Raw genomic sequence first — 72,089 nt, 5'->3', positions numbered from 1 at the left:
AGGGGCCCCCTCCCACCAAACTGCAAACCTGCAGAGAATAGAAAGCTTTTTCTCTCCGTGCCCAAACTCCTCAAGCATCACTACAGGACACAGCACTTGAGGAGGGGTAAAAAGACTGGGGGTAGAAAAGAGCTTTACACAAGACCCTGCTGAACACTGAATAGGGATTGTCTACAAATCTTTGTCTGTTTGTATGTGTCCTTATCAGTGGCTGAGCAGATGCAGTCATTAGAACAAATGTGCAGAGAGCTGAAAGCGTTTTCCTTACCCTTAGTTGTTAGTCTCTTAGGATGGGGCCCCTGTGGCTTCTGGGCCCCCCTGCAACTGCATCCCTTGCAGGGCCTATTGTTACGCTCCCGGGTCCAGGGCTTTAAGAAAGTTGTCAGCCTTTGTATTGCTCTCACTTCAGGTTCCCTTGAAGGTCTCACGATTTACATACTAGGAAAATAGTATCTTGATGACTATTGATATTGTTTATGCACCTTAGAAGACCCTGGGAACTCTTCTTCAGAGAATCACCAGTGAGACTAAAAAAGCACCTGCGGGTGTATTAGTGACAGCAGGTGACTTTCATACAATAATTGATTAATCAGTGGATACCGCCAACCCTAACTGAAAAGATTGCCTGTTGACATAACAAATTTTGTGCGCAGAGGGAGACTTTGATCCCTGGCATTGTCAGCATGTCTCAGAATTGGATTTTTCATTCTATTCATCTATGAATAACACATATTTCTGGATTGATTTGTTTTTCCTTTCAGAAAACAATACTGCATAAAAACTGAATCTTGGGAAATATGGGTACAATAATGTGGTCAGATCTTGCTTCAGTTTCTAATACTACTAATGTCAAGATTTTTATATAAGGGCCTTCCTTCCAGCACCTCAGAGGTTTCATTATAGAAAACCCAAATTACTTTCAACAAATTACAAAAGCATTTGAGAATATCTTTATGATAAATTGGAGATCCATAGAGCACCCTGTTATTCTATGCAATACGTGCAGAGCATATATGAGAGGAGTCTTTATTATGATAGAAAACAACTTGTGGGTACACTCTTACAAAGGTTTGGGGGTATGGGACAAAATATTAAAAAGCCACACAGATAATGTTAAAGGAAAACTGAAAAAAAAAACCAAAACAAGAATAAAATAACAATTACTGCCCAATCTTCTCTCTCAACCACTCTGTTTTTGCATTCTCTAATTCGTCAGGTCTTCCTCAACATCATCAAGCCAGCTTAGCCTTGGTCTTCTTCTCGAATGATAACCTCCTGGTTTTCCTTCAAAAACTTTCTTCTGTTTTCTCACAGATAATTTAATAATTGTTGGTGGCTTAAAAGGAATTTTACTGATAAAGTATAAAAATATGTCTAAGCTAACTCTATGCCCCTTATTCAATGTACTTTTTCTCCTAGGTGATATGTTCACAACTTGTCAATAAAATGCTCTTTAAACCACCGGCAAGCAAGAAAATACACAAAATAAATTGATAGGTTTTTTTAACCTACTTTTTGACACTTTTTCAGTTGCAGAGTGCTGAAAAGTTGAAAGACCGTGAAAACTTATCTCTCTGGAGAAAACTCAGGAGAAAAGGTTAATTGTACATGGGTCATTGTCTGGCTTTAGACACAAATCCCCAAGGTTCTCTTTAGTCTTATTTGTCCTGCATCCATTATCTAATACTGGTCCATAAATCTTTTGTAGTAACTTTCTCTCCCATCTTTTTGGAGCTCATCATCGCCATCTGTTAATGTCCATGCTTCAGCATTATAAGTCACTACTGGTCTCACCAATGTATGATATACATGATGGAGCAGATTGTTCTGTACACGCAGATAGGCAGGCACCCAGTATAACAAGTTAGAACTCTTTACTGAAGAAAGATATATCATACACCACCATCAGCAAATGCAGCTTACTTAGAACAGAGAGACAAATACAGGACAACACAACACCATAGAGATTATTGCAGCACTTTACATCTTTACTATACTGCAGTTTAAGTAATTATATTGATACTGCCAACAATACTGTTAGTTTCTGATTTCAAATGAGTAAATAAAATAAAAAATAAGAAGCAACAACAAGAATTCCCATTATACTGTTTAAAGGATACCTTAGCGCAAAATTAAATTAAAAACGGGCGTAGCAGGCAGGGCCGGCCTTAGGTTTCACAGCGCCCTGAGCAGAACCAGATTTTGGTGCCCCCCCCCCCCCAAAATTCATCCTCTTCGCGTGTGAGCGCACCACACACATACACTAATGGGGGGGGGGGATCTGCTGCCTAAATACACTAAAAGGGGATCTGCGACTGTAAGACTAGTAGCCTAAGCCTATATACACTAAAGGGGGGATCTGCCTACAGTAAAGGTTAGATAGGTAGCTGCCCCCAGTATAGATTAGATAGGTAGCTGCTGCCCCCAGTATAGATTAGATAGGTAGCTGCTGCCCCCAGTATAGATTAGATAGGTAGCTGCTGCCCCCAGTATAGATTAGATAGGTAGCTGCTGCCCCAGTATAGATTAGATAGGTAGCTGCCCCCCCCCCCCAGTATAGATTAGATAGGTAGCTGCCCCCCCCCAGTATAGGTTAGATAGGTAGCTGCCCCCCCAGTATAGGTTAGATAGGTAGGTTCCCTCAGTATAGTATAGATAGGTAGCTGCCCCCAGTATAGGTTAGATAGGTAGCTGCCCCCAGTATAAGTTAGATAGGTAGCTGCCCCTCCAGTATAGGTTAGATAGGTAGGTGCCCCCAGTATAGGTTAGATAGGTAGGTGCCCCCAGTATAGATTAGATAGGTAGCTGCCCCCCCCCCCCAGTATAGGTTAGATAGGTAGGTGCCCCCAGTATAGATTGGATAGGTAGCTGCCCCCCCCCCCCGTATAGGTTAGATAGGTAGGTGCCCCCAGTATAGATTAGATAGGTAGCTGCCCCCCCCAGTATAGGTTAGATAGGTAGGTGCCCCCAGTATAGATTAGATAGGTAGCTGCCTGCCCCCCAGTATAGATTAGATAGGTAGCTGCCCCCCCAGTACAGGCTAGATAGGTAGGTGCCCCCAGTATAGATTAGGTAGGTAGGTAGGTGCTCCCCTCCCCTCATACTGGAGGGGGAGCCGCGGGGAGGGCAGCCCAACCTCTCCCTCCCTTCCTCTCCGGGCCACCCTCCGTGCTCCCCCCTCCGATGCTGCTGCAGACTGCAGAGAGAGCAACTCACCTCCCTGGTTCCGATCGCCGGCGCCTCTCACGGTGTATCACTTGCCGCTGGTCTCCTCTTGTACATTGACACTGATACACAGTAAACTTCCTGTTAAGCAGGAAGTTTATTGTGCATCAGTGACAATGTACAAGAGGAGACCAGCGGCAAGTGAGAGGCGCCGGCGATCGGAACCAGGGAGGTGAGTTGTTCTCACTGCTGGCTGCAGTCTGCACTCTGCAGGGGGGAGCACGGAGAGCGCCCGGAGAGGAGGGAGGGAGAGGACGGGCTGCTCTCCCCGCGGCTCCCCCCTCCATCACGGTGGCCGCACGGGGGGGGGGGGCGGAGCGAGACGGACACAGCCAGCTACATGCGGCCAGGCGGCAGGAGCGCCCCCTGGAAGCCGGCGCCCTGAGCGATCGCACAGGTCGCTCAGGTCAAAGGCCGGCCCTGGTAGCAGGCATGTTAAGTGGGCTCTCATCATGCCTCCTTTGTCCCCCTCCGGTACGCCCTACCGGCGCCTCAAACGTACTTCCTGGTCAGGGGGTTCACAGCTGACTGCGCAGGTGCTGCCCAGTGGCAGCCATTCTTGATTGCTTTCCGCAAACGCACTACGTAGTTGTGATGTCAGAGCAAACAATGACGCATGCCTCCGGGCAGTGCCTGCACAGTAAGCGGTGACCACCCTGACTAGGAAGTAAGTTCGGGGGGGGGGGGGTCAGTAGGCAGTACCGGAGGAGGAGAGAAGAGAACGGGGAGTGGTGGGCATGAGCAGAGCCCACTAAACTTGCCAGCTCCCCTCATTTTTAATTTAATTTTGTGCAAAGGTATCCTTTAAAGAGGGTAAAAAGGGCAACAAACTCATCTCAAATCTTAATTCATGCTGGAATTATTATGAATTCCAATAAAATGTAAGTAATGACTTTAACATACACCAACCAGGTAGAAGTCACATTGAGTTGCATCTTAGCAATATATTTCTTCCCTTTTTACCTAAGACTAAAAGAGATGAAATTGTGCTCCCAACCATTCTCAAGGAAGGAAATTAGCATAGCCATTCAATCTTTAAAGCAAGGTAAACCCCCCTGGCCAGGCAGTTTCATAAATAAACACTATAAAAAATGGAAATCTATTTTTAGCCAGCCTATGGCTGATTTATATGACAAGGTCTCAGAAAAAGGTCATCTCCCAGAAGAAATGCTATAGGAGCTTACGGTAACGTTACTTAAATGTAGATGGGAACCCAGCATCCTAGCACATTTTAAGTCTGCTTTCAATTTTAAATACAGATACTAAAATTCATGCTACTGTTAGCTCAAAGGTTGGATAATATTCTGCCAGAGTTAATTAAAGAAAATCAAGAAGGCTTTGTAAAGGGGAGAAAAGCCACAGGAGGCACTAAAAGATTTATTGTATAACTCTTTCACAGAGTGCAGCAAAAACTAGAATGCCTTTTCCTGCTGCTAACTTTGTATGCAGAGAAGACATTGAGGATACTGTGACTTCCTTTAGTATAGTAGTAGGATGGATGAAGAGCATTATCCTAGTGCTTTACTCCACATTCCGACAAAAGTGTATCCCCAGGGCTCCTGTCTGATATATTTTACGTCATTAACTGTACAAGACAGGTGCCCATCGTTATCCTTATCTCTGCTCTTGTAATGAAGAAATGAGCAGAATACATAACTGTGAACCATAAGATCCAAAGCGGGTGAGTCATAAACTTTTCAAAATTCATCTCTTCTTTTCTAACTTAAAGTGTACCTGAAGGGAAAAAAAGTGCCCCTAGGGGACACTTACCTTGGGAGGGGAAAGCCTCTGGGTCCTAAAGAGGCTTCCCCCGTCCTGATCAGAGGGGATCCAGCAATGGGACCCCCAAAGATTTGGTTGTTGCCACTTGTTGGTGGTAAGCACATGTGCAATAGCAGCTTTCCCTCAGGCTGCTGCGGTAGTAGCAAAGCCGGATGGGGTCTGCTTTACTGTGTAGGTGCAAGCTGTCTGTGCCTGCACAGTAGAGCGGACCTGGTCGGGCTTGGCTAGCCTCCGGAGCCTGAGTGGAGAGCCCCTACTGCACATTTGTGCTGCAACAAATTGCAAATATTACTGTGAGAGACTGTTCAGGAGAGCCAGCCCTTTGTGAGGAGGATGGGGGAAACCTCATTAGGCTCTAGAGGCTTTCCACTCCAGAAATAAGTACCCCCCCCGGCATATTTTTCCCTACAGGTTTACTTTAACTCATGATTTATTGCACTTTAGGGAATATTCACTGTGCATTATACAATAGCCTAGGTAATGCATACCGTATTTTCCATCATATAAGACGCTCTGGAATATAAGACACACCCAGGTTTAGAGGGCAAAAACCCAGGGGAAAAAATATACTAAACGTGGTGCGTCCATGTTCCAACAACAACAAATAACATTTGTAGAGCGCTTTTCTCCCATAGGACTCAAAGCGCATAAGCATGGCTCAGACCATTGTGGTACAGAGGAAGAATTTTATAAGTCCGGAAATGCCAGGCTAAACAGGTGGCTTTTCTGGATTTGAATAGCTCCAGGGATGGTGCTGTCTTTACTGGGTGTGGCAGGGAGTTCCAAAGAGTAGGGGCAGCATGACAGAAGGCTCTATCTCCAGATTTTTTTAGGTGCACTCTGGGAGTGACCAAGTTTATAGAACTTGCTGATCTGAGGTTGTGGGAGGTGTGGTGCAGCTTCAGCAAGTCCTTAATGTCTCCAGGGCCTAGATTGTGCAGGGATTTGAATGTCAACAGTAGAGATGAGCGTAATGACGTAATTACGATTTCGCGAAATTTCGCGTAATTAGTGTAATTACGATTATGGCCGTAAGTACATAATCGTAATGAAGAAGGATTTCGTGAAATTTCGCGTAAGCGTAATTTTCGCGTAATTTTCGCATTACAGTAGGTATTACGAAATTAATGCGTATGGCCATGCTCCCAAGCGGAAAAGTTGACGCATGGATCGATGTTAGGTAGCCGCCGATTTTAAGGGTTAATAGCAAATTCCCCTTAAATGCTAAGAGCCTCAAATTTGGAGAATATATTAAGGAGATCAGGAGGAATAAGAGGAAAAATTTTTTTGCAAAAAGACCTTATAGTTTTTGAGAAAATCGATGTTAAAGTTTCAAAGTAAAAATGTCTACATTTAAAAACCCGCCGACTTTAATGGTTAATAGCAAAGCCTGCTTAAAGTTTAGGAACACCAAGTTCCTAGGGTATATTGAGGGGATCAGTGGGAATAAGAGGAAAAAATTTTTTTTCAAAAAGACCTTATAGTTTTTGAGAAAATCGATTTTTAAGTTTTAAGGGCAAAAATGTCTTTTAAATGCGGAAAATGTCAGTTTTTTTTGCACAGGTAACAATAGTGTATTATTTTCATAGATTCCCCCAAGTGGGAAGAGTTTTACTTACTTCGTTCTGAGTGTGGGAAATATAAAAAAAAAACGACATGGGGTCCCCCCTCCCAGACCTCTCTAACCCCTTGTCCCCCATGCAGGCTGGGATAGCCAGAATGTGGAGCACCGGCCACGTGGGGCTCCGCACCCTGACTATACCAGCCCGCATGGTCCATGGATTGGGGGGTCTCGGAAGGGGAGGGGCAGCCAAGCTTTCCCCTCCCCCTCAGAGCCCTTGTCCAATCCAAGGACAAGGGGCTCTTCTCCACCTCCGATGGGCGGTAGAGGTGGAGGCCGCGATTTCCTGGGGGGGGGGGGGGTTCATGGTGGAATCTGGGAGTCCCCTTTAAAAAGGGGTCCCCCAGATGCCCACCCCCCCTCCCAGGAGAAATGAGTATAGAGGTACTTGTACCCCTTACCCATTTCCTTTAAGAGTTAAACGTAAATAAACACACAAACACTTAGAAAAAGTATTTTAATTGAACAAAAAACATAACCACGAAAAAAGTCCTTTAATATTCTTAATTAACCATTAATACTTACCTGTCCCTTTAAATGAATGATCCCACGCAATATCCTCGGAAATGTTCTATCAGTTACAATGTAACAAAGTTATTACAATGTAACAACTTTGTTACATTGTAACTACGCCGCACCCGACGCCACTCGCGCTCAGCCGCCGCATACGCGTCTGCGCTGCACAGACCCGACAGAGCTCTGAGCTATAGCTCAGAGCTCTCTAAGCATCTTTGTGTTTGGGCTCCAAGGAGCCCCATTGGTCCTTAGCAGACCAATGGGGTTCCTTCTGATTTGAAGGAACCCCATTGGTCTGCTAAGGACCAATGGGGCTCCTTGGAGCCCAAATACAAAGATGCTTAGAGAGCTCTGAGCTATATAGCTCAGAGCTTTGTCGGGTCCGGACTCTGTGCAGGATGCTAAGTCCCCGCCGGCTCCGTTGCCCTCCCCGCCTCTCCCACATGTCACCCACATGTCACCCACATGTGGGTGACATGTGGGTGACAGATGTGGGCCGGGTGGACAGCGGGGGCCAGCGGGGACTTAGCGTCCTGCACGGACGCGTATGCGGTGGCTGAGCGCGAGTGGCGTCGGGTGCGGCGTAGTTACAATGTAACAAAGTTGTTACATTGTAATAACTTTGTTACATTGTAACTGATAGAACATTTCCGAGGATATTGCGTGGGATCATTTATTTAAAGGGACAGGTAAGTATTAATGGTTAATTAAGAATATTAAAGGACTTTTTTCGTGGTTATGTTTTTTGTTCAATTAAAGTACTTTTTCTAAGTGTTTGTGTGTTTATTTACTTTTAACTCTTAAAGGAAATGGGTAAGGGGTACAAGTACCTCTATACTCATTTCTCCTGGGAGGGGGGGTGGGCATCTGGGGGACCCCTTTTTAAAGGGGACTCCCAGATTCCACCATGAACCCCCCCCCCCAGGAAATCGCGGCCTCCACCTCCACCGCCCATCGGAGGTGGAGAAGAGCCCCTTGTCCTTGGATTGGACAAGGGCTCGGAGGGGGAGGGGAAAGCTTGGCTGCCCCTCCCCTTCCGAGACCCCCCAATCCATGGACCATGCGGGCTGGTATAGTCAGGGTGCGGAGCCCCACGCGGCCGGTGCTCCACATTCTGGCTATCCCAGCCTGCATGGGGGACAAGGGGTTAGAGAGGTCTGGGAGGGGGGACCCCACGTCGTTTTTTTTTTATATTTCCCACACTCAGAACGAAGTAAGTAAAACTCTTCCCACTTGAGGGAATCTATGAAAATAATACACTATTGTTACCTGTGAAAAAAAAACTGACATTTTCCGCATTTAAAAGACATTTTTGCCCTTGAAACTTAAAAATCGATTTTCTCAAAAACTATAAGGTCTTTTTGAAAAAAAATTTTTTCCTCTTATTCCCACTGATCCCCTTAATATACCCTAGGAATTTGGTGTTCCTAAACTTTAAGCAGGCTTTGCTATTAACCGTTAAAGTCGGCGGGTTTTAAATGTATACATTTTTACTTTGAAACTTTAACATCGATTTTCTCAAAAACTATAAGGTCTTTTTGCAAAAAAATTTTTCCTCTTATTCCTCCTGATCTCCTTAATATATTATCCAAATTTGAGGCTCTTAGCATTTAAGGGGGCTTTGCTATTAACCCTTAAAGTCGGCGGGTTTTTTATATTATACGGAGCGTTACGGTTTAACACGAAACTACGGTAGCGTTTAATGCGAAATTACGGCATGAACGAAATGCGAAATTACGCGTTGAAAATTACGCTTACGGTATTTTCAATTACGATTTTAATGGCAATTACGCTACCGTAATTTCGCATCGTAATCGCAAATTTCGCATGCGTAATTATAGTAATGCGAAATTACGAAAATTTCGGCTCAACTCTAGTCAACAGTCCAATCTTGAAGAGTATTCTCCATTCTACTGGAAGCCAGTGCAGTGAGCGAAGGATCGGTGTAATGTGACAGTGGCGAGGCTGGTTTGTTAGCAATCTGGCAGCAGCATTCAGGTAAGTATTAATGGTTAATTAAGAATATTAAAGGACTTTTTTCGTGGTTATGTTTTTTGTTCAATTAAAATACTTTTCTAAGTGTTTGTGTGTTTATTTACTTTTAACTCTTAAAGGAAATGGGTAAGGGGTACAAGTACCTCTATACTCATTTCTCCTGGGAGGGGGGGTGGGCATCTGGGGGACCCCTTTTTAAAGGGGACTCCCAGATTCCACCATGAACCCCCCCCCCCCAGGAAATCGCGGCCTCCACCTCCACCGCCCATCGGAGGTGGAGAAGAGCCCCTTGTCCTTGGATTGGACAAGGGCTCGGAGGGGGAGGGGAAAGCTTGGCTGCCCCTCCCCTTCCGAGACCCCCCAATCCATGGACCATGCGGGCTGGTATAGTCAGGGTGCGGAGCCCCACGCGGCCGGTGCTCCACATTCTGGCTATCCCAGCCTGCATGGGGGACAAGGGGTTAGAGAGGTCTGGGAGGGGGGACCCCACGTCGTTTTTTTTTTATATTTCCCACACTCAGAACGAAGTAAGTAAAACTCTTCCCACTTGGGGGAATCTATGAAAATAATACACTATTGTTACCTGTGCAAAAAAAACTGACATTTTCCGCATTTAAAAGACATTTTTGCCCTTGAAACTTAAAAATCGATTTTCTCAAAAACTATAAGGTCTTTTTGAAAAAAAAAAATTTCCTCTTATTCCCACTGATCCCCTTAATATACCCTAGGAATTTGGTGTTCCTAAACTTTAAGCAGGCTTTGCTATTAACCGTTAAAGTCGGCGGGTTTTTAAATGTATACATTTTTACTTTGAAACTTTAACATCGATTTTCTCAAAAACTATAAGGTCTTTTTGCAAAAAAAATTTTCCTCTTATTCCTCCTGATCTCCTTAATATATTATCCAAATTTGAGGCTCTTAGCATTTAAGGGGGCTTTGCTATTAACCCTTAAAGTCGGCGGGTTTTTTATATTATACGGAGCGTTACGGTTTAACGCGAAACTACGGTAGCGTTTAATGCGAAATTACGGCATGAACGAAATGCGAAATTACGCGTTGAAAATTACGCTTATGGCATTTTCAATTACGATTTTAATGGCAATTACGCTACCGTAATTTCGCATCGTAATCGCAAATTTCGCATGCGTAATTATAGTAATGCGAAATTACGAAAATTTCGGCTCAACTCTAGTCAACAGTCCAATCTTGAAGAGTATTCTCCATTCTACTGGAAGCCAGTGCAGTGAGCGAAGGATCGGTGTAATGTGACAGTGGCGAGGCTGGTTTGTTAGCAATCTGGCAGCAGCATTCTGCACTAATTGCAGGCGACGCAGGTCCTTTTTGGGGAGGCCAGCATAAAGGGCATTGCAGTAATCCAGCCGTGATGTGATGAAGGCGTGAGCTAGGGTTGGAAGATCCTCTGGGGTAATCAGATGTTTATTCTTTGCAATGTTCTTCAGATGAAAGTAGGAAGATTTAACTACAGATGAAATTTGCTTTCTGAAACTCAAATCCCCATCGATTAGTACGCCAAGGCTGTGCACAAGGTTGGAGCTGTTTATGTCTGAATTCCCAATCCTGATTGGTGTTGCTTTAGGATAGAGCTGTTTTGATGGCGAGCACTGGCTTTGGATAAAGAGGACCTCAGTTTTGTCAGCATTCAGTTTCAACCAGTTATCATTCATCCATGCCTGTAGCTCAGCTAAGCAAGAGTTTATTTTTGGATTAGAGTCTGTTCCACCAGGTTTGAAGGACAGGTATAGCTGTGTGTCATCGGCGTAGCAGTGGTACGTCAGGCCATGTCGTTGGATAAGTGTACCGAGTGGCAACATGTAGATTGCAAACAGCAGAGGGGATAGGATTGATCCTTGTGGCACTCCGTTTTGTAGAGGTGCAGGTTTGAACATTATAGGTCCTAGGGATACTCTCTGTGTTCTGTCAGTCAGGAATGATCTGAACCACTGGAGGACTGATCCACTGATGCCACAGTACTCCTGTTAAGCAGGATTTCATAATCAACTGTATCAAAAGCCGCTGAGAGATCCAACAGGATTAGGATGGAACATTCCCCTCTGTCCCTTGCCATGAGCAGATCGTTGCAGACTTGCATGAGGGCCGTTTCACAGCTGTGGTGTTTCTTAAAGCCAGATTGTAGAGGATCCAGGATGTTGTTTACTGACAGCCTGGTTTCAAGTAGCAGATAGACAGCCTTTTCAATAACTTTACCTAAGAAGGGGAGGTTGGAGACAGGTCTGTAGCTGCTCATTGCATCTGGATCCATGGAAGGTTTTTTAAGAAGGGGTTTGATGATTCCTTCTTTTAACCACCCTGGCGTTCTGATTAAATCGCCAGGGTGGCTGCGGGAGGGTTTTTTTTAGATAAAAAAAAAACTATTTCATGCAGCCAACTGAAAGTTGGCTGCATGAAAGCCCACTAGAGGGCGCTCCGGAGGCGATCTTCCGATCGCCTCCGGCGGCAAGAGATAACACGGAAGGCCGCAATGAGCGGCCCTCCGTGTTTCGCTTCCCTCGTCGCCATGGCGACGAGCGGAGTGACGTCATTGACGTCAGCCGACGTCTTGACGTCAGCCGCCTCCGATCCAGCCCTTAGCGCTGGCCGGAACTGTTTGTTCCGGCTACGCTGGGCTCGGGCGGCTGGGGGGACCCTCTTTCGCCGCTGCACGCGGCGGATCGCCGCGCTGCAGCGGCGATCAGGCAGCACACGCGGCTGGCAAAGTGCCGGCTGCGTGTGCTGCTTTTTATTTGGTGCAAATCGGCCCAGCAGGGCCTGAGCTGCAGCCTCTGGCGGTGTTGGACGAGCTGAGCTCGTCCAGACCGCTCAGCTGGTTAAAGAGGTAGGAAACCTCCCTGCTTGCAGAGAGCAATTTACTATTTTGTGAAATGCTGGACCAAGCAGGTCAGGGCATTTCAGCATATGTTTAGTTGGTCCAGGTCGCAGGTTGTCTGGCGGAGGTGGCGGAGAATGTCTGAGATCTCTTCCTCACTAATACTTTTGAAGTCAGTCCAGGGTGTTAGGTTGTTTTTGCAGCTATTTCCAGGAGTTGCATGAGTCTTGGGTGCCTAACCTAACCCGCCGCCTAACCCTAACACCCCCCAGTTTTCATCCACCGCCATAGGCCCCAAAGAAATATTGGCATTGAGACGTAATTTGGGTGCCCGATAAATGGCGGGTGCTGTGGCCGCCTATGGTGGCACCTAAAATTCTGGTGCTAGCAGGCACCCAAATTGCCTGGTTTGCAAATAAGGTGTTTGAGACTCCTAATTTGCATACTTGTTCCAGATGAATGACTGTCGTATAGTCAGAAGAGTCAGAAGATCTATGTTGCGGCCAGGCAAGTAGCATTTTATACAGCCTTTCAGCCGTGGAAACCTCCTTATCCCTTTCATTTTGGATTTCATTTATCTGATGACAAACAGAAGACGTCAGCGAATCTCTTTCAAAGGAGTGAATTTGTTAGTGAACACGCCTCATCAATCAGCCAAGCGATTCACTGGCAAGTGTTTTGGGGAACCATGAGTGAGTTTGACGTTTGAGTGATGGTTTAACATTTGTAAATAATATAAGAGGTGCTATTTGCAGTGCAATGTGAATAATTATAAACATTTTGCTGGGGTTTATTTTTTTGTCAAACATGTTGTGAACAGAGCCCGGCCTTGAAATCACCTTGCCGGATGAATCCTGCCAAGCTGCGCGCTCCTGCATTGTCTTGCTCTGCTCAGCAGTTACCTGCTCCCTCTAAACATATGCAGAGGGGTTTCATAACCGAGGCAGGAAGGATGGATCTGGCTGCAGCTAGCGACCCTACACAGCACAAGTCAATGCACACAGCAGGCTCTACATTAGCTGATGCCAAATGGCTGGCAGCAGCCAAATGTCGTTGTTATTTGAGCAGTTTGGCAGCCACGCCAAGCTTTTAAGAGGATGTACATGTGGTAGGAGGAGGGACGGGATAGAATGGAACTCTTTTGCTGATCGGGGAAATAAGAACATTCTTTTTTAAGATATACCTTGGAGCTGTCCCATATTTGTGTAAACCTGCCCGTCATTTATACGCTTGTTACTCCTCTTCTATCTTGTTCTGCTAATATCGTGCTCAATCTGTGAGGTAACAAGGCCTCCTCCCTGTTGTCAGCCGGATGCACAGCAGTGCCAGGATGATGGGTTTCTGATCTTTACCTCATTTACTTAATGATAAGACAAAAAAATGCCCATGGGCACATTTTCCATCTTATTCTGCATTCTCTTTTATGTCTGTGATGTTTACATTTAATTAATTTTGAAAGGAAAGTGGAGCTGCCAATGGAAGTTATACACCAAAAAAATATATGAGGTAGTTGAAGTTGAGAGAAGGCAGAGATATTTGCAATGCATTCTGGGTAGTAGTGACCGTAAATGTAATGGCATTGGAAGCAATGCATTAAGCTAATCTGCCAAGCAAAATTCTCAGGCCAAGAGTGGCTGACTATTAGTTAGCCGAAGACCTGCTTAAAAAAGAATTTGGAGTTTTGGTTTAGTGGGCTACTTCAACACACAGACTTTAACATAAACCTGGGTAAGAATGTAAAAGAAATATGCCTACCTAAGTCATAGGCTTCCTCAAACCTCCTCGTTCCCCGCGCTGCTGCCTAGGATCCTCTTCCTCCTTATGGTCATGCTCCCATCTAAATTTTAAAGCGGGATTGTCAGCCACAAAATCAAATTCCATTTTACCCACTGTTCTGTGTTTATTATGCAGTCTACTTGCAGTCTGCATTGCAAGCATTCCAATAAAATCATAAATATTTCTGCTGTAACAAATTTTATCTCAGTCAGCCAGGCTCTAATATGTTAAATTGCCGAGTAGAGATAAGCTTGTTATCCTCCCTCCCACATTCCTGCTCCTCACTGATTGGTTGATGGAAATTCAGAGTGACAGGCTGAGGCTCATAAGTGAAAAAACACCTCACCTCTCTGCAGAAGCGTTGTGCTCACATGTGTTTACAAAGCAAGCTAGATATGACAGTGCAGTTTCTAGGAGAAAAAAAAAGAGTAAGCGAGGAAATGACATCAGGATTGGTTTCAGTCAGAGGCAGTATAGAAGCAAAATGCCTGGAACTCTCCCTTTATTTACTATATAAAATTCACTGTACACGACAATACATGGCAGCACGGTGGCGTAGTGGTTAGCTCTCTTGCCTTGCAGCGCTGGGTCCCTGGTTCGAATCCCAGCCATGGCACTATCTGCAAAGAGTTTGTATGTTCTCTCCGTGTCTGCATGGGTTTCCTCCTGGCACTCCGGTTTCCTCCCACATCCCAAAAACATACAGATAAGTTAATTGGCTCCCCCTAAAAATTGGCCCTAGACTACAGAACTTACACTACATAATAGACATATGGCAATGGTAGGGATTAGATTGTGAGCTCCTTTGAAGGACAGTTAGTGACAAGATATATATATATATACATTGTACAGCGCTGCGTAATATGTTGGTGCTATATAAATACTAAATAATAATATATAAGTAGCTAAATACTTTTTTTTACTTATATAACATGAGGTTTAGTATGTCTGTCCCTGCTTTTTTAACAAATATGTTTAGAGGGACCCAGTGCTGGAAAGGAGGGCTGTAATAAGGGAGAACAATGGTGTTGGGCAGCGTTTGGCTGAGATGATCTTGCAGTCCCATCTCATGCACTGGAAAGGGTTGGTGGCTACTTGGCAGAAGCAGTGTAGTATGTGTATGACAACAGGCATCTGGTAAGGTTCCAAAAAAACTTCCAGAGGTAAAAACACAAAGAGAACACAGAAGCAAAGTATGTGAATAATACTGAAGTAATATTACCCACAAAGGTGGGTTGTGAAACCAGTAACCACGGTATCAAGCAGGTTAGGAAATCCCATCCTCACTCGGGTCTCAATAAATCTTCCGTCAGCAGTTGGGTGGCTCTCTTGAAGAATGTATGGTTAGGAGGTACAAAGGACTCTAACTTGACTATCCTACCACTCCCTCACGTACGCTTGGCGAGTGGGGGTCTGGGGGGGTGGGTGGGTTCATGGTGGCATCTGGGAGTCCCCTTTAAGAAGGGGACCACAGACGCCCACCCCCCTCCCAGGAGAAATGAGTATAGGGGTACAAAGTACCCCTACCCATTTCCATAAAGGGTTAAATGAAATAAAAACGCAACAACGAGAAAAGTCCTTTAATGTTCTAAATTAACCAGAAATACTTACCTGTACCTTTTTGGGGGTCAAAAATTTGGCTTGCTTGCGAGTAAATACGGTAGATACTTTTTTTTCCTTTGAACTTTTAAAATCGATTTTCTCAAAAAGTATAAGGTCTTTTTGAACTTTTTTTTCTTCTTGTTCCCACTGTTCTTCCTAACATTCCCTACACGTTTGGTGTTTCTGGCATTTAAAGGGGCTTTGCTATTAACCGCTAAAATCGGTGGGCGTCTAATTTTCCCACGGTCAGAAGGAGAATATTCAAAATCAATTTTCTGAAAAACTATAAGGTCTTTTTGAAAAAAAATGTTTTCTTCTTCTTCTTCACAATTTTCTTCTTAACATTCCCTGCAAATTTGGTGTTTTTAGCTTTTAAGGGGCTGTGCTATTAAACGTTAAAGTCGGTGGGCAGACATTTTCCAAACGGCAGCAAAGCAGGGCTTAAAACGATAAACATCGTTCAGGCAGGACAAAAAAAAAGTTTTAAAATGAAAAATTTCATTCAAAAGGTCTGCACTTTTTTAACCTTTAAAACGATAAATATCGTTTTAAACAAATATCGGGCAGAAGGGGGCGCCATTATTTAACCGGTGCCATTTTTCACTGGACCCCCCCAACACTGCTACTGCCTACTGAGTGCACCCTAATGGCTGCAACTCTGGTGCTTTGATTCCGAAAGGAGAAAAGCACGATCTAAATGTTCTGTGTCTTGTCTTGTCTTCCCCTGACTGGTTTTCTAAATGTATCTGGAATTACTACCATGTAAATAGTTACGTGACACCTTATGTAAATAGCAATTGGAGTCTTACAACTGAGATGTGGCTAATTGCACTGCATCTTATACGCTTCTGCTACATGGTGTGCACAGGCTATCCCCAAGCTAAGTACATACAATTTTTAAACATTTTGTTGACCCAAATTAATCTTTTTTTTTGTCAGTGAATTTCCTCCAGCGAACACAGACACAGTTCTTGGGCTCCCTGCAGAGCACCAGTGGGGAGGATTAGCAGGAGTTGTCCCACTGACAATGTCTGTGACAAAACAGTGCAGCAACCAGCGGAGTGATTCCTAACTTACAGGATGGCTGACGAGGAAGCTGCCGATGTGACAGGATGGATGTACATGCGGCAGCACGTCACCTGACCTGATTATTTCTGGTGACAAACGTCTCCTCTGACTACATAGCTTAAAGGTGACACCAGGCATGTTAACAGCTGTGTGCCTTTACGGTGCAAGGAAAGAACATTTAGCATAGCTGACAGTGATACTAATCAAAATTGTCACACTACTAAATAAGGGAAAAAAAAGATTGGAAAATGTACAAAACCTAGTAACACCTAACACTTATAAGATGCAATTACTGAATTCTGACTGTAGAAAATCCACCCCACTTAAAGTTTATCGAAGATCATGACATACAAAGAATTGATACTTACCCATGGCTTCCTTCAGCCCCATAAACACGTATGAGTCCCTCGCCGTCCTCTCGCGGTCTGCCATTCAGCGGCAAGTAGCCTTGGTAACTGGCTCAGTCGGGTCCAGTCTGGATCTTCTGCCAGACCGACCTAGACTGACGCAACAGAATCAATCACTGAGGCTGATCACGGCTGAACGGCAGACCGCGGGAGGACGGCGAGGGACTTGCACGTGTTTATGGCGCTGAAGGAAGCCCTGGGTAAGTATTAATTCTTTGTATGTCATAATCTCTGGTTTACGGTAAGCCTGGTATACACATCCAATTTTGGTTGGCCAATGACTGGCCAATTTTGCCACCTCCACTTAGTATTAGTGTCATCAGATTTGAAATACTAGATATACTACAGATTGTGTAGGGTAAGCTCTCATACTGCATGGAAGTGGTAAATATGGCCAGTCATTGGACAATCACAATTGAATGTGTGTACCAGGCTAAAATGATACCAGATGTAAAAAAAAACTAGTATCCAGTGGGTAGGAGAGTAAGAGCAAATACTTACCGCTCCTTTCGTTCCTCACTGCTTTCCTGTAATGCTTCCTGGTCTTCTTCACAAGTCACCGCAAGTCAGACGACTCTTCTGACTTGTATTACGGACATACTGCGCCACGCATGCACAGTATGTCCTTTCTGCTTTCCCGTGGCCGCGCATGGTGTCTAATAGCTGCCCCTCCCTTCCCTATACCAGTCCCCTGGTGTCTAGAGACTTCCCTCCCCTATACAGTTCCTTGATGACTTGTGGCCCTCCTCCCTCCTCTATGCAGTTCCTTGGTGTCGAATGCCTCCTCTCTCCCCTATACAGGTCCCTGGTGTGTAGTAGGGATGGCCGAAGATGTTCGTTGGTAAACGGTTCCTGGAGAACAAGGGCTACGCACATGCTCGTGAGTAGCTCAAATGATACAGGTCATACTCACCCGCCCTATACTTTCCCATAGTGCCATTTTCTTGACCCTTCACCCTGAAGTCAGGTGGGACAGGATAGCCAATCAGACATGATCACCACCCGGGCCAAACCCCCCACCTATAAAAGGCATGATCCCCCTCAGCCATTTTCATTTTGCATTAGTCAATGTAGGTAGAGGAGCTGCTGCTGCAGATAGTGGGACATCAATCGAACCAGCGTTGCTGCACCAATGGACTTGATGTGCAGAGACCACCCCTGGAGTCACAGGGAAATTTCAGCAGTCATCAAAGGTCCGCACCATCCAATGTTCAAGTTTCTTTATTTATAGCTCTTATTAAAATGACACGAGTAAAAACAGGTCTGCACAATGATCATTATGCAGACCTGTTTTTACTCATTTTGTTTTAATAAGAGCTATAAATAAACAAACTTGAACATTGGATGGTGCGGACCTTTGATGACTGCAGATAGTGGGACAGTGAGAGATAGGCTTTATTGGGATATCATGCTGTATAGCTGCTTCCTAGGTGCTCTGCTACTTGCAATTCACCAGCTAGAGAACCCCCAATAGTCCTTTTGAGGACTCTTCCTGACAACAAAAGTCCAGTGACATTGACCCTGCTGCACTTATTATTTTGTGTTGCTTTATTTGTGGTGTGTTATGTGTGTTGTAATGCAACACCCCATATACAGTGTAGTGTGTGGCTGCATCAACATTATAGCCCACCATCACTGCTCAATAGAGATTTAGTGTCTGACATTTGTGGCACAACAAGTGCTGTGTTACCCCCACACAGCGTCAAAGTAATTCCTCTGTGACCAACCGTACTGTATTATCGGTGATATCAATGTGCCAAAAACAAACCCCACTGTCACACACATTTGTATCAATACCTTTTGCCTGGTCACTGCCTGCTGTGTGATCAACATGTACTGTTACCATTAGTGTTAGGCGAACACCTGGATGTTCGGGTTAGGGCCGAACAGGCCGAACATGGGCCAGATGTTCGGCATGTTGGGCCCGAACCCCGAACTCAATGGAAGTCAATGGGGACCCGAACATGCCGCAATACGGCCCCCCTATGGGGTCGCAGGCATAAGGGGGGAGCATGCCCCGATCGCGGGGGGGTGGTCGGAAATTCCCCCCACCCCCTCCGCTAGCGCTCCCCCCTCTGCCCGCTTCCCCATAACAAAAGTTTGTTGAAAGTTAATACTAGTACCGGTGGCTGGCTGCTGGCAGTGGAGTGAGTGAGGAGGAGGAGTCCGCCTAGGAGAGTGACGCGTTGAGGCCGGGCAGCGGGCGGTTCAGCGGTAGTACCCTTGTGGTACTTCCGCCCTTTCTCTGACCTCACGTCCTCTACGTGATGACGCATACGAGGGTCAGCCACCGGTACTAGTATTAACTTTCAACAAACTTTTGTTATGGGGAAGCGGGCAGAGGGGGGAGCGCTAGCGGAGGGGGTGGGGGGAATTTCCGACCCCCCCCGCGATCGGGGCATGCTCCCCCCTTATGCCTGCGACCCCATAGGGGGGCCGTATTGCGGCATGTTCGGGCGAACAGGGCCCTGTTCGGCCCTGTTCGGCGGGCATTGAATAGTTCGGGCGAACCCGAACTAAAAAGGCGAACACCATCAGGTGTGCGGCCGAACTCGAACATCACCCGAACAGGGTGATGTTCTGCAGAACCCGAACAGTGGCGAACACTGTTCGCCCTACACTAGTTACCATGTCACATCAACATCTAAGTGACCATATTGTGGGTGACTACATCACTGTTATAGCCAACCTTTACTGCTCAAAAGTGATTTAGTGTTTGACATTTGTGGCATGCTACGTGCTACATCACAGCAACACCCCATTGACCGACCGTACTGTGTTATCAGTGATATCAACAACAACAACAACAACAAATAACATTTGTAAAGCGCTTTTCTCCCGTGGGACTCAAAGCGCATAAGCATGGCTCCGACCATCGTGGTACAGAGGAAGAATTTTATAAGTCTGGAAATGCCAGGCTAAACAGGTAGCTTTTCAGTCTGGATTTGAATAGCTCCAGGGATGGTGCTGTCTTTACTGGGTGTGGCAGGGAGTTCCAAAGAGTAGGGGCAGCATGACAGAAGGCTCTGTCTCCAGATTTTTTGAGGTGCACTCTGGGAGTGACCAAGTTTATAGAACTTGCTGATCTGAGGTTGTGAGAGGTGTGGTGCAGCTTCAGCAAGTCCTTCATGTATCCAGGGCCCAGATTGTGCAGGGATTTGAATGTCAGCAGTCCAATCTTGAAGAGTATTCTCCATTTTACTGGTAACCAGTGCAGTGAGCGAAGGATCGGTGTAATGTGACAGCGGCGAGACAATTCTGCACTAATTGCAGACGACGCAGGTCCTTTTTGGGGAGGCCAGCATAAAGGGCAATGCAGTAGTCCAGCCATGATGTGATGAAGGCATGGGCTAGGGTTGGAAGATCCTCTGGGGGAATCAGCTGTTTAATCTTTGCAATGTTCTTCAGATGAAAGTAGGAAGATTTAACTACAGATGAAATTTGGTTTCTGAAACTCAATTCCCCATCGATTAGTACGCCAAGGCTGCGCACAAGGTTGGAGCTGTTTATGTCTGAATTCCCAATCCTGATTGGTGTTGCTTTAGGTCAGTGTGCCAAAAACCAAAACAGCTTCACAGATATTTGTGACATTACCCCTCAGCTGGTCACTGCATGCTGTGTGATTAACGTGTACTGTTACTATGTCACTTCAACATCTGTGTGACCATACTGTGTGTTTGAGGTGATCTCCATGTGCCCCCCCCCCCCCCCTTAAAAAAATGATTTGTGACAGTACCCCTCAGCTGGTCACTGCATGCTGTGTGATAAACGTATACAGTTACTGTGTCACTTCAACGGTGTGACTCTTCTGTATGTTCATGGTGATCTCCATATGCCCCCCAAAAAATTAGATTTGTGACAATACCCCTTGGCTGGTCACTGACTGCTGTGAGATCAACTTGTACTGTTATCATATCACTTCAACATTTGACTGACCATACTGTGTTTTCTAGGTGATCTTTGTGTGCCCCACAAAAAAATTACATTTGTGACAATACCCCATGGCTGGTCACTCACTATAAAAACATGACAAGTAGAGGCAGGCCAAAGCATAGAGGTACTAGGGGTTGTGATGGTGCATCATCCTGTGGCCGTGGTATATGTGATCTTTTGCAGAAGAAGAAAACTATTAATTCCCAAATGCAGTACCCAAGATTCCAGGACGTCCTGAAGTAGGACAGGAAAGTGGCTGCCTATTTACGATTGCCTATTTCCTATGATCCTACATGGCCTTGTGACATTACTTGTACTTGCTGAGATTCAGCGACAATACAAAATGCCATTGAGATGCCTCATTTGTGACAGCCCCATCAGATGGAATTCCATCCTGCTTATGTTGAATTGGCTGTACCATCAGCAACGTGCAGTGATTGAGTACCCCTGTGCACTTGCTAGTAGGGAAGTCCCTTATGTGATGGGGTATTTCTACCCGAGGCAATGGGTGCTCAATGCTCATAAGCAATGCCTGCAGACTGATGCATCCTTTCAAGGAGACCACTAATCTGGTCAGTCACATTGAAGGCAGCATCAGGGACATTATGCCGTATATATTTTTTTTAGACTGTGCCATGTGATGTCTCTTTGACCAGGCCATGAATGAGCAGGGGCATGAAGAGGAGGAAGAGTTTACACTGTGGTAAATTGGTGAGGGGGCAAAGTCAGCTGCACTTGTGCAGAGGGAGGAGTCTGAAGAGGAGTCAGAGGAGGAGAATGGTGGCTGTGGTGGTAAGGAAGAGCAAAAGGAGCAGGTTTCCCTGGGGGCTTCTCACCTTTTGGGATACCCTGGTCTTGTCCGTGGCTGAGGGGAACAAGCCATGGTGGGGAATGTTGCCCTGGATGAGGAAGGGGAGCTGGAGTCCTCTGCCTCAAACCTCATTAGAATGGGGCAGTTCATGCTGATATGTCTGAGGTATGACCCCTGCATCAAAACAATGAAGGACACGGACCTGTACTGGGTGACAACCTTATTAGACCCTCAGTACAAACAAAAATTGGCTGAGATGCTAATTACAGAGGGTGGCCAAAATACAGAACTTCCATACCAAGCTGAGACAAATGCTGTACGATGAGACAACTATTACAGGTTTATATAAAATTCAGACCAACACAAAGTTCAAAGGGGCCCAATGCCCAGTCTGTTTGCAGTTCTCCTTTGTTTATGCGCTCTATTTGGGTTCAGCAAATCCCCATTAGCATAGTCTGTTGTATGTAAATAGATAGCGCTCCACTTCACCTCAGGTGCATCAAGAAGCAGTAGTAAGAAGAAAAAACCCCCCTTGGGGCCGCACTCACCCGACCTGTGTGACCACTGTGAGACTGGTCAATGTGCGCTCTGTAGTCCTTCTATGGCCGACTGCCCGACCTGACTCAGATGACTCCTCTTTCAGGTGTATGCTTTCCTTGCAGTCCTTCCCTCTGTTGATTCCTTATTGTGTGCTCACAAACATGTGCATGTATCAGCGCATAGAGTGTTAAAACGGGCTCTCCCCCGTGCCTCTCCGGATAGGCTCGTCGGGCGCTCCGTTTTTCTCCGCTGTATGATTCCCAGACCATCCTGTCGGCTGCTAGCTCCTCCCTACGCGTTTCGTCACGTACGCGTGACTCATCAGGGGCGTCAAGGAATCAACAGAGGGAAGGACTGCAAGGAAAGCATACACCTGAAAGAGGAGTCATCTGAGTCAGGTCGGGCAGTCGGCCATAGAAGGACTACAGAGCGCACATTGACCAGTCTCACAGTGGTCACACAGGTCGGGTGAGTGCGGCCCCAAGGGTAGGGGGGGGTTTCTTCTTACTACTGCTTCTTGATGCACCTGAAATGCTGTATCCTGCTTTTCAGAGTGGTGATACAGGAAGAGCCACAAGAACAGCTTTCCTGCACCACATGGCACCCGCTATCTCATTTGGTCCTACTTTGATTGACGGTTATTTCTGGCCTCATGTCTGCCCTGGTCACAAACACAGCTATCCTGCACCACCACCAGCACGGCACATAGCATGTGATTTGGTCCTATTACGATTGGCTGTACCCCCCCCCCCAAAAAAAATGACCTCATGTCCGCCCTAGCCACAGGCGCATTAACCCTGCTCCACCACCACCAGTATGGTACACTGTATGTCATTTGGTCCTACTTTGGGCACCACCAGCAGGGCACACTGTAAGTCATTTGGTTCTACTTTGGTTGGCTGTACCCCAGAAAATAAATATTATTACCCTTGCGTATGCCAGTTACTTCTGGCCTCATGTCTGTCCTGCCACAGGCACAGCTACCCTGCACCACCACCAGCATGGCACACAGTATGTCATTTGGTCCTACTTTGGTTGGCTGTGCCCCAAAAATGTATTAATATTATTAGTTTCCCTGATGCATGCTGCAGGCCTCTGTCTCATCCAGAGGCTAAATTTCAGATATTTATTTGGCAGGTAATTGTTTAATTTTTCAACCCTCTGTGTCATGCAGAGGCTGGAATTCAAATATTTATTTGGCAGTTAATCGACCAATTTTTCAGGCCTCCATTGTGGCTGCAAGAACAATGCTTTAGGCATGTAATAGCCCAATTTTTCAGGCCTTACATACTGTGCCTGCAATTTAAAATGTTTAGGCAGATAAATGCTATGTTTTCAGACTTCACCATGCCACTGTCCAGGTTTTTGTACAATTTGTACACTTTTTAAAAAGAAATTCTGGCTGCAGAGATCCCCTGAACGTTTTTGATGTTCATCTGCCATTAAAGTCAATCTGGCTTGCCGTGATTTTCCAGTTCAAAATCGAGGTGTTTGGCCATCCTTAGTGTGTAGTGCCTTCCTCCCTCCCATACACAGTTCTCTGGTGTCTCGTGGTCTTTCCTCCCCTATACAGTTAGCGTACATATCATCAAGATAAAGTATGATTGATTTTGTAACATTTTTTGCCCTCAGATCACTGTAATCTAATTGTTGCCCCTCCTTTGCCCCAGCATACTTGAGTGATTCTCTTTCTATGGATTCTAAGCAATTTATTGACCAAAAGTCTGAATGGACATGTTGTGAGGGGGGCAAGGCAGGAGAGGTGGCAGATTGATGGCCTAAAGGTACTGCAATGAGCAGTCCAATGCTTGCAGTTTGATCAATGCTTAAAGTGAACCTACAGACTAAAAATCGACTCAGCAGCACTGAAAAGGCCTGGTGTTTCTTTAACAGTTTCACAGCATCAGAACTTTGTTTCTCTTATCCAAGCCTCATTTTTAACTGCACAGAAGAAAACTGCCAGGGCATTTTTCCCCTGATGCTGTGCAAAGCATGATGGGATTTCTGATGTTGTTGTTCTCGTTCTGCTGTTTTGGGGCAATTTTTTTTTTTTACATTTTGAATTCGACATTTGAAGCCTAGCGTGTGCAGCTGGGAGGGGTGATCAGGACACAGGACAGTTGGAACTGTGTCTCCTGCTCCTTGTCTCCTCCTTTCAACCAAAAAGATGGCTGCACCCATGACAAAGATGGCAGCCCCCATGAATCACAAACATTTGCCTCTTCTTTTAAAACAGGGTGGGTAAGAGATTATATTATTACCTATCTATTCTAATTAACATAACTAATGTAACTTAATGACAGTATGTTTGTTTAGGCTGAAGTTCCCCTTTAAAAGATTTTTTCCATACTCTATTCCATATTCCATACTCTAGGGACGGGACTAATCATTGATTAATTGGATTCTAATTGGATAGGGATTGATGGATTTGGCATATTGGGTCATAATCGATCTGTGTTTGGCCAATTTAACAAAATTCTTCTTACTAATAGTAGACAATTTAGTATAACTCCAGGACAGGGTTCCACTGGTCTCCAAGGCTCTTCAATGATCTTCAGCTTAGAAAATTCTTATTAAATCAAGCCCAGTGTGTTGTTTTTCACCACTGTGCCTTGTGTTTACATATTCTGTACCTTCTATGAATCCTACTTGCACTTCAAAGAGAGAACGTGCTGCTGTATAAACATCATTTCTTCTGTGTGCATTTGTATAATAAGCCTATTGCAGAAGCCTGGAGCACAAGAAGTTTTAGATTTGCACTGCAGTTATCCATTAAAGGTATCACTTTCAATAGCTTTTCCTTGTTTGATCAAAAGCACAATTACTGATTATTAATTTCACAGCTAACACTAAGCTAACTTTCAACGCAAATAGCTTGTTAATACAAACCTAGAACCAGGGCCAGTGTTACCTTACAGGCTCCCCCCCCCCCCCCCCCCCCCCCCAGTAACTTACAAATAACTGTTTCCAGGCTCCAGCAGCATACAGTGAATAGGATAGGATCTGTCAAAAAACTCTTCATGACAGCCTGAGTCTATGTAGGTGTTAAAGAGGAGCTGTTAGGTATAGGGTCTCAGTCAGAGAAAAAAAACACATATATCAGTAGCTAAATATTGGCTGTACTTACATTACATATGCATTTCACTGTCCACGTTTGGATTTCACAGAATTTTTATATAGTATTTGCAGAGAATGATGCTCCTGACAGCTCATGGCAGGTTCCATGTTTGTCTGTCTTGTATGAAGCCAATTGTGATGTCATATCCTCCCTTACCCTGCTTCCTGATGATTCGACTCACAAAAAAGATCAGGATCAAAGATCCTAATGGTTCATGATCCGGACAACACTACTGTGCAGTGAATATTAATTAGCCATATGGCTAGGAACAATAGCGGAGTCATGCAGTATACTCTAACAGAACATGTGCCCTGTGAACAGCACATTGATTTTTCAGTGTTGTGAGCTGGGCTGCTGTTACAAGCTGCAGTAACATTAGCCTGTAACTTCTCACTGTGAAAGCAGCCTTAGGCCCCGTTCACACTTGCGGTTTTTTAAAAACCGGAACGGATGTCCGGACCGCACCGGATCCGGACCGGACCTGATCCGTACGGTTCCTATCCGGATCCGTTCCGATACCGGGCCGTTTGCATCCGTTTTCCGTGCGGTATGAACACGGTTGCGGTCCGAATCCGTTTGAGATAACAAGCTGTATAATAATACCTGGGGTCTGGGAGGTCGGCAGAAGCTCTGGGGTCGTTGTAGGGCCTCACCTCCTCGTTATCAGACGTATCGGACATGTTGCTGCCGGGGAGCTCCAGCATGAGGTCGCTGCTGCTCCACTCTGTGGGCGCTGGGCCCATGTGTCCCCGTCCAGGATGGCCGCTGTAGCATGGAGGAAGCATGGGAGGTGGGGTGGAGCGTCCGTTTTTTACAGCCAGTGTGTTGTGCGCTCTCCGGTTCTCATTGCTTTGTATTGGCCGGATGCAACAGTCTGGCTCCGCTCCGGATACGTCTGCCGGAGGAGCCGGACCAAAAAATAGCGCATGTTGGATCTTACGCCGGATCCGGTCCGGTTCCGGTCCAGACGGAACGGACGCATGTGAACGGACGCATAGACTTTCATTGCTGTGCCGTGCGTCCGTTCCGTCCGTTCCGCATGCGGTCCGGCTCCGGCACGCCGATTCCGGACGGCGACCGCCAATGTGAACCGGGCCTTAGGGCGGGATAGGGAAATGAAGGGGAGGACCAAGGGAGTGCAGTGGGGAGAAGCAGCCCCAGAATGCTTTGCAGTATCTGTTATGCGGCCTGCCGGCCTCCTTAGGAGCTTGGGAACATAGAGGCATGCTGTTCAGCAAACATCAAAGTAAGAGAGATTTTTTACTTCAGTATTGCCTTTTTGGCTTCCTTCTAAGCAGTTTAACACAGGAGAATAGAGGTTTAAATTAGCTTTTGCAGCCTGACAGTTACTCTTTAAATAAACCAAGGTTCCTAACTATTTGCCATAAATACCTCGCAATCCTTGCAATATCCCTTGTAATTAATGTATCTGGATGACACATATATTTACAAGAAAAAAATATCTCTACATCCTTTTGATTGTATGTTCTAACATCATCAGTCAACAGGAATATAGTCTGAAGAAAGCTTACTATCTGAAAGCTTACTGTTTTTCTTTTAAATTAGCCAATAAATGGTATTATCCTGATTCAAAACATCAGCAATGCTTAGCTACTAAGATAAGGAATTATCAAACGCAGTGTTTCTCTTCCTCCTGCCTCTCCCCCCTTCCCTTTCTTGTAGAGTCATCACACACAAGCTGGGAGCTAGAATGATCTGTCCACCCAGGAGCAGATTGCCCGCAAGTAAGAATTAAAGCATGCCAGCCAACTAGCCAAGTACATCTGTAGGCAACTTTTCTTCCATAATAGCACCATCACTTGGACAATCTGCTCTGCAAAAACCTTTCTGTTTGTGATGTTTACATTCGGTTCCTCTTATTGCTGAACTAGCTAGGCAAAAACAGTCTAAAGCTCGCCATACAAACATACATTTTGATCACCGAAATGGGTTCCACCAGCCAGCCATCATGCCCCCCCAAAAAAATGTGAAGCTGGAGCCACCACTTCAATTGCCCCAAGGCCCCCTGCTTTGCTGAACAGGTCCCAGGTCTCCTCCTGACTGCTCTCCGGTGCCCCTGCACAATTTGTTGTAAGGATTACAACTCACCTGTCCCAGGAGCTAGGGCACAGAGGAGCAGTTTATAGAGACCTGGTGGGAAACCAGCGCTCTGGGACCAAATTTGCTGGGGGAAGGGGGAGTCGGAAGGGGACTCCAAGTTACCTTTGCCCTCGTGCCCTACTGAGGCTTGAACCAGCCTTGACTAGAGTCTAGAACCAGAGTAGTTAATGCAAAAACAGAACAGATCCAGTCTAAATCTCAGAGAGACCACCAAAATGCAGCTACGGGTATTGCTGCGTCTTCTTTACTTGAATCAACCTCAGTCCAGTGGTGTACCTAGGGCATTTGACACCCGGTGCTAGGTATTGAAAGACACCCCCCCCCCACGGCTATGGGCGTGGCTATGACCGGATGGGGTGGAGCTAATTTAAAAGTGCACCCAAGTTTTAGTCAACCTTTCTCCAGAAAATTCACATCATTGCGCAGCTTTTCTCCAGAAAATACACAAAATGTCAGAAGCTTTCAACATAAAATACACGTAATGCGAGAACATTTCACCAGACATTACACATTATGTGAGCAGATTTCACAAGAAAATACATTCAATCATGTCGGCAGATTTGACCAGAAAAAAATCATTCAATCTTGCGGCACATTTGACCAGAACATACACAATGTCAGCACCAGATTTCACCACAAAATACACAATATCGGTAGTTAAACTGACCACAAAATACACAATGACGGTAGTTAAACTGACCACAAAATACACAATGACGGTAGTTAAACTGACCACAAAATACACAATGTCGGCAGTTAATCTGACCACAAAGTACACAATGTCGGTAGCAGATCTGACCACAAAATACTCAATATCGGTAGCAGATTTGAGTGTTGGCAAGCTGATAGCCCGGTGGGTAGGTGGTGAAGGGTGAGCAGCCTGATTGCCTAGTAGGTAGGTGGGCAGCCTGCTGGGTAGCAGTGGTGGGTAGGGGGGCAGCAGTGGTGGGTAGGTGGGCAGCAGTGGTGGGTAGGTGGGCAGCAGCGGTGGGTAGGTGGGCAGCAGCGGTGGGTAGGTGGGCAGCAGTGGTGGGTAGCCTGCTGGGTAGCCTGGTGGGTTGGTGGGCAGCAGTGGTGGGTAGGTGGGCAGCAGCGGTGGGTAGGTGGGCAGCAGTGGTGGGTAGCCTGCTGGGTAGCCTGCTGGGTAGGTGGGCAGCAGTGGTGGGTAGGTGGGCAGCAGCGGTGGGTAGGTGGGCAGCAGCGGTGGGTGGCCGGGCCGGTGCACCTGTAAAAGAAAAAAAAACCATTCACTTACCTACAGATGAAACCTCTCTTCCGAATCCCAGGCAGCCTCTCTCTCCGCAGCTCCTCTTGAATGTCCCGCGCCGTCTCCTGCTGCGTCATCAGTGCAGGGCTACGGGAAGATGGCCGCCGAAGCCCGCACGGGAGACAAAAATAGACGGCAAGATGGCGTCGGCGGCCATCTTGCCGTCTATTTTTGTCTCCAGTGCGGGCGTCGGCGGCCATCTTCCCGTAGCCCTTCTCGGGTAAACTGAGAGCGGCTATCAGCCGCCCTGTCAGTGTCCGTTGCCGGCAATCGTGGAGGGGAAGCGCCGAAGGAGGGGACCCAGGTGAGGGAGATGTGGGGGGGTATTTCCCCCCTCCCCGCCGACGCTGCCACCCCTCCTTCAGCGCTGCTTCCCCTCCTGTGTCATCAAGGCTTCTGGGGAGGCCTTGATGACACCCCCCCTGGAGCTTACACCCGGAGCGGAGCGCTCCTGGCCGCCCCATGGTAGGGACGCCACTACCTCAGTCTGAAGGCAGTTTAGTTGAACTTAGCCCAAAATTTGAGATTCCAAAAGACCAACATCTGAACACTCTTAAAGTCCACCATATCTCCATGGAAAAATGGGAAAAATGTAAACAGTGGTAGGTATACCTCTGTATACGTGGCTTTTGGGATCAAAACTGGAAGGACGCAATTGCTTCATTGGTACGTTTGCTGTTATTTTGGTGTTGCTAAGGCTTCTTTCTGGGACACAAACTTCGCTGTGTATGTCAACAATTTCTAAACTCAATTTCTTTGGACAGTCCCAAATAATTTTTTACAGGTGTTAGTAAAATTAAAATGCATTTTTCTTACAGTGTTTGCATCAGATGATATTAGTTTAACATTGCATGCCTCCCACCAGAGGCGGGACAAGGACCTCCAGAACCCAAGGCTGAGACACCAAAGTACGCCCCTCCATCCCCCCCACCCAAGCCGTCACACACTGATTGCTGTTAGACTAAGAGGCACCCTGGGGCCCCCAACCTCCCCAACACTTTTATCTCTTGTTATCTGGCTTGCAGTCACTGCCATGTATCCTTTTTTCTTATTTATCTCTTCTTCAAACACAAAAGGGGAATGATAACTGAGTGAGTTGCGTGCCCCTCCTACACTGCGCCCTGAGGCTGGAGCCTCTCTCACCACTGCCTCAGCCCGGCCCTGGAAACCCTATATTCCAATGTTGACAGCTGGGAAAAAGGTTGCTTTTATGCTCAGTTTCTGCAGAAGATAGCCCCACATGCTAGAGGGTTCTCAGTCAAGGCAGCTGGTCAGGGGCATCTCTTCCAAGAATCTAGTGTGTACAGCCTCCCCGATGTGTCACTGTGTGATCCCAAGTGCCAGATCATCTCAGATGAACGCATTCTCCTCCTTCCCTCTCTTGTCATCATCCTGCTACCCCTCCCCATAGCAAAAGGAAGAGTCCTAACTCTGAGGCTGTAGCCTCATGTCCTATCTGTAAAATACTGTGCCACAAACTATTACCTGAGGCATCAAAGCAAACAGATTGGGGTCTCTTTGTAGATTTATACACACCTTGAAGTAGGCTGAAATGAGATATATAAAATCATCATTTACCACATTTGATTAGTTCAATATCAAGCCACTTTCTGGGCCTGATGCACAAAAGGCAGCAATTTTGTGGTAGGCACGGCAAGTTTACTGGTCCTTCGGACACCAGGGGAGCACCGCCAAGTACACTATTAGCGTTCCTGGGATAATGCAGAATGCTATGGTAATGCACAGTGTAACATAAAACTGATTAGCATCTCATTGAACATCTCTTTTAAAGCAAACCTGAAGTGAAAAAAAAAAATAATAACTTATGATATAGTGAATTGTATGTGTAGTACAGATAATGAATAGAACATTAGTAGCAAAGAAAAGAATGTCATATTTTTATTTTCAGTTATATATATTCTTTTTAATAACACTGCATCATTTTGTCACAGTTGCAGTTTTAAAACCACACTCTGTCTTTTAAGCTATAACACAGAGCAGAAATAATGATTAGAGATGGCCCAAATGGTTCGCCAGCGTTCGCGGGGAACCACAAACTTTTGCGGAAGTTCTGTTCACCCCCATAGTGCATCATTAGGGTCAACTTTGACCCTCTACATCACAGTCATCAGGCACATTGTAGCCAATCAGGGGAGTGTAGTCCTGGAGCCCCCCCCCCTTATAAAAGGCAGGCAGCATCAGGCATTGGGCTCACTCGCGTGCCTGCAGTAATTAGAGAAGGGAGAGCTGCTGTGCAGAGACCTATAGGGAAAGCTTAGTTAGGCTCTTATAGGCTTCTTAGCTTGCTCCTTGCTGATTGTTATTGCTAAAAAAAGCACCCCTCAACAGCTCTTTTGAGAGCTAATCTTGTTCTTGTGATTTTTTTTTTTTTTTTTGTGTGTGTGTGTGTGTGTCCCACAGACACTTGTGTTGCATAGACAGCCTTGCTAATTCCTACTGTGTGTGCCACTGCCAGGCCCAGCACATTCAGTGACTACCTGTGTGTGTAACAGGTGCACATTGTAATACCCATCCCTGCATATACCTACCTGTTGTTCACAGTGCACCCACCTACCTACGTGAGCACACGCAGTGTCACTGTGCCTGTCCGGTACCTGTCTGTGTGGGACAGGTGCACATTGTAATACCCATCACTGCATATACCTACCTGTTGTTCACTTCAGTGCACCCACCTACCTACGTGAGCGCACGCAGTGTCACTGTGCCTGTCCGGTACCTGTCTGTGTGTGACAGGTGCACATTATAATACCCATCACTGCATATACCTAACTGTTGTTCACAGTGCACCTACCTACGTGAGCGCACGCAGTGTGATATACCACTCCGTGCATACCTGTTAACTGCGCCTGTGTGACTGCACATTGTATTAGTCAAGTCAGTGCATACCTTTCACTTCATCCCCCCAATATGGACAAAACAAAAGGCAGAAGCAGGCCACCTGGCAGGTCTGTTCGAGGTCGCGCTATCATGATTTGGTGTGGCCCTCGACCAAAGTACAGTGTTCAGAAGAAGGCACGTGCCATCAATCCCCAATATTGTCAGGATGTAGTTGACTATTTAACACAGAACACCTCATCTTTCTCAGCTTCCGCTCAGAAGCGTGACATATTTTCCTCCTCCTGCTCTGATTCTGGCACCCCCACTTAACACTCAGTCGGCCGCCACCACCAAAGTGCCATCACCCCAGGGCTCAGCAGTGTGGAAATTTTTTTGTGTGTCTGCCTCAGATCAGAGCAATGCCATCTGTACTCTCTGCCACTGAAAATTGAGCCGTGGAAAGACCAAGATTCGCGTAGGGACAACTACCTTATGAAAGCACATGATTACAAAGCACAAACTTCAATGGGATGACCACCTGAGGGAAAGCAGCACACAAAAGCAAAGCCACACCCCGCAGTGGAAGATACCAGGCCACAATTTTTTCTCAAAAAAGGCGATACCTAAACTGTACCGTGATGCTGAAAGGCAAGTGGTGACATCTCTGGCACACAGTGTTGGGTCAACGGTCCATCTGACCACGGATGTCTGGTCTGCTAAGTCAGTCCCCACACACAGCATTTCTGCCTGCAGGCCGTGTGACTGCCTGCCCCAAGACTAAGTCGTTCCCCACACAGCATCTCTGCCCGCAGGCCGGTTGACTGCCTTCTCCACCACCACCAACAGGGTACAGGACTCCAAGTGGATTCCTGAATTTTTAAGGCCGCTGCTATCAGCGCCTGCTATAATAATTTTTTGGGTGCGTGTATATGCCTGCCTAATTTTTCTGGCTGCACTGCAGCTGCAACAACAAAACAAAAGGCATGTACATGTGCCAACTCCCCTTCGTGATCATTACTTTGCCGCGCTGAAGGAGCTTGCGTATCACAATGAAGCAATGACTGACGGCTATATGAGTGTGTCAGGCGGGGGGGCACACCCATGATAATAAGGTTGTTGCTTCATTGTGGACAGACCAAATTTGATCAGCTGGGCAGTCACTGTTCTGTCATTCAGCTACCTCAGTCCGGCGACCATATGGGCTGGAAAGCCGCCATGGCCTGCACTCTGGTCATGGTGCGCACCAGTCCAGCACGGCCGTCACTACACAAACAGCTGTTTGCGGTGTGTTAGACAGTGAGTTTGGTGTGTCAGTGTGAAGCAGTAATCTAATTACACTCCCTTATTGATGTATACACATGCAAGATGTTTAAAGCACTTTAGGCCTGCAGTTTAGCATTCAATGCGATTTCTGCCCTTAAAACGCTGCTTTGCGTCAAATTCAGATTTTTCCCCTGGACTTTTGGCATCTATCCCACTCATCCATGCAAAAACTCAGATGTTAGACCCCTTGAAACATCTTTTCCATCACTTTTCTGGCCAGCATAAGTGTTTCTAGTTTTTAAAGTTCGCCTCCAAATTGATGTCTATTGCGGTTCGCGGAAGTTCGCGCAAACTAAACTTTTGCGGAAGTTCGCGAACCGAAAATCGGAGGTTCGGGCCATCTCTAATAATGACCCTTTGAACTTCCCTGCAGTAAATCCTTATCTCAAACTGTCTATCACTGTTTCTTGGCTGTTTAAGTGATTCAGAAATCAGGACTGTATTGGACCCAGTGGCTCTTTTGCATAGATAACAACTCAAGTTTTTTAACTCTTCCTGCACTCGAAAACAATATGATACTCTTTTCTTTGTTACTAATGTTTCATTTCTTAGCTGTACTACACATACATTTCATTATCTCATAAGTCTATTTTTTTTTAATGTAAATAAATATGGCCGTCTCTCCATATCCCTCTCATTTCAAGTATCCTTTAATATTCAGACATAAACACGGCAATGTGCCTCCATTAGGAAACAAGATGTGAGTAAATATTCCATCGTATATTCACCATATAAGCTACAGCTTTAAATTGCAGCGACGCTAGCAGATATTATGGTAAAAGCTCTCATTGTCTAGCATTGATGCCTTGTTCCATTAGCAGATAAATGGAGGACCAGCCGTTCTTGTATGGGAGTAATCTTGTAACATTTGCCTGTTATTGCAGCTACAAATTATTGCAGTCATTGCTGTCTCGTGTTGTGAGTTCCACAAATTAGAACATTTAATCATTTTAAGCAAAAGTGGGCACTGCAAGTCTAGCAAAATGGAACGTTTTTAATTGTTCCACCTTCAGGTTAAGGAAAGTGAAATATTGGCAAGACCCACGTTTCCCTGCCTTTATTCATACCCTATATGTTTGGTGCAATAAGTTTTAGATTTGTTTATTAGACCTTGTACTATAAAAAGAAAAAAAAAGTTTAAAGTGGTCCTGAACTCCTGCACAGGACAGAAGGAAAACATAGAGAATGCACCCTGTATGCATTTATAGAGTTCAGCCTGTGTAATTCCCCCTCACCTGTGAGTAATCATCAGTGTAATTTGATCTCTCAGCTGTATCAACTGGCTGCCACAGCAGAGCAGCTAATATGTAAACACGGGATATTAACCCTATGTCTGCTTCCATGAAAGCAGGAAGTAGACACACTGCAGATTTATTGCAGGATTTGTATCAGCTGTAACAAATAAATGTTTTTTCTTTAACGCTTATTATGCCGTTGCTTATCTTTAAAAGCAGAGAGGAAGTTCTGAGTTCAGGTCCACTTTAAATAAATCAAGCATTTAACAAACTTTCCTTACGCTCTGTCAATTTAAATGGATGTCTAATGTGTTGGACGAACTTGGGGCTCTATCATATGGATGGATGAACTAAGCATGCATCCTGACGAAGCTCGCAGTAAGTGGGCGGGGTTGCATCCCGCTGTCGTCTGAGCGGGATCCTTGTATTGCTACCGTCAGGTAGAGCTGGTAGCTGAAAGGAGCATACTGAGACGCCCAGGAAGAGATCCTTGGAGAACCAAGGGGCTGCATGTCTGCGGACCCGGGTTAGTAAGAGACCGGAGTAGTTCTGCTGCTCCTTGCCAGCGTGCAACTAGCTTTGCATGCAGCGTGCTGCTTCACAGCCTTGCATCATCTTGATCCATACTACAGCCATACCTGTCTCCGCACTCTGAAGATAACTGGAAGTTGGTACCAGTCCAGTACCAGTGTGCTTGTGTGACAGGGTTATACTCAGTCCTCCAAACAGCACAATAATAAGGCTGCCACTAGAGGGAGCTCTGCTATGATTGCAATGTTCTGATTGCAATGTTCTGAGGAGATCCAGGACTGTAGAAGCGCATTTTTGCGTGAAACAGCGGTAAGGCACGTGTGCCCAGCAACGTTTGCACTACCTATTGCTTCCATGATGACTTGACATGTCTTTATTGCTATGCAAGTGTATTGCGTGCTGAGGCATCCATCTACACCACTGTGGATTAACCTCCCTGGCGGTCTATTAAAACCTCCAAGGGGCAGCGCAGCACTTTAAAAAAAAATTATTTTTTTTTCAAATCATGTAGCTAGCCTAGTGTTCAGAATGGGATTTCCTGTTTGGCTTCCCCCGTTGCCATGGCATCGATCGTGATGACGTCATCCACGTCATCCACGTCATGGCGCACTGGGGAGTCCCGATTCACCCCTTAGCGCTACCTGGCGCCGATAGGCCAGGCTACACAAGGGGTCTGGGGAGGGGCGACGCGGCGGGTAGCGGTGAATCGGTGCGGAGCGGTGGCGATCGGTATGTACACGTAGCTAGCAAATTGCTAGCTGCGCGTAACAGAAAAAAATTATGCAAATCGGCCCACCGGGGCCTGAGAAATCCTCCGTTCAGCTCGGGCTTACCGCCAGGGAGGTTAAAAAGTTTTATTAGCAGTGCCGATCTCCTCTTCCTTTTCTCCAATTATACTACATCGTCCTGTCACTGTCAGTATCAGAGCACGCTTATGACACCAGAGTGACAGAAGAGAGTGTATGCTTATGCAACATCCCCTCTGCTAGCAGCGTTTACAGGAGTGCCAACTCTTTTTCCCTCCTTCAAGATATCATATTCAAGTTGGACATCAACTGAGCCACATGTCTGTGTTTCTCCTCTGTTTAAAACAGGTTAGTGTTTATAACTATAGGCAGAATATTAATGTCTAGATAAAATATATTTGTTCCTGTTTGCTATGTTAGCCTATGGGTTTGTCTATGCTAGTTCTTATAACTATAGGCAGAAAATGTATGTCTAGATAGAATATACTTGTTCTTTACTATGACAGCCTATTGGTTTGTTTTCTGGTCTGTATATCATTGCATTATGCTGATAAAAAGTGATATTAAAGTGGGAGTGTCACCATAAAAATCAAATTTCAACAGCAGCTGGTCTGAGTGCATTAAGTGATAAAAGATGCTAATCCTACATTCAAAACTTGCAAAACTTTTTCTGCTGTTATGATTTGGAGTTATCACATACTTAAGGAGCACTGGCCCTTTAGTAGTCAGCGCCAAAGAGTTGAATGCTTGGGGTTCTTTTTATCTATAATAAATTCCTCCTCTTCCATTTATTTCCCTGCCTAGCCTATCTGAAACATGATCCTCTGCTCAGTGGTGTTTGCAAGCAAAAAAAAGACAGTGCAGTTCCTAGTATACACCTTAATGGGAGTGTCTGAAGACTCTGGAAGGAGGGCAGATAATGAATACACAATGAGCAAGAGGAGGGGGGGGGGGGGGACAAGAGTCAGGGAAGATATGATGTAAGTATTAGCTTAGCAAGATGGCCACTGCCTAGAATAGGATTTTCTGCTTTCCTTTAGAAAATTCACAGAAATCATTATGTAGGCCCGGGGCACACCAGAGGAGTTTTTCTGAGCGTTTTGAGTTTTTAAATCTGCTGCTAATGTTATCCTATGTGTCTGTGCACACTGGAGCAATGAGGTTTTGTAAAAAAAACCCATAGCATTACATTGGGAAGAGCTTTTGAAACCTCTAAAAGCTCTTCTCAATGTAATGCTATGGGGTTTATTACAAAACCTCATTGCTCCAGTGTGCACAGACACATAGGATAACATTAGCAGCAGATTTAAAAACTCAAAACGCTCAGAAAAACTCTTCTGGTGTGCCCCAGGCCGTAGAGAGCACAATACAACTGTTATGTAAGTAGAACTAGTATTTATCTACTTATATATGTGTTTTTTATTTGTAGGTTAGCATGGGTGTCGTCTGTTCTTTAAAGTTGGACATCAGCTGAGCCACATGTCTGTATCTCTACTCTGTTTAAAACAGATGCTGTTGGCTGCATTGTGGCACTAGTCTGCACTTCCACCACAGAACACGGGTAACTCTCGGAGTATGTCTGGGATGGCTGGTGTATGTGTCTTGAGGAGTGCTCCGCACCGTTTTTAACTGTTTTTAGGGCATAGTTTTGTGATTTGTGTGATTACTCATATTGATAGCAAATAAAGGTATTCGTATTTTGGTATCCTTTGAGTGGCTGCATTGTTTGTTAGTTTGTTTATTAGAATGTGCTTGCCTATATATGCGTCCGCTCCTAATTTATTAATATTGGGACCATTTTGTAGTGAATAAGATAGTCTGTTTATTTTCTGGGTTGAACTAAGCATTTTTTTTGCAGTCCAGCCTCTGATCTATTTACCACTGAGAGCATTTCAGCAGACATTTAATACAGATGTGTAATAGATAGCGGAGATGCCGCCGCAGCGGTGAGCGGCATGGCGGCTGTCTCTGCGTCTCAGCCGGCGGCCTCCGCCACGCAGTTACATGGTGGAGTTTTGCCTGGTCCTTTAGTTGCACATAGACTGAGGGCTACGCGCGTGCGCCATGCGACAGGACCTTTATGCGAATAGAAGGGGAGTCAGCTGATCGGCCGGTCAGCTGACTCCAGCAGTGCTCCTGATTGGCTGAGCGCCGTGGGCGCTCTCAGTATATATAGGACCTGCCTGTCAGCATTTGCTGTTGCAAATGCTATGTGTTAGCACTCAGACCTTAGTCAGATCCCAAAGTGTGCTAGAACCAGCAGGAGCTGGGGATCCACACTTAGTCATATTCTGTTGATAGCTAAAGTACTAATTGAATTGTATTATTTGTTATGACCTTCTGCTAGCCTTGACTACTCTTCTGCTTACTGATTATGTGCTTCTGCCTATCTTATCCTGTTGCCGACTCAGCCTGAACACTACTCTGATTTAAGCCTTCTGTCTTTGTACTGTATCTGTCCGTTTGTTGCCGAATCTGCTTGTCTGACTCTCCTGCCCTCACCAGTGAGCCTAGTCCCTGGTGAGGGATTCTCTGTACAGCTTAATCATCTGCTCCTCAGGTGACCAGTAGCTGCAGTACAGTCTTAATCACCTGCTCCTCAGGTGACCAGTAGCTGCAGTACAATCTTAATCACCTGCTCCTCAGGTGACCAGTAGCTGCAGTACAGTCTTAATCACCTGCTCCTCAGGTGACTAGTAACTATGGTACTGTCCTCATCACCTGCTCCTCAGGTGATTAGGAGCTGCAGTACAGTCTTGATCACCTGCTGCAGTACAGTCTGAATCACCCGCTCCACGGGTGATCAGTATACGTTGTCTTACTGTGCACCACCCGCTCCTCGGGTGAACTGATTACTAGTTCATCTGCATCTCCAGCTTGCTGGAGTGCTGATCCCTGTGTTCTATAGAGATATTTCCCTCTACCAGCTTCTCTGGGGGAGTTGGTATCTCTATCTGTATTACTGTTGCACCAAACACCTATCTTTACATCTGGTTGTCCTGTGTCTCGCTATACTCGCATTATTGGTGATTCTGCACATCACCACATAATCAGGTATAGTATCTGTATTATTGGTGATACTGCAGATCACCAATAATCAGAAAATCTCTTCTTGCTGACACCAGTCGTTACAAGATGACTGGCAATGTTTGTAACCACATACTTTATAGTATTTGATGCAAGATACAGTTTATTTTATTTATATAGCGCCGACATATTACGCAGCGCTGTAGTGTCTTGTCACTAACTGTCCCTCAGAGGGCTCACAATCTAGTCCCTACCATAGTCATATGTCTATGTATGTATCGTGTAGTGCATGTATCACAGTCTAGGGCCAATTTAGGGGGAAGCCAATTAACTTATCTGTATGTTTTTGGGATGTGGGAGGAAACTGGAGTGCCCGGGGGAAACCCACGCAGACACGGGGAGAACATACAAACTCCTTGCAGATATTGACCTGGCTGGGATTCAAACCGGGGATCCAGCACTGCAAGGCGAGAGCGCTAACCACAATGCCAGCGTGCTGCCCCCAGCAGTTACTGAGAAGTAAAGAACCATTTCATGAACTAATATGCAGATGATACACAATTGTTCCTCTCAGCCCCAGACCTGAACTCCCTCCTCACACATGTTCAGGAGCAATCAGAGCCCACCAACAGAAAGCTCTGTTGGTGGACAGAAAAGGGGGAGGGGGCGAATCACTTGTGTGCTGAGATGTACAGCCCTGCAGTGAGGCCTTAAAGCTGCAGTTGCCTAAATTGTAAAAAAATAGCCTGGTCACTAGGAGGGTGTAAGCCTATGGTCCTCAAGAGGTTAATATTAGTAAAATGGAACTAATACTTTTTCCACTGTTTCTGTCCACAGCCTGACATAAGAATACATGTTAATAACTCCCCTATAACTTAATTTCCCACAGCACATTGCTTAGGGGTGTTGTTGGATTCTTCTCTCTCATGTATTGCTCACATTCACTTCTTAACCAGCTCATGACATCTTCAACTCAAAAACATAGCTCGCATCAGATTTTTTTACTCACTCAGGACAATACTAAAATGTTAGTACACGCTCTTATAATATCTCATCTGGACTATTGTAATATACTACTTTATGGACTACCAACTAACAGACTGGCACCCCACCAATTTGTACTGGATTTGGCAGCTCGACTCATTATCTTCTCGCTCTTCCTCTGCTGCTGCTCTCTGTCAAGCTCTTTATTAGCTACCAATTACCTAGAGGATCAATTTCAAACTCTTACCCCTAACCTACAAAGCTTCTCACAATCTATTTTCTCTGTACATCTCCTCACTAGTTGCCAGATACCACCACAACCACAGTTACCGCTCTGCACACAACCTTCTTCTGTCCTCCTTTAGAATCACCTCCTCACATTCATGTATACAAGATTTCTCAAGAGTCTTGAAGAGTCTCATCCCTCCTCTGGATTCCAAACACATCCCTCACTCTCCAACCTTTGAAATCTTTAAATGCTTCCTTAAAAACTCACTTTTTCCCAACAAGCATATGCTCCAAACTTAGGCCATTCCGCTTTTTTTCCTCTGGCCAAGTTGTGCTCCTTACTAAACATAATCTAAAGCACACTGTGCTTAGGTACACATATTGTATACTATCCCATTTATTGTTTCCTTCCTTTACCTTTATAATAGATCGTAAGCTCACAAGGGCAGAGCTCTATCACCCTTTAGTACTTTAGAATTTGCTTATAAGGAACCTGCCTTTTTTTGATGTTTCTGCCGAGACCCAGGTGGAATCCGTTGCTTCCGGGTCTTGGGACTTGTTCCCCGTTGATGACGCCGCTGCTGAGACACAGGCCACACATTCTGATAGGCAGTACACTCAGCACACCCTCTGCAGATGTAAACAATAGTTAGCTGACTCTGTTCAGCTGATAGTGTGGTGTCAGCTGACATTACAGCTGACGCCTAGGTAGGTGTACTACTGTGTGATTGGATGTGTGGAGTGTGGCAGGCCACTGATTGGATGAAAGTTGTCTTTAAACCTGCAGAGTGCTCCCAGTCATCGTCCGTGACAAGCATAGCTTTGGTTAGTTGCTGGGTGCGCTCTCACATTGTTAGATTACTGGATCTTGACCTTTGGCTTGTATTTGACCATTCTTGTCTGTTTGAAAGAAAAACACAAGAAACTGAGAGCCCAAATGGTGTAGTTTTTCAATGAATGGTGGTATAATACAAAAAACACAATGGTTATACTAACAAACATGAGTTGCTGCAGAGGCAACCACTGGAAAGGCAAGTAGGGTGAATTATGACCTGACCTCACCTGAAGTCCCTCTCCGTAGACAGGAAGAAAAACAAAAGAAAAAACAGGGCACCGAGAGCCCAATAGTGCAATATAGTTTTAACAGAGAAAATCTGTCTAGATAGTTCGTGCAGAATTATACTCACAAAAAAGGGTCACCAGCAGGCAACCACTTGAAAGGCAGGTGGGGAGAATTGGTACCCGACCCCACTCGGGTATAAGGCTCCCTGCACACTGCAAATCCGTTTTCCAATTCCGATTCCGATTCCGTTTCCGATTCCGTTTCCGATTTTCCTTGAATACATTCAACAGAAAAACGGATCAAAAACGCAGCATGCAGTTAAGATTAAAAATCTGAATCGGAATCGGATGTAAAAACAGATTAAAAATCTGAATCTGAATCTGATTTGCTTGCAGTGTGCAAGAGGCCTAAATGTCGCTCTCTGTAGACAGGAGAAAAAAGGGGGCGTACCCCTCCACCAAGGGTGGATAAGTAATATGTATCAAACGCAGATAGAACAGAGGCGCCAAAAATAGTAAAAACACTATTATTTAAAAACAGTAAAAAGAGGGAAGGTAAGGTGGACTTACCTCCCTCTAGCAGTGGACAACAAAACTCTGAGGTAGAGTAGAATGCATTTATTAAACAGTGTAACTCCTAAAGATGCAACGCGTTTCGCGGGCCACAGCACCGCTTCCTCAGGCTATACAGGAGTTCAAAAAAGCTGTAAATGGGACATATACATAAATCAACAAAAAAGCATCAAACACTGACAGAGGCATACAGCTGTAACACTGGAACATACATTTCATTATAACCAGCATCTGCTGGTCTGTGAAGGTCAGATAAGTCTATCTTATCTAAGCAAAAAACACACACACACAAAAAAAAAAAAAAAAAAATTGTGTGACAGTGGGGAGAGTGCATGCTCTCTAAACTGTTTTTACACTTGCATAGTCTTGGCGGTTATATCATTGTGACTGTTTCAGTCCGAATATACATGTGTAAAGATTCTTGCATTAACTAGAATAAAGTAACCCTCTCAGCCCGATTAGCTGCATTGAAAGCAGGCTCAGGCAGAGTAGGATCACCTAGGATATGTGCTATATAACACTAAATGCTTATAAGTAACAACAAGACATTTACCAAGTGCTTGCTCTAAAATTAATGGCAGTGAAAGAACGATGTGTAATAAGGTGGTAATGTCTACTACCAGTGGAACAAAAAAGCGAGGAGCTGGCTGTTAGCCAGTGGGTGACATACCTGTATCCAATCCAAGTATTGAACGAGCGCCTCTGTGCGGGCGTGCTCCATAAAGCCTCTATTTGTACTTAGCTAGGAGAGGTGGGGGCCAATCAGTGTGCGCCACGCGCCGGGAGAAGTACGCCCACCATCGGCCTGGCCAATGGGGAGATCCGGTGGAATTCCAACAAAATGACGCCTATGTGGCGGTCGCCATCTTGTGGGTTGGAATAGGAATGTCTCCTGTATGGCAGTCGCCATTTTGTTGGTTTGTATGTGGGGCAGACATAATAATGTCGCATGGGAGGGCGGCCGCCATCTTGTGGGTTAGAAAGGTACTTTTGTGTATTGATGCTTCGATGCCATGGTGGCTGCCATTTTTTTGGTGGGGAACCAGGAACAACTATATGAAGCAGAGTGCTGATTGTGATAGACAATTCGGGAAGATATTTGCAGAGACAATAATTATAAACAGCATATGATCAATAATCAAATATAAATAAACGTGCAACGGGAAAAAAAATAAACGTGCAACGGGAAGAAAAAAAAAAAAAAAACGTGTTGTTAATAGGTATCAATCTGGTGTTATGCTGAAACTTAGACATGATATATAAAAGACTCCATAAGATATCAGATTAAATGAGATGTATAAAAAAGGATGTATAAAAAGAATGTATGAAAAACATTCTACAAGGTCTCTAAAAAGACCATACAATATCGAATTGATAATATAAAAATAAATATAAATATAGATGTAATAGACAATATGGGTATAAATGCATGTTATTAAATAAACCTTAAAAAGGACAAAAAATTCTAAGACATCTTAAAAAGAGAGCGACTAGAAAAGTACATAAAACATTCGGTCAGGTTGCTGCAGCCGGCACCATAACAGATTTCCAGTTTATGAGTAGTGTAATTAAAAATTAGTATATTTTTTCTTTCTAGTACCGGATGGATTAAATGAAATTCTGGAAAAAATATACTAATTTTTAATTACACTACTCATAAACTGGAAATCTGTTATGGTGCCGGCTGCAGCAACCTGACCGAATGTTTTATGTACTTTTCTAGTCGCTCTCTTTTTAAGATGTCTTAGAATTTTTAGTCCTTTTTAAGGTTTATTTAATAACATGCATTTATACCCATACTGTCTATTACATCTATATTTATATTTATTTTTATATTATCAATTCGATATTGTATGGTCTTTTTAGAGACCTTGTAGAATGTTTTTCATACATTCTTTTTATACATCCTTTTTTATACATCTCATTTAATCTGATATCTTATGGAGTCTTTTATATATCATGTCTAAGTTTCAGCATAACACCAGATTGATACCTATTAACAACACGTTTTTGTTTTTTTTTCTTCCCGTTGCACGTTAATTTTTTTTCCCGTTGCACGTTTATTTATATTTGATTATTGATCATATGCTGTTTATAATTATTGTCTCTGCAAATATCTTCCCGAATTGTCTATCACAATCAGCACTCTGCTTCATATAGTTGTTCCTGGTTCCCCACCAAAAAAATGGCAGCCACCATCGAAGCATCAATACACAAAAGTACCTTTCTAACCCACAAGATGGCGGCCGCCCTCCCATGCGACATTATTATGTCTGCCCCACATACAAACCAACAAAATGGCGACTGCCATACAGGAGACATTCCTATTCCAACCCACAAGATGGCGACCGCCACATAGGCGTCATTTTGTTGGAATTCCACCGGATCTCCCCATTGGCCAGGCCGATGGTGGGCGTACTTCTCCCGGCGCGTGGCGCACACTGATTGGCCCCCACCTCTCCTAGCTAAGTACAAATAGAGGCTTTATGGAGCACGCCCGCACAGAGATGCTCATTCAATACTTGGATTGGATACAGGTATGTCACCCACTGGCTAACAGCCAGCTCCTCGCTTTTTTGTTCCACTGGTAGTAGACATTACCACCTTATTACACATCGTTCTTTCACTGCCATTAATTTTAGAGCAAGCACTTGGTAAATGTCTTGTTGTTACTTATAAGCATTTAGTGTTATATAGCACATATCCTAGGTGATCCTACTCTGCCTGAGCCTGCCTTCAATGCAGCTAATCGGGCTGAGAGGGTTACTTTATTCTAGTTAATGCAAGAATCTTTACACATGTATATTCGGACTGAAACAGTCACAATGATATAACCGCCAAGACTATGCAAGTGTAAAAACAGTTTAGAGAGCATGCACTCTCCCCACTGTCACACAATTTTTTATTTTTTATTTTTTTTTTGTGTGTGTGTTTTTTGCTTAGATAAGATAGACTTATCTGACCTTCACAGACCAGCAGATGCTGGTTATAATGAAATTTATGTTCCAGTGTTACAGCTGTATGCCTCTGTCAGTGTTTGATGCTTTTTTGTTGATTTATGTATATGTCCCATTTACAGCTTTTTTGAACTCCTGTATAGCCTGAGGAAGCGGTGCTGTGGCCCGCGAAACGCATTGCATCTTTAGCAGTTACACTGTTTAATAAGTGCATTCTACTCTACCTCAGAGTTTTGTTGTCCACTGCTAGAGGGAGGTAAGTCCACCTTACCTTCCCTCTTTTTACTGTTTTTAAATAATAGTGTTTTTACTCTTTTTGGCGCCTCTGTTCTATCTGCGTTTGATACATGTAGACAGGAAGAAGATGGGGATACACCCCTCCATCCAGGGTGGACTACATAATTTGCAGATATGTATTTCAGAGGCGCCAACAAGAATAAAATAGTTAAAATCCGACTAAAAGGGGGAAGTTGGTGGACTCACCTCCTTCGTGGAAAGAAGAACTGGACTATGAGACGTTACTATAAATCACAGTAACATTTATTTAGAAACTCCAAAAATGCAACGCGTTTCAAGGGTCACTATCCCGCTTCATCAGGCAAAATGACTCCACCAGGCTTATATGTGCATCCATGGGATGGACACCTCCTCACTTGCAAGTGCCCAACAGGTTCATGGAAGCAACTAGCAGGTGTTGGATGCAATGCCTGCAGCCACCTGTGTGAGGGAGGCCTTATATACCATAGCTAATACGGTAGAAACCTAGTAGGGAGGCAGGGGCGTAACAATAGACTTGGCAAGGGATGCAGCCGCAGGGGGCCCAGAAGCCATAGGGGGCCCCATCCTGAGAGACCCCGGTGCAAGTTTTACATGCCCCCCCCAAGCACTGTGTACATAACAATTGATATGGTATACCAAAACCTGCCAAGGACAACCACAGACACTGTGAGATGTAAGAAGGGGATAAGGAACAATGTGTTAAGGATAACTACTATTTAAAGCATCTATAGAAGGATTATTACCAGCACAGGACCAATAGCGAGCTAATACTGCGATAGAGGGTGGACCCTTTGGGGCCCCTCTGGCCCAGGGGGCCCCAATGTGGTTGCTACCTCTGCACCCCCTATTGATACGCCACTGGGCAAAGGCCTTGGGCAGCCCTAGCATACAAGGTACAATACTACACCACCTGTATTCATCTAATTCTGTTTTAGGCAGTCTGCAGTGCACAGCATCCCTGTCCCGCTCTACAGTGTCCCTGAGGTGCAATCCTTGGTTGATAAACACCACTTACCTTCTACCCTCCTTTCCCTGTACCGTATGTGTGTGTATATAAATAAGTTGGGCACAGGTTTTTTTGCCTGGAGCAACACATAGGTTAGAAAGGGCCCTGTTTTGAGAGATAAGGGCCTGGATTCAGTAAAAAGCACGTGCCACCTAAATGATGGTTAAACTATTCTTGCAGAGAGAGCTTTGTGAAATCTTTACAACACAATGAAAGGCGTTTATTTGTAATAAAATGAAAACCCACAGTTCACATTTTTAATGCAATATAAATAGTTCCTTTTCTATTCCATGGATAAAGAATATTTTTATTATATAATGCAAAACCCTAGTGATCCAGACAGGCGGACGTGGAGTGTAGGTGATCGTTATGATTCCATTAACATGTCATTTATAATACAACCAAAAGCTAAATCATAGCATGCGTTAGCTAAAGTAATGCTTTTTATATGTTCAGAACTGAATGGGAATATTTTTAACAGGACTTAAAGTGAGCCCCCTGAGAAAATATAAACTAAATATGTGTGAAGCCATTACTAAATTAGACTTAAAGGAAAACTAGCCTGAGAGGGACTTGGAGGCTGCCGTATTGTTATTATTATTTTATTTTCAACAATGCACATTGCCTGGTTGTCCTGTTGATTCTCTGCCTCTAATACTCATAATACTTAGTCATAGCCCCTGAACAAGCATGCAGATCACGTTTGTCTTAAGTCTAATACCTTGTTCACATTGTGTTCCATTCGTGTGGCCGTTAGAGATGGCCCGAACGGTTTGACCGCGAACCGATTCGCGCAAACTTCGGTGGTTCGTGTTCGCGGTGAACCGCAAACTATATGCAAGTTCAACCCGCCCCCTATACTACATCATTAGGGTCAACTTTGACCCTCTACATCACAATCAGCAGACACAGGGTAGCCAATCAGGCTACACTCCGTCCTGGAGCCCCCCTCCCTTTTAAAAGGCAGGCAGCGTCAGCCTTTTTACTCACTTATGTTGCTGCAGTAATGGAAGAGAGGGAGAGAACCTGCTGTAGACATAGAGAAAGCTTAGTTAAGCTCTTGTTAGGCTTGCTAGTTTGCTCCTTGCTGATACTTATTGCTAAAAAGCACCCCTCAACAGCTCTTTTGAGAGCTAATGTTGTTCTTGTTATCCTTTTTTTTGTGTGTGTGTGTGTGTCCCACAGACAGCTCTGTCAGTCACTCGCAGTTGGCCCTTGGCCCCTTGGTAATTCCTACTGTGCCACTGCCAGGCCCAGCACATTCAGTGACTACCTGTGTGTGACAGCTGCACATTTGTAATACCAATCACTGCATACCTACCTGTTCAGTGCACCTACCTACGTGAACACACGCAGTGTTATATTATACACCAGTCACTGCACCTGTTCACGGTACCTGTGTGTGTGACAGCTGCACATTTGTAATACCAATCACTGCATACCTACCTGTTCAGTGCACCTACCTACATGAGCACACACAGTGTTATATACCACCAGTCACTGCACCTGTTCACAGTACCTGTGTGTGTGACAGCTGCACATTTGTAATACCAATCACTGCATACCTACCTGTTCAGTGCACCTACCTACATTAGCACACACAGTGTTATATACCACCAGTCACTGCACCTGTTCATGGTACCTGTGTGTGTGACAGCTGCACATTTGTAATACCAATCACTGCATACCTACCTGTTCAGTGCACCTACCTACGTGAGCGCACTCAGTGTTTTATACCACCAGTCACTGCACCTGTTCACAGTACCTGTGTGTGTGACAACTGCACATTTGTAATACCAATCACTGCATACCTACCTGTTCAGTGCACCTACCTACATTAGCACACACAGTGTTATATACCACCAGTCACTGCACCTGTTCATGGTACCTGTGTGTGTGACAGCTGCACATTTGTAATACCAATCACTGCATACCTACCTGTTCAGTGCACCTACCTACATGAGCGCACGCAGTGTTATATACCACCAGTCACTGCACCAGATTTCATTATCCACCGGCGCCATTTCGTTATCCAGCCGGGCTCTTTTTTTCATGGCGCCTTTTTTTCATGCATGCGTTAAGTTAAAAAAACCTTTTACATGCTTGAATTCATATCTGATCTCAGGTTGTTTTCCATATTTTAATTTTTTTTACAGTTTTTTCAGGGGAAAAAAATAGCCCCTCCTCCCCCAGATGGGTGAAATCACTACAATATAACCTCTTATATTTAATATTGTGTTAAGATTTAAGGGCTTATAAAATATGCCTGCGAATAGTTATGCCAGGTCTTTAAAATAATGTGATTTGTGAATTAAGTTTACTCACCCTTTAAACTCATAGCTCTGGCAGCTGCAATTTTCACTTTCAGGCATTTAATTCGTCTTGCTGCAACTGACTGGAACATAAAGTCTTTAGTATGCATTTTTCACCGTATCTGCTGGGGAGTTAGACGTGTCAGCAAATCTTCCTGACATATTCATTATTCAAATAATTTAACACTTTTTTTTAAATTAAAACTTGCTTATTTCATACGCTATTTACAGGACATCCTTCTTTCTGAACTGTCTTGGCAAATCTTCCAATCTAATTCCTTTGCCAGACAGCATGATATAATGTTACATCTGAAATGAATTAGTAGGAAAATGCCAGTTTATAGACACCTCAGTTTTAAATAACCAGTTATGTTTCATGTTACTTTCTACACCTTTTCCTCTCCACTGAACAAAGACAAGACTTCTGTGCTAGTGACGAGCCCAAATTTAGCATCTTCGACATTACAACACAAAATGTGCAATGACTTCAGGAAATTGTAATTCTTAATTATCAGAAATTTGTAATTCTTAATTGCGCAAAATTAAGCAGAATTTTTCAGGATTACGATTTGTTTCCTATTATCGTAATTGTAATTATGAAAATTATGCAAATTTTGTGAAAACTTAATTAGCACATTACAATCATCATTGGTGGCAGCTACAGTTAGGGCTGTGTTTTTGGAAAGGCCCCAAAGGCCCAGGTGTTGGGCAACTGCTGTCAAAGGGTGGTGGTGTGGGGGCTGGAGGTGGAGGAGGGGTTTCTGTAAATGGAAAAGGGAGATGCAACTGGAATAGGGAGGCTGAAAGTGAGCAACAGCTCCTAAGAGAGCTGTACATAAGAGAGAAAGAGAAAGAGAGAGAGAGAGAGAGAGAGAGAGAGAGAGACTGCTATACATGGATTTTACATATAAAAGAGGGAAAGAGGGGGCTGAACATGGAATAGGAGGGGCAACGCTGCACATGGAAAGAGAGCCACAAGAAATTAAGTTTAGAGTTGAAAAAGTTGGCTGCAGGTTTCATTTTCAAGGCGGGTACTGCGAGCATGACAGCTATTTAATGAGGCAGGTAGATTAAAAAAAAAAGCATTGCAAACACATGGCTCTGGGCTCGTTATACTGCAGACAAAGCACTTTTTCGAAGGAAAAAAGTATACTTTTAAATGCGGTAAATATCACTTTTAGTAGCAAACCTAACGGTAGTGTAATTTTACATGCATCAAACGAAAGAGCAATACATTTCCTGACGGGGTTTCCAGGGGGTCCATATGCAGCCACAGCGCTTTGGCCAGGGATCGCTATACAGCCGCAATATGGCTGTATGAAGATCCCTGGCATTTTTTCCTATTTTCCCAATTTTTTTTTTTTATGTTTAGAGTGTGGGAATTTTTTTTAAAAAAAATTATGTGGGGTCCCCACTCCTGAAACTTTTTAACCCCTTGTCCCCCATGCAGGCTGGGGTAGCCAGAATGTGGAGCTTCGACCGATTGGGGCTTCACACCTTGACTATACCAGCTGCAAAAAAAGTCCCTTAATGACGATTTTTGTTTTGGGGTATCTGTTGGGGGGCCCCCCAAGTTTATTTTGCCCTGGGGCCCCATTGCTACTTAAACCGGCCCTGTATTACATACAAAATGATTTACCATTTGCAAATTTTGATGCAAAATTTTGCATATGCAAAATTTCTGCCCACCACTGATCCTCATAGCTTCTGGTTTTAGCCAGTTGAGATTGCTGCTGCTATATTGTATCCACCACCTACTGGTGAACCTTGCCAATGTGCATCAACCATCCAGTAACAGCAGGACATAACTCAAAGGGGCAGCATGACGAAAATTAGGTTTCTTCTGGCATAACCCTCTTAGCATGTACCTAAATTAGGAGCAACAAAAACCAAGCAGTTTTTGCTTTTTTAAATGCTTGAAAAGGTTATACAGAGCACATGCAGAGATCCTGCCCATCCCCCCTCCTCTGCTGACTGGGGCTGCCCCGTAACAGGTTTATCTCGGCTGAAGCTGACACTGGTATGTTCAAGATGTTAGGCCCGGTTCACATTAGCGTTCGCTATCAGGATTTTCCGGATCGGATCGGAACGCATACTGTACAAACGGAACGTACGTTCCGCATAGCAATGTAATGTCTACGCGGACGTTCACACGCGTCCGTTCCGTACGTTCCGGAGCCGGATCGGATCCGGACTCCGGACTCTTTTCCAACATGCGCTATTTTTTGGGTCCGGATCTCCCACGCATCCTGACCGGAGCCTGACCGGAGCCTGACAGCACCATCCGAAACACAGAAACCAATGGGAAACGGAAGGCACAGAACACACTGCCTACAAAAACCTGACGTTCTACCCCACTTCCTATGCGTATCCAAGCGGCCATTTCGGATGGGGACACATGGGCCAAGCATGTCTGGAGTGGAGCAGCAGTGACAGACGTGCTGGAGCTGTTTTGGCAGAATGTCGGAGGTGGAGGTGAGGCCTACAGCGGAGGAACCTGATTCTACAGGTGCACCAGGTGCACCTTCTGCTGACCCCAACATTTTTTAATTTAATTTCGCTATTTTTTGCCCACGGATCCGGATGGCAGCCTGATGCATGCCTGATGCAAACGGACCGGATTCTGATCGGAACCGTACAGATCCGATCAGGATCCGGTCCGTTTGCAAGGCAAAACGCAAGTGTGAATGGGGCCTTAGATAAACAAATAAGCAAGGTAAATGACTTTACAGTCCTGTTTACACTCACTGGGCTACTTCTGCTCACAGTTCTATGAACTTCCCCAGCACACAGCCTGCACGTCCCCGTACTTTAGAGAGAGAACGTAGAAATCAGCTGTTAAACTTAGCCTGACTTAGCAGAGGGGGATGCCACGTCGTTTAGCTCCAAGATACGTCGGAAAGGATAACTGCATCTGCTCTGTATAACCTTTCAGTAGCAGTAGGGTATTGTACCATGCTAGCCATCAGTAAAAGCAAGAAGTTTTAAATCAGGATGATACCATTTATTGGCTAACTAAAAAGAATAAGAATAAGCGAGCGGCCGAGCGCAAAGCCAAAAGCTCGCTTATTCTTATTTTTTTTAGTTAGCCAATACATTGTATCATCCTGATTTAAAACTTCTTGTATAACCTTTCAAGGACACATTTAAAAAAAATAAACTGCTTGGCATCTGAAGCTCCTAATGTTAGGTACATGGTAACAGGTTTATGCCAGAAAGCTAATTTTCACCATAGTGCCCCTTTAAGATTTGTATTAATAGACACTTTAGATAACTTGCTAACATGAACTACAACTAACAGGTGATCCCACTCTTTGCTGAGGAAAAGGTTGCAGAAATCCTGTGCTGAAGATTGCATTCAATGAGAGAATTCAGAGGAAGAGTTCAACTTTAGCTGAAATTACACAATTACAAACATTTAAATTGGTTAAGTGGTTTGACTGTCTTCTGATGTTAGATTTTTTTTTTTGTCTGCTTTGCTTACATGATAAACTACAGTTTCCACAGCGCCTGCACATCCTGCTCCATGTGTGCTATTAGGCAGCCATCAGCTGCTGCTCGTAGTCAGTCACTGAGACCGCCAGCTCTCCTCTCGCATACACACATACTAATAGCATGCTCAGATTCTCCTCTCTCCGCCTCCCACAGATGTTTCTAAAGAATCCCAACACACCATTCCTACGTCAAGCAAACTGTCATCTCACCAGGACCACTGCCAGCAAGAGGCAGCCAAATATTGAAACTGACACTACGTGTTTGTAGTAACAGCCAAGAGCCAAACACATCACTCCAAGAAGCTACGCTCCATTGCATTGTCTCCCAGTGTGGGTAATCCTGTAGTCTGTCTCGTGCTTAAGCAAAGAGCTGCAGTGGGCCAGGTGCTCCAAGTTACATGAAGTTAAGTTCAAGTTCAATACCAATAAGCAGAAGACAAATCAGTAGTGGCTTCCTCAGCCATTTACCCTTGCAAAGTGTTCTTCCAGTGTAATACGACTTGCGGCCTAGTATTGTTAACCTCTTGAGGACCACGGTGTTAAACCCCCCTAGTGACCAGGACATTTTTAGAGAAATTGGCCACTGCAGCTTTAAGGCCAAGCTGCAGGGCCACACGACACAGCACACTAGTGATTCCCCCCCCACACTTTTCTCCCCACCAACAGAGCTCTCTGTTGGTGCGGTCTGATCGCCCCTCCAGATGCTTGTTTGTATATTTTTGTTTATTTATGTTTATTTTTGATAAAAAATTTGTTTTTATTATGTGTTATACTCCCCCTCCCTCCCCCCACCAGCCAATCCATGTGATCAGCTGTCTTAGGCTTCAGCCTATGACAGCCGATCACCCCTGTGCCTAAGGAGGGGACAGCCTTGTCACACGGCTGTCCTTAGTACAGTGCTGCTGTAGATCGCAGCTCTGTACATGTAAATAGACGGCGTCCAACAGTCTCCTGAGCGGAGGTTGCCGCTTGAAGACTGAAGGCTCCGCTCCGCTCCACCCCACCAAGCAGGAGATGCGCGCGCACCCTGCATGCGATCTCCTGCAAAACAGAGCCCCAGGACTTTACGCCGATCAGCATTAGGCGGTCCTGGGGCTGCCGCCGTGGCCACGCCCTTCGGCGTGACGCAATTGGCTAGAGGTTAAAGAGAACCTGAACTGAAAATAAAAAGTCAAACTAACCATACACAGGTCATACTTACCTCCCATGTAGTCTACTACACAATCTCTTTTTCCTCTCCTGTGTCCCATTTGTCCACTGTGATCAATTAATTATCCGTCCTTCATTTTAAAAATGGCCATTACCCCACAACAGCTTCCTGATCAGCAAACTGTTAAACTGTAATATCACCCACTTGAGCCATAGGGAAACATGGACATTACCTTGCACATTTAGTTGTAACTGACAGCTGCTGATATATACAGTAACTCACAGCAACTCTTATATTTCAGTTCTGACAAAATATTGTCAGAACTGGAATGGATCACGGTAAGAAGAAAATGGAGACCTTCTGAGAGGAATTAACAGTGAGGTTAGTATGTAATGTTCATTTGCAGCTACGTCATGTGTTTATTTTAAATAATTTTACTCTCTTCAGGCAGGGAACACACTAGTCTTTCAGTTTTCTGCGCGCGTTTTCCTGTATACTTTTTCTGCACACCAAGTGTGTTTCTATTCAGGAAAACGCGCGCGTTTTTTCACAGCAGCTGATGTAATTGATAGAGTAAACTGACAAAATATGCAGAATCAGGATGCAGAATGTCAGTTTTTTTTCTGTGCGCGAACAACATATTAAGTTTGTACTAGCCCATTGATTAACATGAGTTCTCAGTTTTTCTGTGCAGAAAACGCGCACGAAAACAGACAAGTGTGTTCCCTGCCTCAGGCTTTAAGGAACAGAGGACTGTACTCCCCTACAACCTTTCCTAGTATGTGCATCTAAGTTTATGGTGCCAACATTCTTATTAGTTGCGAAACAACAACAAAACATTTGTAAGTTGCTTTTCTAACTTAGGACCCAAAGCACATAAGCTTGTCTCAGATCAGTACATACTGTAGTTGCAGTGTGATGTGTTACAGGGAAAAAGGCAAATGCTATACTAAACAGGTGGCTTTTCAGTTTTTACTTAAAGGGACTCAGAGAAGTGCCTGAATTTAAAAGAATACACTTACCTGGGGCTTCTTCCAGCTCACCGTAGGCGGCGAGGTCCCGCAGGGTCCTCCTGGCTCGTCTCCTTTAGCCTCCGCCGGCCCCCGTTATCGGCGTCACCCGGGCCTGGTGTTGGCCGGGTCTTCCTGGTTATTGACGCAATGCGTCATCACGCCGGCCGCTTCACGTCATCACGCTCGCCGGCGTGACAGGTCTGCGCATGCGCTGACTATTCCCTGCTCTCTGCCATTATCAATACCAAAAGAATTTGATAACAATATACTTTTCTTTTGAGCATTTGTAATGCCGAGTCATTGACCGTGAACAGGCCGGTGACACATATGACTGCAAAGCTAAAACAGGAAACACCGGTGACAACTTCCTGACTCTGCGGTGTGGCTGATGTGTGTGATTTATACAAGCGATTGAACAAACTGGTAATTCTTTGAGAGGTAAAATATAAAACAAGTTTTGTACTTCAGCTTTTATGCTGAGTTCTGTTATCTGGCATTTACATATGTAATTATTATTATTATTGTTGTTGCTCAGGTTTGCCACGCTGACAATTCTTTCACACAATAGCTGAAGTTCATGTAAGACAGGCTGTAAGTGTCTTGGTGGCATGTGAATGTAACACCACTATGTATTAATATCTCCTAGTCAGAACATAAATGCTTTGTTAATGTGTCAGTCATGAAGAGGTAATGTTAAGCGCTGCAATGAAAGCAGGCAGAGAAAAATAACTCTACTGCAGTCAAGTTATCCACTTAAAGTAATGTATGCCTTTTCCCTCAGACAGTATATGCATACATATTAAGCACTGTTGTGATGAAGGACTGATGGGCTAATAGATGCAATCATTTCATGAAACATTTATAGATGTGCATAGTAATACACGCTATCACTGGCTAAAATTAAAGATTCAAAAATTGTTGAAGTAGATGCAACAAGGGGGGGTTGGTGGGCATCAACTTTGAACATTTGCCCAGAATTGAAAAAATGGACTTCATAGCCATGTTCCTCTGCCCAACTTAGGGCGTTTCCACTACACGCGGATTCTGGATGCAGAAAACTGACTCTAATGAATGCCTATGGGAAATTTGCATCAGAAAAATCGCGTTTAGTGGAATCAAGCCCATAGGCATTCATTGGAGTCAACTTTTCTGCATCAATAATCCGTGTGTAGTGGAAGCAGGCCCTTAATTTGCATCATTGACCGTTCTCTTCCTGAGTTGATTTGACTTCCTTTTTGGGGGAGTTAATACACAGACAAACGAAGAAAAGAAGACAAAAAATGAAAAAGGAAAGGAAAGACCCTTTGGAAAACAAAGAACGGCAAAAGTGGAAAAAAAACAAGACAAGAAAAAATGTCCAATATGCAATGGTGGATTCTTACAGGGATCATGTTGTACATCAGATAGATAAACTGATCTACCTACCCGATCTGAGCAACAGGGGGTGGCTCACTATGGATGGTCAATCCTGAGTAACAGCCCCCAACCTGTCTCATAGTTCTTTGACTGCTACCAGGTTTTTATCTCTTTTTTGTCTCAGATTCGGATCTAGTTTCTAAATTCAGGATGTTGTATAATATCCTACATTTCCATTCTGAAAAAAAGGGTGGTGTGGAAAAGCTGCACGTGTGTACGAGGCTTCTGTTACCTCAGTATGGATTTCCCACCAACTTTCTGGGAGGAACACTTATTAGCATAAACAAGTTTGGCAAAAGACATGTCCTCGCAACACCTCCATCTAGCCCTAATCTTCCTTTGCATTATTATGTAGAGATAAGCAAAGAAATCCTTTAGACAATGGACATAACATTCAGCACACTATAACAATTTTTTTAGTTGGTAAATTTATATTTATTTATACAAATTTGCACATAAGTCTGTAAAAGTAAAGACAGGGAGACAGATAAGTGGAGTGCATGACAAAAGAGATAACATACTTCAAAACCTTTAACCACTTAAGTACCAGCGGTCTCTGCCCCCTTAAAAACCAGAGACCGCTGGTACCTGAAACGGCGGAACACCGCTGAATAACGATGAATCGCCGCAACATAGGCAAATGCAGGGTGGGGATTACAGCTGCCCAGAATCCCCCCTTAGACCAGTGCAGTGTCTGGGGCCAGGCACAAGTTGAGACACCAAAATATCTGCACGGTGCACGCATCCTGCAGCTCACAGCACCGCCCCCTTTTTTGCCTGCTACAGTTGACTTTGGATGGAGCAGCAGCATGTGTACAGAGCATGGAGCAGCTCTGGGGAACTCAACAGAGTCAGGTATGAGCACATCCCTGTGCCCTACTGTGTGAATGCTTCACTTTCCCCTTCATTAGCAATGTCGGCTGTCCTCATTATTATCTGTATCCAAACTGCTCCTGATCGAACCCGTTGTTGATTGGGGAGCATATCAGACATCTCAAAAATAATCATCAGATCCTGTCATTCAGACAGGAAATTGCATTATGTGTACTTACTCAGCATGATGTCCTACCATATTATTATACTGTATTGTGCGTGGCTGAGGGAGACCTTTCAGGAATCCCCCCCTTGAAAATCCTGGGTTTGCCCCTGCGCACATACCCGCAGCAAGCGCTGTCACCGCCGCACCTTGGAAACCGCCGTTTAATAACCATGTACAGAGCTGCGATCTACAGCAGTGCTGTACTGGGGACAGCCGTATGACACAGCTGTCCCCCTGGGGGACACAGGAGCGATCCGCTGTGATAGGCTGAATGGGGGAGGGAGGGAGGCAAAAATATTTAAAAAATGCACAATTTTACTAAAGAAAAAATAAAAATATTTGTAAAAAATAAATAAATAAACACTGGGGGGAGCGATCAGACCCCACCAACAGAGAGCTCTGTTGGTGGGGAGAAAAGGGGAGGAAATAACTTGTGTGCTGAGTTGTGCGGCCCTGCAGCAAGCCCCGAAAGCTGCAGTGGCCTGGTCACTAGGGGGGTTTAACACTGCGGTCCTCAAGTGGTTAAAAGCGGTTACACACGTCCAACTTTTCCGACCAACTTGTCATCCAACTTTGGCGTTTTAACAAGTTGGACGTGTGTACGCGCAGTCACGTGACTGATAACAGCTGTTTTGCCCGTTCCGCTTGCCAGATCAGTTGGACCAACTGTCGTTTAAACGACTATCAGGTCCATACGTGTGTACAAACGACCAGCGGTCTTTTGACCAATAAACATGTCCGTGCAGAGGTTTCTTTTAAAAAACCTAATATTTGTGCTGTGCACAGTTTAAACCTTGTATAACAAAACCGCAAGAAACTGGGATAATTGTATATGCAATTGTATTGGTTATCCACCTTAAAACATATTACAAATACTACCCGTTTCCCACTATTGCACCAAACCCAACCCTTTAAACCCCCTGTGTGGAACACCACCCGGCCAGTCCAACCTTCCTATAGCCTTTTTTCTTCATCATTGGGCCCAACAACACTGTTATATCAATTGCTTGGCAATTTCCATTAACCAGATATCTGGATAGTGTTCTTTCCAACATGGACAATGCTTTTGCAAAACACGTGCTGTATTATTCGATTTGGCACAGTTACTCACGCTTTCCGGAACTTGGTCTGGCTTGTGTGGTGTCCAAGGGCCTATCTTATGGCCATGTGTATGTGCTTGTTACCGACCCGACCACCGCCGGCGTTGTCATCTCACGGCTATCCGCTGGTTGCGCGGCCTTGGTATGCGCCCAGGTACTTATCGCCTGTAGCAGTCCTTTGCCTTACGCCTCCTTATGCTGTTTAGTCCGGTGCGGGCGTCCCCGCTTCTCCTGAGGCTTTTGGGCAATCCTGTTTCCCCCTGCGCTTGTTTAAATTCGGCCGCCGCTGTTGTCTGTGCAGAGGTGCAGGATTTATCAATGTGATGCCGTGCATCTTTTATGACTGAACGTTCAGTCTGGCAGGCGACATGTAAATTAGTTTGTCGGCCGCTTTGTTAAACATATGTAAAGGTTGTTTAAATGACATGTTGTTTGCCTGACAAGTCGTTCAAATGACTGATCCAAATTACAATCAGGCAAAAAGTTGGACATGTGTACGCAGCTTTAGCATTTGGCCATTGTTTAGAATAGGGCAGATAACATTTCTCTGGCCATATCTTTGTGCTGAGTGAGATCATTGTGTTGGAAGCAAAGAAATGATCACGTGAAATCACACCTCTTACTGGATAACTGAATTAATTACAAATGTATGTTTTTAAACTCTCAGATCTGTTTGTCACTCACAGAACTGACATTTTTCACATCTGACACCAACTTGCGCATAGCAAGAAACATATTTTTTTGGCATCTGTGTGTAAAACAAATTTTGCAGGTACAGTAACAGTCACACTTTCTCCAACCCTAGGCTTATCTGTCAAGGAAGCAGAAAACTAATAAAAAACCCTCTATTACTTAGGCTACAGACGATACTGCAGAATGCTATATTTGAACAGAACTGAACGCCCGGTGGAGGCAAAAAACTAGTTCAATAAAAGGCATCACATAACTCTTTATTCTTCTGCTTCTAGCTGTGGCTCTACTGATAGAACAGATTCAGCATTCATAGGGCATTGCTTAACTTTGCAAGTAACAAAATTGGATGGATTTTGATAGTATGTGCCGAAATGATTCCCACATTTTTCTCTCATTGTCTATCACTACTAGGCACCTTCTCTTGTGTTCCAAGCCTTTGGGTTGTCCTCATGTGTCATGCCCTGCCCATGTGAGTATGGATCTGTTATATGTAATTTATATTCATTACAGAGAATACTAATCTTTAGGTTGAAATTAGGTTGCTAGTGTCCATGTGCTCTTTTTAGGCCTCCTATATCTCTCTGAATGCATTTGAACCCTATCCAATCCTATGTGGGACTATGAAGGGAGTAAAGAGGCGCCCAATGAAGTATAAAAGAGTTAAAAACACTAAAAACTAAAAGGTTGAGGTGGCTTACCTCATAGACGACAACTCACTTTGAGTAGAAATGTTTATTAATAAGCACAGGCAACGCGTTTCGTGGGATCTAGCCCAGTTCCTCAGGCCAATAAAGTGCCACTGCAGGTGGATGTGGGCGAGATCCCAAGAAAAGCGTTGCTTGTGCTTATTAATAAACATTTCTACTCAAAGTGAGTTGTCGTCTATGAGGTAAGCCACCTCAACCCTTTAGTTTTTAGTGTTTTTAACTCTTTTATACTCCATTGGGCGCCTCTCTACTCCCTTCTGTGTCATACTCCCCTCCACATTCCAGTGAGGGGAGTCCTATGCACCAAACTTGAGGTGGAATCCACACCACCTCATGGTTTTAAGGCCGGTTTCCATTACAAAGTGATGCGAATGCGGCTACCTAGCCGCATCGCATCACTTCCGCCGCCGGCCGCATCACTTCCGCATCTCCCGATGTGGGAAGCATGTAAAACCTCTAAGCCTCTCTATTAATTAAAACATTGTAGCTGATAGCTGAGCAGCTGAAAAAATATTGTATTATAGGAATGCATTAATGCATGGTAATTAATGCCTTAATGCCCATTCACACTTACAAATCGGCAGACGCTAGCGAAAATCTCTAACGTTTTGCATGGGTGATTCTTCCGCAAATTTAACGTGGAAATATTACTGGACACTTCCGTGATTTCAGAGCGATCGCGGTTAGCACTTTAACCACTTGCCGACCACGTACTCATAACGCGTGTTGGCAAAGTGGTAGCTGCAGGACCAGCGACGCACATCTGCGTCACCGGCTGCAGGCTAATTAATCAGGAAACAGCCGCTCGCGCGAGTGGCTGCTTCCTGTCAATTCACGGCGGGGGGCTCCGTGAATAGCCTGCAGGCCCGCCGATCGTGGCTCGCAGGCTAAATGTAAACACAAGCGGAAATAATCCGCTTTGTTTACATTTTTACAACGCTGCTAACAGTAGCAGCGTTGTACTAGATCAGCGATCCCCGGCCAATCAGCGGCCGGGGATCGCTGTCACATGACAGGCAGGAGCCTGTTAGAGGCTGCACAGATCCGTTCCTGTGCAGCCTCCGATCTCCGGGGCAGGGAGGGAGGAGAGGGAGAGAGGGAATCCTGCGGTGGAGGGGGCTTTGAGGTGCCCCCCCCCCGCCAGCCACATGCAGGCAGGAGCGATCAGACTTCCCCAGCACATCATCCCCCTAGTGGGGAAAAAAGGGGGGGGGCGATCTGGTCTCTCTGCCTGTTGTTTGATCTGTGCTGGGGACTGTAGAGCCCACCCAGCACAGATCTTCTAAATCAGCGCTGGTCCTTAAGGGGGGGGGGGGTAAAGGCTGAGTCCTGAAGTGGTTAATAGCTCTGTACCATGATTGCTCCATAATCTGCTCCAGAATCACCTCAAAACTGCTGCAGGTAAGGCGTTTGCGATTGACGCTAATCGCAAAAAGCCCACGATTGGCGCCAATTGCGGCAGTGAGAACACTGCCACAGGGTAGAATAGCACTAGCTTTTTTAAAAAACGCTAGCGCTTTGCCGATTACCAGGAATCGCCCGCTAATCGCCCTAGTGTGAATGGGCTCTCAGAGTTTATAAACTCAGTTACCACACAGCAGGAGCTTTCCATGGTCCTGAACAGAAAAGCATTGTGTTTGTCATGTGCTGCTTAGGATTTGTTTATGTTTCTTATTGCTGCAAATTTAAAAAAAGTGTTGGGTCCCTCCCCCTATATAAACACACCCCACACTAGACAATGGGCCTGGTTGTGAAACAGCAAAGACCCCAGTGAGTAGCAATGATCATAATCTGTGCAAAATGTTGTGTAATCGTAATTAGCAAAGTTTTGCCATTACAGCAGCCACATGGAATTTCAAAATTCAAGTAGTTTCCCCTAATCTATTATTTTGCATAATAATGCGCCAACTTTAGCAAAGCCCCCATACATGCTATCATCACCAAGATTGCTATATAAGAAAAAGGAAATAGTTGGATAAAGTGATTCTACAGCAAAATGTCATTTGACTGAGTTTAAAAAATATTTTTCCTTCTCAAACATTACAAGGTCTTTTTGAAATTCTTACTTTCTGACTTTTTTCTGTGGTACCACTTGTTCCCACTATTCCCCTTAAAGGGTACCTGAGATGAAACACATCCTTTTATTTAATACTTACCTGGGGCTTCCTAAAGTCCCCTTGAGGCTGCTCGGTCCTTCGCCATCTCCCTAGGTGGCTCCTGTCCCCTGCAGTACAGCCCAGTAGCCTGGCCAAGTCGCACTTCATCACACATACAAGCCAGGAGCCACCCGGGGAGACAGCGAGGGACAGAGTGGTCTCAAGGGGGCTTAAGGCAGCCCCAGGTAAGTATTAAACCTGAGATGTGTTTCATTTCAGGTTCACTTGAACATACTTAGCAATTTTGGTGACAATAGCATGTTTGGGGTGCTTTGCTATTAACCGACAAAGTCAGCGCAAAATGACGGTTCCTGATTACGGTTGCAAATAAAATGAACTATGATTTTTTTCCAAAACTTTGCATTACAATTTTGAATCACTATTGCAAATTATGATGCAAAATTATAATTATGCCATATTTGTGCTCATCATCACAACCAGTGAGCATAAAGGTGACCTGCTGTTTCATGCACCAGCCCAATATGCCTTTCAGCACTAAGGTGGTGTCTTGGCAATAATTACCCCCACTCTAGTAAGTGGGCATAGAGATCATCTTAGGGGCTCTTACCCAATCACGCTCACACTGAAAGTAATAAAAACACTTCCATCAAAATTTGTACGTATATAATAAAAAACAAAAACAAAACAAAAAACAGAAACAACAGAGACACTGGCTTTAACCCATACCAATCCATTTTTTTGATCGCCCATGTCCCCACAACACATACTGTTTCCATTGTGCAGGGGGAGGGGATCAGTGTAATAATGATATTATGCAGCACAGCATGGTACTGAAGGGGATTAAAGAGTTGGACTTTGTCCACATAGGCTTACACCATGCCAGACTAGATCCGGCAACAATGCCCCTAGCAGTGGGCACAAAAGCAGCCATGTAATATGTAAATTGGTGGTGGAGCTGGGGTGGGTATGGTAGGGACTCAGGAGACGGCAATCAAAGTGTCAGCCTTAGTGTGACACTTTGATCCATGCTTTCCTATGTTGACCATGTTTCACGATCTTGGATTATGTCCGACATTGGACTTATTTTGGAAAGTGCCAATGCCATACATACATAGGTCTGGAAAGACTTTACATCAATAGAAACAACTTAACGTGGGCACCAGTTCATAAAGCTTCATTTATTCCAGGAGTAACATATATGACATTTCAGATGTTAATTCAGTAATACATCACCGCAAGTAGTTGACCAGTTGCAGAGTAGATGGTATTGTCGACAATTGTTTCGCGCTTGTCAGCGCTTTTTCACAGACAGGACTCCATGGCGGGGAGAAGCTCTCCGCCATTCGTATTGCTTGGCGTTTTAAACGTGACGCCAGGCCTTCCTCCAAACTTCCGGGCCATCCCCCTCTCGCCTTCCGCCCACGTTGGGGAGCGGAAGAACGCGTGCGCTCCACCATGGAGCGCACTTCAGACGTCCGCTTCCCCAATCTGACCCTGTTTACTACGGCGCACACTCACGTAATGACGTGAGGTGCGTACCATAGCCTCCGCCTACAGGCGGATTCCGTCCCACTGTGTGAGCCAGGGATATGGCCAACAGTGATGGGGCGTTTTAGGAAGGTCCTTCATAGCGGGCTAGGACAAGAAAGGGGTGGGATCCAGACGGCTGGAGTACAGGCTGCAGTACAAACCCCAAATGTAAACACATTATACAAGTGGATGACCATTATATACCTAACTAAGGACCCAAAGCACACATGAGCGGACAATAAGTGTAAGTCTAAACACCAAGAGATAAAAAGGAAAGAGGGAGAGAGGCGAAGGAAAGAGAAAGGCTAAACATATTTGTCCAAAAATACACTTAATTAATTACGGTCATTAAAACCCAGAGGACCCTCAGCATTGGTCCTCGAGATCAATAGTGCCTCCCTTTGGGAGAGTATCCTTCCCTTATCTCCTCCCCGTCTGGGAGTTTTAACCAATTCTAAGCCAACCATGCGCAAAACATCTGCATTAGCATTATGAGCCTCTCTAACATGGCTAATTAGTCTTTGTGCACCAACCCCATTCGCGACAGACCGGCGATGTTCTACCAGTCTCTCACGAATGGGGCGGGTGGTCTTCCCAATATAAAAGTAGGAACAGGGACAGAATACACCATAGACTAAGGTCTGGAAAGAGTTACAATAAACTTTCCTAAGACATTCACTGCATTTTCACCTCTGTTCTTCGATCCAGAAACCCCTCCCTTGGCATATTACTTGAAGCAAAGTATGTGCTTGTTTAAAGAGACACTGAAGCGAAAAAAAAATATGATATAGTGAATTGGTTTTGTACTATGAATAATTACTAGAAGATTAGCAGCAAATAAAACATTCTCATATTTTTATTTTCAGGTATATAGTGTTTTTTCTAACATTGCATCATTCTATAATATGTGCAGATTACACAACACTCAGCATTCAAAATGATTCTTTCAGAGCAGTCTGTGAACTAATGACCTCTCCTCTGCCAGAGAAAAAGTAAATAGTTCAGGAACAGTTGAGATAATAAAAGTCAGAAAACAGCCCTCTCCAAGACTTTGAAAGTCATAGAGCTTAATGGCTTTTTTTGCATAGAGATAACAACTGGAGTTTCTTAACTCTTCCTGTACTGGAAACAATTAGACTGATGTATCTGATCTTAATGTTTTATTTCTTAGCTGTACTACACATACAAATCATAATATCATAATTTTTTTTCGCTTCAGTTTCTCTTTAAAGAATTGCAGTCTGCACTCTGCAGTGCTCTAAAGCTGATTGAAGCCTCAGCCTCCAGCTGTCTCTGTCTCGTACACATTCTGCACCACACTAATGGAAATCCCGGTAAAGGTATACATTTTACATGTGGCCTGGTTCCCTCACAGAGCAGAGTTATGCCAGGCATACCACTAAGAGGAATTAACAATATCAACAACAGGGTGAACACCAGTCACAGTATATGGAATGTATAAACACCAACAAATAGAAAAGGGGCTTGCTGAAGTGGTGTAAAGCTAATACAGTAAGCAAAACCCCTCACACTCTCAGAAAGTTAACCTTTGCTATACCAAATTGTATCCTCAAACTGGAATTTAAAGAGTACCTGAAGTGACATGTAATCAGATGAGATAAATGTGTATGTACAGTTCCAATACGACTTAGAAATAGGCTGCGTTCATTTTGCTCTTTATAATGGTTAAGAATTCTGGGCCCTTATTCAATTCACTTTTTTTCAGTGGTGGTATTTCCAAATGTTATAAAAAAAATGTCTTTTAAGCTGCCAGCAAGTAAAAAAATATTTTTGACAGTACTGTTTCACCTACATTTTAACCCTTTTTTGCACTTTTTCAGTTGCAGAATGCTGAAAAGGTATTTTAAAGATGAAAAATGATCTCCTAGGAGAAAAACATAAGGTGCTTCGTCTCAATCTCAGGGCCTACTTCCAAAGCCTAATACTTCTCCCGCATTAGGTATGCAGTTGAAGGGAACCTAAACTGAGAGGGATATGGAGGTTTCCTTTTAAAAAATACCAGTTGCCTGGTAGTCCTGCTGATCTCTTTGCTGCAATAGTGGCTGAATCACACACCTGAAACAAGCATGCAGCTAATCCAGTCTGACTTCAGTCAGAGCATCTGATCTGCATGCTTGTTGAGGGGCTGTGGCTAAAATAATTAGAGACACCGGATCAGCAGGAGAGTCAGGCAACTGGTATTATTTTAAAAGGAAAAATACATGTCCTTCTCAGCTTAGGTTCCCTTTAATCAGGCAAAATTCCAATTTTCCTGCTGTCATTTTATAAGTGATTCTCTTGAAAACCACAAGGACTTTCAGAACTTTTTCTTTTTACCCTGTTGCCACTGTTCTCCTACACATACCTATAAAATGTGTTGGTTCTACCATGTATAAAGTTGGCCTATCGACTTTAATGGAACTATGGAGGTTGTTAAATAGCTTTGGTGAAAATTTACAGAATGAAAGGAAGTTCAAGGACATTTTTGGGAGGCATTCTCCCTTATCCTTAGAAGAAATGCTCTGTAGTTGGCAAAACATACCCTCAAGTGAAAAATCAAGTGAAGCTACGCCTGGAGGAAACAAGGAAGTTCAAGACGGAGAGGCAGAGTTTCAAAAGCTCTTTTTTTATCACACCAAAACCTACTGAATGTAATATAGTAGTGCACAGACTTTTACTGTCCATCACACAGAGGAAGCAGTCTTAGGGAAGGGTACCAAAAATGTAATAAGCATTCTTATAACTGGCAATAATGGCACCAAAGAAGTTTTCTGAATTGACCATAGTTACTGCAAATACCACTTCACTGGGCTATTGCTGTAATCACCCCCTGCTCCCTGTGTGCATGAGGTGTCAAATGGATAAGTTGCTTCAATACACAATGCAGCTCACCTAAGATGTTGGCTGATGTATACTTCTGCAAGTGGGCTTTATGTATTGAGTCGAGTGGTCCTAAGACTTTAATAGGAACATCTCTGAAGACCTCAGTGTCATCTCAGTGGGTGGTCTTTATCCACAGGCGCTTGGGGGTTGGTATCAAAATGTTTCTAATTTTGAATAAGGTAGGAAGTCTTCATGAAACGCATTTGTTTTATGTATTTTATTACCTAAAATTTAAAAATAGACACTTACCAGAATCATTGACATTAAACCACCGCCAAATACCAACTTCCTGCTGGCTGTAGATGTACGTTGCAGAGATGACATGTAGACCACCCTCTGGGATAACACCAAGCCTTATGAGATGTTCCTGCTGAAGTCTGATGACCACTCAATGCTGCTATGTCATATGAGCAATGCTACCTGTCCCTAGCCTGTGAATATGAATTGATTGGGTAATTTACATTCTCATCCAATGCACGCTGTCCAAGAGCACAGAGACAAAATCAGAGGGCTGAGCAGTGAGCAACAAAGCAAAGTTAATAGTGAACACATCAAGTTCCATCTGGGCTCCCTCTTCTTTAGGGCCCCATAGCAGTTGCCATGGCTGGCTGCTATGTCTATTGCAATGCTTTTGAGTGTTATTGTAAACTCCCCATGGACCAAACTTTGGGGTCGTTCTTGTGCAATTGTCTATCCTGCTATAAGCTGACTTACTTGGTAAACCATTTACTTAGCAGATGAAAAGAACAACCTTAATGTTTTCACCTATGATAGCTGCGACACATTGCTTTCAAATGAGACATACACCCACACAAATCTAAAACCTTGTTTTTTAATGAACATAAATGAAGATCATACACAATAGGTTCAGGCCTTTATAGCCAATGCCATTCAGTTTCAAGTGGGTTCACAAAGACAAGAGTTCCAGATGAAGGACTTCATGCACATTTCCCTGCTGCGCTCATCACTGCTTAGGGTTTCTGCAAGAAGCAAATGCTTACATGGCATAAAACTGTCTTGAGTGTTCACATCAAAATCACCCCTGTGCTCGATATGTGCTGCAATATGTACGAACAGAGGCGCCAAGCAGAGTAAAACAATGTTCTAAAAATGATAAAAAGAGGGAAGTCGAGGTGGACTTACCTCCCTCTGGTAGTGGACATATACTCAAAGAAACAAAAAAAGGAAAAGGAGGAGCGCTCCTAAGTGTAACATCGCTTTATTAAGACAATTGCGCAAATAAAAATTCACTAAGTTGAATGTAAGCATATAAAATCCTTAAAATCCTTCCTTTGCGGTTGCACCTCAAACTGCCGTGGCCATCGGAGTCGAGAGGATCTGGTGGAAAGATAACCAGGTTATCTGACGAAGGCGTGGAACGCCGAAACGCGTAATAACGCAGCCAGCACACGATTTACCCTTGAGGGAGCATCCAGGATCACTTTCCACCAGATCCTCTCGACTCAGATGGCCACGGCAGTTTGAGGTGCAACCGCCAAGGAAGGATTTTAAGGATTTTATATACTTGCATTCAACTTACATCCAGTAAGTGAATTTTTATTTTGCGCAATTGTCTTAATAAAGCGATGTTACACTTAGGAGCGCCCCTCCTTTTCTTTTTTTTGTTTCCTTGATCAAGCCTCCTTGACAGCCGGGCTCTAAGGGGAGCAGCTAAAGTGTAACTCCACTTCGCCACCCCTGACTACCGCCTCAGCAGCGCAAGATTTCACATCTTTGACATATACTCAAATGCAGGGTAAAAAATATACATTTAATTCACAGCTCCATAAAATCGCAACACGTTTCGCGGTCAACAGTCCCGCTTCATCAGGCAGTACAGGAGCAAATAAAACTCACACGCTTTATGGACCTGAACCAGTTTTATATGCTCCTGTACTGCCTGATGAAGCGGGACTGTTGACCGCGAAACGCGTTGCGATTTTATGGAGCTGTGAATGAATTGTATATTTTTTACTCTGCATTTGAGTATATGTCCACTACCAGAGGGAGGTAAGTCCACCTCGACTTCCCTTCTTTTATCATTTTTAGAACATTGTTTTACTCTGCTTGGCGCCTCTGTTCGTACATATTACAGCACGATTAAGTCCACCCCTGGTGGAGGGGTTCTTTCCCCATTTTCCTATCTACAGAGAGCGACTTTTATACCTGAGTGGGGTCAGGTACTAATACTCCCCACCTGCCTGTCAAGTGGTTACCTGATGGTAACCCACCTTTGTGAGTATAAGAACCTTTGACATTACATTGTATATTGAGCTTACCAGACAATATTGCACTATTGGGCTCTTGGTGTCCTCTGTTTTGTTTTTACTAAAAACCTGTGCTCGATATCAATCACCAGTAGCAAACCAAGGTGAAAGTGCACACAAAACACCACTCGTGCTGTACAGGGGCTCACTGGATAGTAGCCACCTCAGACATCAGGTACTGTAGATCTAGCACATAAACAACCAGTGTCCCTTCCAGAAAAGTAAAAGCTGCTTCTCCTCCGTAGATTATTAGTAAATATTTTATTAAAGCTCATAAAAACAAAATATAAAAATCCACCATAGAGTAACACAGTAATCAAATTTCCCCAAACTGCGCATGAAATTGCACTTACGCATCCAAGAGATATGGAAATGAATATAAACGTAGATGCTGTCCAACTGGGCACTGTATGGGGATGTCTGCGGCATCCCACTGAAACTCCCGCTCAGGGGTGCTGCTAAGGTTTTTGTGTCTCCAAGTGGAACTTAATTTGTGCCCCCCCCCCCTTTCTCCCATTAGGTAGCCAAAGCTGCCCTTCCCCGCCCCAGTATAGGTAGCCATCCCCATAATAGGTAGCCCAGGTTTCCCTACAGTATAGGTAGCCAAAGTGTCTCTGCAGTATAGATGGCCACTACCAGTATAGGTAGCCAAAGTTGCCCCCCCCCCCTCCATATAGGGCATTGGTGTCAGTGGGGGTATGTAGCATCCTTCTGGTGACGACAGGACGCTATAGATAATTTACGGAAAAGAAGCAACTGTTACATTTCTGGAAGGGACACTAGTAATTTATGTGTTAGATCCACCTGATGTCTGAAGAGGCATCTGGTGAGCCCCTGCCCCCTGTACAGCTAGAGTGGTGTTTTGTGTGCAGTTCCATCTTGGATTGCTAGTGGTGATTGACATCGAGCACAGGGGTGTTTTTGATGTGAACACTCAAGGCAGTTTAACACTATGTGACCATTTGCTTCTTACAGGAACCCTAAGCAGTGGTGAGCACAGCAGGACAGTATATGTATTTAATACACATAAATTAGCTCAGTCTATCATGTGACAAGGCCTTTTTTTAAAAGAAATTCTTGAATTGACAACGTATTAGTAACTGCAAAATAATAGCACTGTTACTGTATTTCCACTTCTGTCTTGTGAAAAATGCTTTTCTTACAATGAATGCGGTTAGTTTTCACGACATTGTTGGAATCTTTTGTGCTCCTATTTTTGAAACATAGGTTCAATAGTGCGGTATTTTATTTGGCCTATTATGAAAATGATATAATGATAATTGCTCTGTATCTATTTCCACTTCTGTTCTTCACATTTCATTTTACCTAATGCACCAATAATTACTGCTATGGATATTTGTAAGAAAATGAGAGATATTTTAAACTGATTTTTTTTTATTTATTTTTTTTATAATTTTTATACAGTGTGACTATCTCCTTGGGCGTTTAAAATAGCATGGATCTTTATTCAATGCTTTGCTGTGCAGTCTCTATGTGCTACTCATTTTTTGCTGCAGATATAAGCTGCAGTGTCTAAGTTAAAAATGTAGTTCAATAGTGTGACAGTTTGTTCTTAACTACATATTTTCACTTTATTCCCACTCTTACCCTGCACAGACTATTTTTTCTTCCATTATGTGCGGTTTCATTGCTCTCTAACTATCAGGCACTTAGAAAGATCCTACACAGACTTTAGTTCATGCTGTTCTGATGCTGAGTATCATTAGTGTGAAAGTGTAGTGGGCCAAGGTCTGTGTAGACTTTCCTTCTCGCACCTTTCTATCTTCTGTTCTGCTTCTGGGAGTTATACGGACTTTCAGAACTTCTTCCTGCAAACTCTGTAGAAAAAAAGTTGCGGGCCCATCTCCTCTTCCCATGCTCAGAAAAGTACTAAGATGAAATGGGGCCCCAAGAAAGCAGTCCCCCCTCCCCCCATGGTCACCTGGCTTTTTTTAATAAGATTTGGTAAGGGTTAGCATCCACCAGGCCCCTAGACTCTTTCCAGACCCTAGGAAACTGCCTTGGTTTGCCTTGTGCATGATCCGGCTCTGCCCGTGCTTATTTACAGCCAACACATAAACAAGCTAGACATTTTTAATGATTCAGCTGCATCCAACTACTTTACTTTGCTTTAACCACTTGAGGACCTAGGGCTTTCTACCCCTTAAAGAGAAACTGAAGCGAAAAAAAATATATGATATAATGAATTGATTGTGTACTATGAATAATTACTAGAAGATTAGCAGCAAAGAAAATATTCTCATATTTTTATTTTCAGATATATAGTGTGTTTTCTAACATTGCATCATTCTCTAATCTGTGCAGATTACACAACACTCTGCATTCAAAATGATTCTTTCAGAGCAGTCTGTGTACTAATGACCTCTCCTCTGGCAGATAAAAAGAAAACTGTTCACTTACAGTTGAGATAATAAAAGTCAGAAGACAGCCCTCTCCACGACTTTGAAAGTCGTAGAGATTAATGGCTTTTTTGCATAGAGATAACAACTGGAGTTTCTTAACTCTTCCTGTACTGGAAACCATTACACTGATGTATCTGATCTTAATGTTTTATTTCTTAGCTGTGCTACACATACAAATCATAATATCATAATTTTTTTTTTCGCTTCAGTGTCTCTTTAAGGACCGGCCACTTTTTTTCCATTCAGACCACTGCAGCTTTCACGGTTTATTGCTCGCTCATACAACCTACCACCTAAATGAATTTTGGCTCCTTTTCTTGTCACTAATAAAGCTTTCTTTTGGTGCTATTTAATTGCTCCTGCGATTTTTACTTTTTATTATATTCAGCAAAAAAGACATGAATTTTGGCAAAAAAATGATTTTTTTAACTTTCTGTGCTGACAGTTTTCAAATAAAGTAAAATTTCTGTATACATGCAGCGCGACAAATGTGGACAAACATGTTTTTGATAAAAAAAAAAACATTCAGCGTATATTTATTGGTTTGGGTAAAAGTTATAGCGTTTACAAACTATGGTGCAAAAAGTGAATTTTCCCATTTTCAAGCATCTATGACTTTTCTGACCCCCTGTCATGTTTCATGAGGGGCTAGAATTCCAGGATAGTATAAATACCCCCCAAATGACCCCATTTTGGAAAGAAGACATCCCAAAGTATTCACTGAGAGGCATAGTGAGTTCATAGAAGATATTATTTTTTGTCACAAGTAAGCGGAAAATGACACTTTGTGAGAAAAAAAAAAAAAAAAAAAGTTTCCATTTCTTCTAACTTGCACCAAAAAAAAAATGAAATCTGCCACAGACTCACCATACCCCTCTCTGAATACCTTGAAGGGTCTACTTTCCAAAATGGGGTCATTTGTGGGGTGTGTTTACTGTCCTGACATTTTGGGGGGTGCTAAATTGTAAGCACCCCTGTAAAGTCTAAAGGTGCTCATTGGACTTTGGACCCCTTAGCGCAGTTAGGCTGCAAAAAAGTGCCACACATGTGGTATTGCCGTACTCAGGAGAAGTAGTGTAATGTGTTTTGGGGTGTATTTTTACACATACCCATGCTGGGTGGGAGAAATATCTCTGTAAATGACAATTTGTTAATTTTTTTTACACACAATTGTCCATTTACAGAGATATTTCTCCCACTCAGCATGGGTATGTGTAAAAATACACCACAAAACACATTATACTACTTCTCCTGAGTACGGCGATACCACATGTGTGGCACTTTTTTGCACCCTAACTGCGCTAAAGGGCCCAAAGTCCAATGAGTACCTTTAGGATTTCACAGGTCATTTTGAGAAATTTCGTTTCAAGACTACTCCTCACGGTTTAGGGCCCCTAAAATGCCAGGGCAGTATAGGAACCCCACAAATGACCCCATTTTAGAAAGAAGACACCCCAAGGTATTCCGTTAGGAGTATGGCGAGTTCATAGAAGATTTTATTTTTTGTCACAAGTTAGCGGAAAATGACACTTTGTGAAAAAACACAATTAAAATCAATTTCCGCTAACTTTTGACAAAAAATAAAATCTTCTATGAACTCACCATACTCCTAACGGAATACCTTGGGGTGTCTTCTTTCTAAAATGGGGTCATTTGTGGGGTTCCTATACTGCCCTGGCATTTTAGGGGCCCTAAACCGTGAGGAGTAGTCTTGAAACGAAATTTCTCAAAATGACCTGTGAAATCCTAAAGGTACTCATTGGACTTTGGGCCCTTTAGCGCAGTTAGGGTGCAAAAAAGTGCCACACATGTGGTATCGCCATACTCGGGAGAAGTAGTACAATGTGTTTTGGGGTGTATTTTTACACATACCCATGCTGGGTGGGAGAAATACCTCTGTAAATGGACAATTGTGTGTAAAAAAATCAAAAGATTGTCATTTACAGAGGTATTTCTCCCACCCAGCATGGGTATGTGTAAAAATACACCCCAAAACACATTGTACTACTTCTCCCGAGTACGGCGATACCACATGTGTGGCACTTTTTTGCACCCTAACTGCACTAAGGGGCCCAAAGTCCAATGAGTACCTTTAGGATTTCACAGGTCATTTTTGTTTCAAGACTACTCCTCACGGTTTAGGGCCCCTAAAATGCCAGGGCAGTATAGGAACCCCACTAATGACCCCATTTTAGAAAGAAGACACCCCAAGGTATTCCGTTAGGAGTATGGTGAGTTCATAGAAGTTTTTATTTTTTTGTCACAAGTTAGCGGAAATTGATTTTAATAGTTTTTTTTCACAAAGTGTCATTTTCCGCTAACTTGTGACAAAAAATAAAATCTTCTATGAACTCACCATACTCCGTACGGAATACCTTTGGGTGTCTTCTTTCTAGAATGGGGTCATTTGTGGGGTTCCTATACTGCCCTGGCATTTTAGGGGCCCTAAACCGTGAGGAGTAGTCTTGAAACCAAATGTCGCAAAATGACCTGTGAAATCCTAAAGGTACTCATTGGACTTTGGGCCCC

This window comes from Hyperolius riggenbachi, chromosome 9, assembly GCF_040937935.1.
Source record: "Hyperolius riggenbachi isolate aHypRig1 chromosome 9, aHypRig1.pri, whole genome shotgun sequence".
Lineage (NCBI taxonomy): Eukaryota > Metazoa > Chordata > Amphibia > Anura > Hyperoliidae > Hyperolius > Hyperolius riggenbachi.
Note: the sequence above shows the minus strand (reverse complement) of the source record.